Source organism: Ranitomeya variabilis, chromosome 4 (genome assembly GCF_051348905.1).
Source record: "Ranitomeya variabilis isolate aRanVar5 chromosome 4, aRanVar5.hap1, whole genome shotgun sequence".
In the NCBI taxonomy this organism is placed as follows: Eukaryota; Metazoa; Chordata; class Amphibia; order Anura; family Dendrobatidae; genus Ranitomeya; species Ranitomeya variabilis.
Window position 1 is genome coordinate 526,083,353 of NC_135235.1, and position 72,089 is coordinate 526,155,441.

The 72,089-nt window shown below is 45.4% G+C and overlaps 1 protein-coding gene across 1 annotated transcript; it reads right to left on the minus strand.

Annotated features, from left to right (window-relative positions):
* Positions 1–17,994: 17,994 nt before the first annotated feature.
* On the minus strand, positions 17,995–21,740 carry EPOP (elongin BC and polycomb repressive complex 2 associated protein). Its single transcript, XM_077252300.1, has one exon. It carries the CDS (start codon positions 21,272–21,274, stop codon positions 20,015–20,017), a length of 1,260 nt encoding a protein of 419 aa, XP_077108415.1. The 5' UTR covers positions 21,275–21,740; the 3' UTR covers positions 17,995–20,014.
* Between the last annotated feature and the right edge of the window lie 50,349 nt (positions 21,741–72,089).

Genomic DNA, 72,089 nt, shown 5'->3' on the forward strand with positions numbered 1-72,089 from the left:
GAAATTAACAGTTGAGGTAACTGCCGTCTGCTCATCAGGGCAACAAATAAGTAAGTCATCTACATACTGTAGAATGACTACTCCTGGTTCTGGGGTGAAATTTTTCAGCACAGTCTGCATTGCTTCAGAGTACAAAGTTGGTGAGTGTACCATACCTTGTGGCAATCTTGTCCATGCTAATTGTTTACCCTTGAATGTAAAGGCAAACAAATGCCAACAGTTCTTATGTAGTGGCACAGAAAAAAATGCGTTTGATAAGTCAATTACCGTAAAATATGCAGCAGTGCTGGGAATTTGAGACAGTAAGGTATGAGGATTCGGTACCACAGGGGTGACCGGTGCCAAAACCTTATTGATTTCCCGTAGGTCGTGCACCATGCGATATTTCACCATAGTTTCTTTGGAGGAAACTTTCTTTTTAACAGGATATAAGGGTGTATTTGCGGGTGACCTGATTTCTACCAAAACACCTTGTAATACATAATCCTGAATTTGTTGAGAAATCGCCAGTTCTTGCTGGGCGCTGATGGGGTATTGCCTAAGCTGAGGTAAAATGGTTCCCGGGGCAGTTTCTAAAGGTACCGTCACATTAAGCGACGCTGCAGCGATAGCGACAACGATGCCGATCGCTGCAGCGTCGCTGTTTGATCGCTGGAGAGCTGTCACACAGACCGCTCTCCAGCGACCAACGATGCCGAGGTCCCCGGGTAACCAGGGTAAACATCGGGTTGCTAAGCGCAGGGCCGCGCTTAGTAACCCGATGTTTACCCTGGTTACCAGCGTAAAAGTAAAAAAAACAAACAGTACATGCTCACCTGCGCGTCTCCCAGCGTCTGCTTCCTGACACTGACTGAGCTCCGGCCCTAACAGCACAGCGGTGACGTCACCGCTGTGCTTTCACTTTCACTTTAGGGCCGGATCTCAGTCAGAGCAGGAAGCAGACGCTGGGAGACGCGCAGGTGAGCATGTACTGTTTGTTTTTTTTACTTTTACGCTGGTAACCAGGGTAAACATCGGGTTACTAAGCGCGGCCCTGCGCTTAGTAACCCGATGTTTACCCTGGTTACCAGTGTAAAACATCGCTGGTATCGTTGCTTTTGGTGTCAAACACAACGATACACGGCGATCGGACGACCAAATAAAGTTCTGGACTTTATTCAGCGACCAGCGACATCACAGCAGGATCCTGATCGCTGCTGCGTGTCAAACTAAACGATATCGCTAGCCAGGACGCTGCAACGTCACGGATCGCTAGCGATATCGTTTAGTGTGACGGTACCTTAACAGTATAGGAGCTACTGATAAGAATCCTACATCAGTGTCTCCTTTTGCCCATAGGCTGTCAGGAACCCGAGACAAGTCAATTTTTGCTTGTTGAGTGCAAATTTCGGGAAAATCCTCCATTGCCTGTATTCTAACATATTGTTCCAGAGTTTCTGCATCTTCAGGGATGGTCAGCATAACTGTGCCATTTTCTCTAAAATGGATGTTTGCGTGCATTTTACTTAAGACATCAGTACCCAGCAAGCAGGTAGGTGCACCTTTAGCAAATAAAAATTTGGATACAAAGGTTTTAGGGCCAAAGCTCACATTTAAAGGTTTTGTAAAAGGCAACGCCTGAATTTTACCATCATACCCTTCTGCATATGTTACCTTTGAGGATATATTGTCAGGATATGGTAAAAAGTCTTGATTTAAAATGGAGGATGTTGCTCCCGTATCTATCAGAAAAGGTACATTTTTACCCTCAACCTCAACTTGTATTATTGGTCTTCTAGAAGGAAGAGAGACCTGCATAACCTTCAGTCATTCTAAGCTGTCTGTTTGATCAGGCGCTGGGTTATTTATCCTATTTTTGGGTACAAAGGTTCCTGAATCTATATCTGCTTTTCTCTTCCTACATTCCCTTTGGAAATGTCCTGGCTTCTTACAGTAATGACAAGTAAACTTTTGATTAGCAGAGCCAGTATTAGCCTGTGCAATTCTTACTGGCTTAGAATTTTCTCTTAAGTCCATTTCTATCCCTACAGCTTTCTGTCTAGCCAGGTGTGGGTCTTCCAAGGTTCTCCAATCAGGGGTTGCGGCCTTAAGCTTTTCCTTCACTTTTGGAGACAATCCATCTATAAAGGTTTTTGTAACTAACCTCATCATTCCTGAAGCGGTTAGATCCATGCCTTCATCTCTGAAATTATTTTCTACACTTAGATAATATTCGTCTACTGATTGTCCAGATTTCTGAGCCACCACTCCCGTTGTTCCTCTCTGCCTCTGTTTTTCCCTCATGAAGACCATTAAGTGATCTATAAATTGCGTACCTGATTCTATCGTTTGTAAGGCACCATCTCCTGCCTGGGGCCTATGTACCTGTAGATTTGCTAATAGCTCCTGGAAGAGTCCAGGAGTCATTTTCATTCTACATAATTCTTCTCCATCTGCCCAAACTCCAGCGTGAGTCTGCATAATTTGCTGTATATATTGTGCAAATCTAACTGGACACTGGGTGGGATCTGGTGCGTTATGCAAGAGAGACATGCCTTCAGCGGGGGACCAAGGGAAATATTGTCGAGTTTGGTGATATCTAGTTCCCATTACTCCGTCAGCACCAGGTTCCCTAAAGGGTCTTGGTACTACCCTAACAGGGGCAAGTACAGCGCCATGTCTAGGTGTACCACAGGCTAGGCAATCATTTCTCCAGTCTGGATTTTGTTGTCCACAGTGCGGACATACCCATCCTCCTGGTCCGGCTAAACTTTGAGGTGGTGTTTGGAGAAAAGATGGGGCATGTGGGTTAAGGTATGGGGGTGGGGTGTTCTTATATTCCACATTTTGTTTTTCTCCATAGCCTGCGGGTCTAATACACCACTTTTTATTCTGTTGATTATATGTCCATCCCTCTTTTTCTGCTACCCTAGAGACATCAATCAACGCTTGGATCTGATCTATCCATTTCTTGTCTCTGATTATGCCTTTTTTTTTTTTCCTGAATTCCTTCCCATTTTTTTCTACTAAAGGCTTCTGCCTTAGTAACTCCAAACTTACTAAAAATCTTTCTCAGCCCCTTAGTGGCATCTTCACCACTTCTCTCCTTTATGATAGTATAGATATCTAATTCTTCTGGTTCCGACTTTGTTTGCTTATTCCCCATTTTCTTATCCTGAGCTTTTTTCTTTTCTTGCCCTAGGTGGCGTTTGGGTATGAGAATACCTCGTTACCTTCTTCCTAAGGAGCTAGGATGTTTAACGGCTTCTGCGTACCGTGCTGATGTAAGAAAATCCTGATTCCTACACCTATAGCAAACAACACAAATGCAACCAGACAGAGGATCAAAATACAACGTATCTTGTCCCAGGCTAATTTATCTGTCCTGGGCTCATACTATCATACACTTATCCGTCACCAGGTTTTCGTCAAAGACAGGATCAGAGATTGAACATAGGCGCGGAGGTCTCCCCGAAAGGACGCAACCACGTTGCCCAGTGGGACAGTCACTTCTTCTGTTTCAACACCCTGGGCGGCTTATAGGGCTATTCCCAACTTCCACACACCTTCTATTCACATTCACTCTCATTCAATGCCGTACTCCGTGAGGTGGTCAATTCCTAAGTAGTTCAAGGACCCGAGCTATAGGTATCCTCCTCTACTAGAACTACCCGCTAAAGGACACGACACAGAAAATCTTACGGAGAGTGCAGGGCAGATATAAGAGATCTAACAGTGTCTCTTACCTGGCCAGGTTTTTATTCATCTGCCGTCCATTATCCCAGATTCTCTTTTTGTTCGTATTCTGCCGGTGTTCTTGAAGGAGTACACAGACCTCGGGTCCCTGTTCAGGCGCCAGGAAATGTCGGGACCACACTCAGTCGGAGCAGCCTTTGGAAGTGGGGAATCACCAGAAATAATACACAAGACACGTCTCGTATAGTATATCACTGGGAAGCCTCTGAAGCACGCCTGCCTTCAAGGTGCTATCCCCTCTTTATATAGTTGTACAGGTAGTTTCAGTGGTTATACAAGTTTTGCTTGTTTAAACAAAGAGAGAAAAGAGAAGACAAAAGAAAACAGTTTCGGCTATGTGATAGTTTCACAACAAACAAAACAGTACAGTTTCGCCTAAGTGGCAGTTTCACAAACAAAAAATAGGATTTCACACTATGGCTAAAATGTCCTTGAATGGACAGGTCAATATTGATCACAAATTCTTTTTGGTTCATTGAGGTAACCATTTTTGTTCCGCTCTTCACAAGGCCCTCGGGCATATTTATGACGAGCCTAATAGAGTGCGTCAGGCTGAGGACATGGTGATGAGTTTGACACAGGGGAAGCATTCAGCAGAATGGTTCTGGTCAGAGTTTAGACACTGGGCTGCTGAGGTTGCATGGAGTGACACCGCCTTGAGAGGGCTGTTCCGCAGGGGTCTGTCCAACCGTCTACAGGATGCTCTGGCGCTTCATCCTCCCCCTGACACTTTGGAGGACACCATGACTCAGGCGGTTCGTATAGACCTAAGGCTCCGTGCTAGAGGAATGATGCAGCAGGAGTCACCTCTATACTCCAGCCTGAGTGACACTGCATTCACTTCTGATCTCATGGAGGTGGGTGCGATTTTGTTGAAGGAGAGAGAGAGGATACGTCGCAGGGACAACCAATTGTGATTTTCCTGTGGAGCCCCTGGACATTGGAAAAAAGATTGTCCCACCACTTCTCCCTCTCGGTGAAGACTCCGGTGAAACTACTAAGTCTGGGTAACAATCGAGGAGGTTGCCCAGACTCTCAGGTACTTTTGTCCTCACTTTCTAAAATCCTTATCCAGGTGGAGTTGGATCTTTCTGGTGGTCCCGTGGTGACTACCACTTTTGTTAACTGTGGTTCTACCATCAATCTATTAAAACTTTGCACATGAAAGTAGAAAAATGCGGCACTCACCCAGGTTGCGAAGTGAATATCTTTAATCTGTCTTTAATCCATGTACAAACTTTCCATAAAAGACAAGCGGAGACGACGAGGGTGCGGGGAGAGTGAGCTGGACGACCGCCGTTTCGCACAATTAGTGCTTCCATGGGTCCACATGGACCAGTGGAAGCACTAATTGTGCGAAACGGCGGTCGTCCAGCTCACTCTCCCCGCACCCTTGTCGTCTCCGCTTGTCTTTTATGCAAAGTCTGTACATGGATTAAAGACAGATTAAAGATATTCACTTCGCAACCTGGGTGAGTGCCGCATTTTTCTACTTTCTTGTGCAAAGTGTTACTGTGCTGTTATGGCTATTGATGCTGAGCACCACGCTCCAGTACTGCATGGATACCGCACGCTGTGGGTCTAAAGAGGTGTATTTGATTCAGCGCTCCCAATACTGCATTGTTGAATCCTGGTGCCGTTCGTCTCTTTGAACTCTACCATCAATCTGATTGACTCTCGTGTGGTGACTCTTAATAAGACAAGTCAAGGTGGTGGCTATTGACTCCTCTCTTCTAGCCAAAGATGGAATTTGTTTCATATCTGAGGTTTTTTTTTTACTGAGGGTGGGTCCTGCTCACATTGAGAGATTGAACTGTTTTGTTTTGGATAATTTGCCGGCAGGTCTGGTGTTAGGCATGCCTTGGCTTCAACGTCACAAACCTATTATTGATTGGGTTTCTGGCGAAATAACTCAGTGGGGATGCAAGGCTAACAGCCAGTGTTGTAATGTTGTATCTACTATCACTTCTGTGAAATCTGTTTCGTTGTCGTCTGTCGGTCTGGAGGGTATTCCGGAATACCTGAAGGACTTTGAAGACATGTTTTCCGAAAGCGAGGCAGAGGCGCTTCCACCACATAGACCTTACGACTGAGCCATTGATTTAATCCCTGGAGCCAAACTGCCCAAGGATCGTCTGTTTAATTTGTCCGGCCCTGAGCGCCAAGCTATGAAGGAATATATTTCCGAAAGTCTCCGCAAGAGACATATTCGGCCTTCTGTGTTGCCTGTGGCGCCGGTTTCTTTTTTGTTAAAAAGAAAGATGGTGGATTGCAGCCATGCCTCAACTTCTGGGAATTAAATAAAATTACTGTAAAAAACACATATCCCCTCCCTCTTATTCCGGACCTATGTAATCAACTTACTTGGGCCAACTGGTTCTCCAAGCTTGATCTACAGGGGGCCTATAATATCATAAGGGTCCAGGAAGAGGATGAATGGAAAACTGCCTTCCTCACGACCGAGGGGCTGTTTGAAAACTTGGTCATGCCCTTCGGTCTCACTAACGCTGCTATTTTCCAGAATGTCATTAATGTTATTTTCTCTGATTTAAATGGGCATTTTGTAGTGATTTATCTGGATGACATTCTAGTGAATTCTTCTGACAGCCAGTCTCACTTGCACCATCTGGGTCTGATTCTTACGAGACTCAGGGAAATCATTTGTATGCCAAATTGGAAAAATTTTCTTTTTTCATTCAAGAATCGTCTTTTTTTGGGTTTGATTGTGTCTGTTGAAGGATTCCGTATGGATCCTGGAAAGGTTCAGGCCATTACAGACTGGGTGCAACCTCTTGATTTGAAGGGGTTGCAACAATTTTTGGGCTTTGCAAATTATTACAGAAAGTTTATTAAGGGTTTTTCGCAGGTGGTTAAGCCTTTAACAGACCTCACCCACAAGGGGGTTGATGTGAGGAACTGGTCCGTATCTGAGAATTCTTTTCTAGCTTTGAAAAAATGTTTTACTTCCGCTCCTGTGTTGGTGCAGCCAGATCCGTCAAAACCTTTTATCGTGGAAGTTGATGCGTCTGAGGTGGGGGTAGGGGCAGTTTTGTCTCAGGGTCCGTCTAGCCTTACTAACCTTAAATCTTGTGCCTTATTTTCTAGAACATTCTCTTCCGCAGAGAGAAATTATGATGTGGGCAATAGGGAGCTGTTGGCGATCAAAATGGCCTTCAAAAAATGGAGGCATTTTTTGGAAGGGGTTGTTCACCCTATTATCATAATCACAGATCACAAAAATTTAGCCTATATCGAGTCTGCAAAGAGATTGACCCCAAGACAGGCTTGATGGGTGCTTTTTTTCCTGTTTCCATTTTACTATTACCTTCCGTCCGGGATTCAAAAATGTTAAGGCTCATGCTTTGTCCCGAAGTTTTGATGCCATGTCTCCTTCCGAACCTCCATCCTCCATTCTTCAGCCATGGGTGGTTGTGGCCAAAACCTCATCTGAATAAGAGAGGTTTTGGAGGCACTGGCCCCTAGGGGTAAACCCTCAGGTAAGTTGTTTGAACCGGAACATTTCCGTCTCAGACTTCTTTGGGAGTTTCATGATGATTCCGCATTGAGTGCCCATCTTGGGGTTTTAGCCACCCGGGGGCTATTGCTAGGAGTTTCTGGTGGCCCTCTATGATAACAGATATAAAAAAAATTTGTGTCTGCGTGTGGGGTTTGCGCCCGTTCTAAAAATTCTCATTGCCGGCCGGGGAATTGGTGCCTTTGCCAATTCCAGATAGACCATGGACACATTTGTCCATGGCCTTTATCACGAATCTTCCTCTTTCTAGGGGCAACTCTGTGGTGTGGGTGGTGGATAGGTTCTCCAAACAGGCCCATTTAGTACCTCTGTCCGCTTTACCATCTGCTGAGACTTTGGCCCGCTTGTTTTTGCAACATGTTGTCCGGCTGAATGGCGTCCCGGTGAATATTGTGTCGGACAGAGGTGTGCAATTTGTGGCCAGATTTTGGAGGGCTTTTTGCAAGAAGTTGAGGGTTACGTTATCTTTTTCCTCTGCTTATCACCCAGAGTCCAACAGACAGACTGAATGCACAAATCAGTCCCTGGAGCAAATTCTAAGATGCTTAGGTTCTGCCAGACAGGAGGACTGGTGTGAGGTATTACCCTTGGCGAAATTTGCTTTCAACAGTTGTGTGGGTCAGTCTACTGGGAAATCCCCCTTTCTGGTCAACTATGGGTTCAACCCGCATTTTAGGGAATTTTCTCATATGGATTCAGGTTGTCCTGGGGCTGAGTGTATGGTTCAATGTTTGAGAACCCTTTGGAGGGAGGTTGAGAGTAACATCTCCAAGGCCCAGGAGAGATACAAACTATTTGCAGATAGGAGGAGGGGGTCAGGTCCAGGATTCATTGTGGGGGATAAGGTGTGGTTGTCCACTTGCAATATCAAACTAAAGGTACCCTCGATGAAGCTGGGACCTAAGTTTATTGGGCCTTACAAAGTGGTGAAAAGGGTCAATCTTGTGACCCATCTTCTTCAAAATATCTGATGTCTTTCATAGGTCTCTCTTGAAACCGGTGGGGGCGGTAGAGGAAGATTCCTCGTCCGGTACTCTGCCAGGGTTGGTGGAGGGGCAGCTGGAGTATGAGGTGGGCCGCATTGTTGATTCACGGGTGGTGCGCCGGAATCTTCAGTATTTAGTACATTGAAAGCGGTATGCTCTGGAAGATCGGTCTTGGGTACCGGCCAGTTCGGTGCATGCTGATCAACTGGTCCGTGCTTTCAATGCCAGGCATCCAGAGATGCCTGGGGGTCCAGTGGCCCCCCGTTGAAAGGGAGGTACAGTCATGGCTGTGGTCTGGGTTCTCTCCCGGTCCTCACGGGCTTAATTGTTTTGGCCTCCTTTTGGATCTGGGAGGGACATATATACCCACACCAGGCTTAGGTTCCTAGTCAGTTATACGTTCATTCTGTCTGTGTTTCTGACCCCCTGGTGTGTCTGTGAACTGCTTGCCTGTTTTCCCTTGTGCTTTGACCCGGTCTGTTTTCTGGTATTGCGCTTAGTCTTCTGATTCAGTATTATCGTTCCGTCTGGTTTTGACCTTCCGGCTTTGCTTCCCTGACTGTGCACCTGTCTGTCCCACTTGTACTTCACCGTTATCTCTGGCATTCTGACCTCGGCTTTGTGTTTGATTTCGCCTCCCTATCTCATCTTGCGGTATCTCTCTGACTTCCTGGTTTGACCTCAGCTCATTTACTATGCTCCGGCGTTGCCGATCTTCTCAGTCACCCGGCAGTAGTCTCCGACTTTGGCCACTCCCTCGGGAGTCACATGCTGCGGGTCCTGCGCTCGGCTCACCGCAGGTCTCCTCGCTCCTTCTGAGACTCAGGTGTCCTGTATTCGACCCTCTGCTCAAGATCTACTGCAGGGGTCGTGACAATCTGCAGATTAAGGCTAGGTGCACACGTTGCAGATTTGCTTGTGTATAATTATGTGTGGATTCTGTCTCTCTTGGCAGAAAACGCAGTTGAAATTCAGTGCGGATTTGATGCGTTTTTTATGCGGATTTGATGAGGATTTTCATGCGGATTTGTAAGCTAAATAAAGATATATTATTTAAAAAAAAAAGAATTGTGATGTAATTTCCTTGTTCAACCTCTTCAGCCAGATACCATCATTAATATTAAATAAAGACACACACACACACCAGCCTATGTAGGAATATTAACATAATTAACCTACATATGCTGTAACAAAACAGCAACTGTTATTAAGCTACGTCCTCACGGTCAGTATTAGGCAGCGCTTTGGAAGCAGCATGTGTCCGCTCCGTCCAAAGCGCTGCTGCTTGAACGCAGGTGTTAATTGAACTGTGCGGAATCACCGCGTCCTATACATTGGATGGGTGATATTTATCTTGCGGAGACTGAGCGTCTCTGCAAAATAAATAGACATGCTGTGGTCTGGAAAGACGCACCACATGATAGTTTCCGCAGGGAATCCGTGGGTGCCGATGCATGCATAGTGGACATGGGATTTCTTGAAATCCCATCCACTATGCTGTAACATTTGGCCGCTGCGGGTTGGTGCCACAGATGTATGCAGCATCCAACCCACAACGTTTACTGACTGTGGAAGCATACCCTCAGAAATCTGCGTGAAATGCAGTATCTTTATTTTTCAAAAAACTTTAAAAAAAATTGCGTGGGCTCCCGCGTAGTTAACTTATCCAGCAGAGGGAAAGTCGACAGCTGAAGTTAATATTCGGTGAAAGAGCCAGTAGCCATAAGGGTATTTGCACACGTCAGGATTTCTTCAGGATTTTTTGCGGTTTTTTTGCAGATTTCCCCAATAAAAACGCTATAATACCGCATAAAAAACGCATACATTATGCATCCTATCATTTAGAATGCATTCCGCATTTTTTGTGCAAATGTTGCGTTTTTTTTTCCGCAAAATAAAAAACGCATTCCGGAAAATGAAGCAACATGTTAATTATGTTTGCGGTTTATTTGCGGATTTCCCATGAAATTGGAGTGTCCGGAAAAAAACGCAAAAATTCCGCAAAAAAAAAAATGCACAAAAAACGCGTAAAAAACGCGCAAAAAAAAAAGCATGCGGATTTCTGGCAGAAATGTCTGGATTTTGTCAGGAAAATTTCTGCAAGAAATCCTGACGTGTGCACATACCCTAAAGGTTCCCAGGCTATTAATATCAGCTCACAGATGTTTGCTTAGCCTTTACTGGCTAGTTTACAGGGGAACCCCAGAAAAAAATTGACATGGGGTCCCCCTATAAAATCGAACCAGCAAAGTCTAGGCAGACAACTGCGGACTGATATTAATAGCCTGGGAAGGGGCTATGTATATTGACACCCCCCAGGGTAAAAACATCAGCTCTCAGCCGCCCCAGAAATATCTTATAGATGCGCCAATTCTGGCACTTAGTTTCACTCTTCCCACTTGCCCTGTAGCGGTGGCAAGTGAGGTAATATTTGTGATGTTGATGTCACCTTTGTATTGTCCGGTGACATCAAACCCACGGCTTAGTAATGGAGAAGCGTGAATAAGACCCCTATCCATTACTAATCCTATAATTATATGGTAAAGACGCAGCCAGAATAAAGTCCTTTAATTGAAATAATCACACAGACTCCTTTATTGAATCTTAATGTACCATACTTACTGCATCGCCTAATCCCCGAAGCCCTCGATCTCCAGCAACAAAAATAAAATAAACAAACAAATGCTCCCTGTCTGCCGTAGTCCATTTACCGAGTGTCCCACGATGATCTCACGCGTAGAACAGTCACATCAGAAGATGTGACCGCTCTGCCTGGCCTCCAGTGATACACTGACAGGAGCTAATCGCTCCTGCAGTGTATCACTGAGAGTTCACCGGAGTTCGTGCTCTCACTCATGGCACCTTTGCATGAGAATTTTCTTACGCAGCAGTGCCACAAGTGAGAACCGGAGCTGATCAGCCGATGTACTCCGATGACCTCTCATGGCAGCGCAGTAATACACTACTGGAGGGATTACCTCCTGTCAGTGTACCGCTGGAGGCCGGGTAGAGCGTTCTACACGTGAGATCATCATTGGACACACGGTAAATGGACTACGGCAGACAGGGAGTATTTATGCTGGTTTATTATTTTATTTTTGTTGAAGGAGATCTAGGGCGTCGGGGATTAGGTGTTTTGTGAGTATGAATGTTGTTTGTTTTTTTTACAATTGAACACAGTCGCCGGATGAGGGGACTACTGTCCCATCATCGGCTCATGCTGTCACTGTTTTATGTGACAGCAGACATAGCCAGATGGGAGTAGTAGTCCCATCAGATGTTGCCTGGCTACACACACACACACACAGATACCCGCAGACAGAAACAGACAGACAGAGACGCACATATTTTCCGCTCACACACTCTTCCTGCTTCCTTTCTGCAGCGTTTTAGGCACACAAATCTGCAGACCTTTTTACACCTGTGGTTTGGCTGCGAATTTGACTGACAATGTAAGTCAATGGGTCCAGAAACATTGCAGATCCGCAAAAAGAATTGACATGCTGCGGAAAATAAAATGCTTTGAATCAATGCAGATTTTTTTCTGCAGCATGTGCACACCTATTCTGGATTCCTATTAACATTGCTTAAGCACTCCTTTGTGGATTTGGTGCAATTCTGCATGGAAAAAAACGCTGCGGATCCGCAACAAATCCGCAACATGTCCACATAGCCTAATAGTGTTTGGGGATATTCGTAGATTATAAGTTTGTGAGCAGGGATCTCACTCCTCTTGGTATGTGTCGAACAACGTGTTACTCTGAATAGTTAAGTGTTGCGGACTATGTTGGCGCTATAGAATTAAAAATTATTATTAGGACAGGTTCCCTTTAAAGACTCATGCACAAAGTGATCACCAAATCAGTCATGTTGTTCAGTTCACTTCAACTTATACTTTCCCTGGATTGATTAGGGTGCCAGCAGGAATAGAAATTTTTAGGGTCTCATGCACGTAGTTTAATTTCAGGAAGAATGTCTCAGTATAAAGCCCCATTTACACTGTGCGATTATTATGAACCAGTATTACTAGAAACACTAATTTCCCTTTGAAAAGAGACTGCTGAATATTAGTGGTGAGCGAATGTGCTCGGATAAGGTGTTGTGTCTCGTGCATGCTCGGGTGCTAACCAACTGACTTTGGCGCACATGAAAAATGAGTCCCCGCCTGCATATCCTACGGCTGTTCAACAGCCCAACACATGGAGGGGGGATTGCCTAACAAACTGCCATGAGACATGCAACCTCTGGGACTAGAACATATTGTTCAAGCATGCCGAAGACACATGGCTAGCACCTGAGCATGCTGAGATAACACCTTATCCAAGCACGCTTGTTCATCACTACTGATTATACAACGAATGAGCAAAACCTTTGTCAGAGGAAATGATCTTTTATGATTGTGCCGTGCACATCTGAAGCCGGCGGTGTAAAGGACTAAACCACCACCGATCAGCAAGCATGTTGGTCATTTAACACTGCACGTTGCTCAGTGTAAACGGACCCATAGGCGCAGATCGATTTTTTTTTTTTGAGACATTCAAAACACAAGAAGTTAAAAGACCAGACGGCAGAAGGAAAGGAGGCAAGTGGAAGACAGTTTATGAAAATTCAGTTCCCTGGACTAGACGCTTTGTTTCAGTTTGTATTATTCCGAAATGGATATGTGAACAAGAGCATAACGTTAAACAGACTTATAAAGTTCTCAGGGTTTTTATATACTTGTGACTGATTCAGGACTATATTCTTATCTTGTATAAATAGAAGGTACTACAGCTTTTAAGACTCCAGTGTAAAGCCCCCTCCCCAACTAACCACAGCCCCTCCCCAACTAACCACAGCCCCCCTCCCCAACTAACCACCGTTATCACAAAATGACAAAGAACATTGCATGTCAGCTTATGTATATCAGTATTCACTGATCAAAGGCAGCACATTAGTTTTTCACTCCAAAAATACTCCACCATTTATAGTGTGACATGATCCAGAACGCACACCCCAGCTTTTAATGTATAGCTATGCATTACCAATATTCTAAAAATACTTACCACGGAACAATTTGATAGCGTTTTTTTTTTTTGCTTACCCATCAGGCCGCCCATGGATGTTTGTGTAAGAAAATAAACAGAAGAGGAAGCTGCGCTATTCGTTACTGTCACAAACATGTTAAACATATGCCAAAAATAAACTCCTTCTATGAAAGCTTATGGGAACAATAATGCATGGTATCTGGCATACAAACCTATGCAACAGATGTATGGCCCCAATGTGATGTGCAGAAATCCAAATAGCTTTTATTTTTCCCATTTGTTTTGAATCCATTCCTGGATTTGTCTCAAAAGCCTGCACCCAAAACTGCATGTGTGTTTCCAGATAGCGGACAAACAGGGTCTTAGCATATTCTTGTGTTGGTACTTATTAAAAAAAAAAATGTAAACTGTATTGAAAAGCATAGTTGACTACACTTTTAAAGGGCATCGGCCATTAGGGTCAAACCTCCTAAGCGGTCTATATGGGCATGCAGGTTATAGAGTGTTGAATAAAAGGATACTTTAATATATGTAATCTGATGTCTTATTCCAGTGAAATTCATGTTTTTCTTAATGTGAAAATTAACTGTTAAGATCTATGGGCGGGACATAGATCTTCTGGAGATTCTGTCACTAGAGCTTATTTTAAATAAATGGGGGCATTACCAATGTGAGACATGTGGATCAGGAGAACAGACTGTCAGTCATTACATGTCTCACAGTGATTTAAAATAAGCTCTGGAGGCAGATTCCCGGGGAGATCTATGCCCCGCACATAGATCTTAACAGCTCATTTTTATATTAAGAAAAATGTGGATTTCTCTGGAATAAGACATCGAATCGCAGATATCAAGGTATCATGTTATTCAACTTTCTATGACCTACATGTCCATAAAGAGGAGGGTTGATCGTACTGACAGATTCCCTTTAAATACAACTGAATCCTGCGGAAAAATGTTTTTTTTTAAAAAAAAAAACAGAAAACAGTTTGTAATTACGTCGTGATGGACACAAGTTCTCATCTGAGGCCATGTTCTCACAGAGCATAAATCCTGCGTTTATTTTTTTTGCTGCAATTTTTTATGCAGAAAATCTAAGGTGTTTGATAGCGCAAGCAAAGTGGTTATGAATTTGGGAACTCTCACGCCCACTGTTTGATTAACGATGCCATGAAACTGATATTTGGTGTATTTCTTTTCCCCCTATACACTTCTATGGGGAACCTGAAATGCAACTGTAATTTTAAGTGTTGAATCTCAGTATTATTGCGCTAATAATGGATTAATAAAAAATGCTGCATGAAATCTGCATCAGTACCGTCCAATCTGCCTGTTATACAATTTATTCCACACTGCAGCGACTCCCGCTAGTAAAACAATGGTTTGCATCCCCATTGACTTTTGATCGCAGGGTGTGACTAGAAGTTAGTGGGAGCAGATGCACCCAAGCGATCTCCGTTGTACTTCACCATGCCTAGGTGTGGCCTAGTAGACGTGCAAATGCCATGGCTTTGCCTATATGGTGCCGCGTGTATGAAGACCCGGAGGCAGTCACCCACTGGTACCGCTGGATCTGTGCACCGACCAACATTACACCGGGTGGGCACTCCTTGCTACCATGAGGCAGCATCTACTTATCCTGCAACTTTCTTCATTCGCAGCTCTGCTGCAGTTCACTAAAATCTATCATAGTCCTCCTGTTGTTTTTCTCTTTTAAAGGGCACTTCCCCAATTTTTTCAAATCCCCATCCCATAGATCCCACTTTCCATACTACTTGGCCTTTTAATAGGGATCCAGTCCTCGTGTTTCTTGTGATCTACCTTTAGCCTCTGCTTTCAAGCAACCTGCAACAACCATTGCAATGTCTCAACATTCAGAAAAATGCAATGCAAAGCCATTTACTTGTATGACAGTGATGTAGCAGCTATACAGAGCCAACTTTGGTCGCGCGACCTCGTCATGGCCAAAGTCATCGTGTAGCTTCAGCCTAAATTTAACAAGGTGGTCTGCATCCTAATGGGATTTTTGTTAGTGGCTTGGGCGCAATATTAGTGTGACACCCCTGATCTAATGAGTGGTAGCTACTCTTGGAAAGATGTGTCTTCCTGTTTGCTACAGAACCTTACCAATTAGAAATTAGTGGCATATCATACGTTAAAGGGGTTGTCCAACCTTAGGCTATGTGACCGCAGACTTGTGAATCCTCACATCGCATGCATTGGGCACTGTGAGGAATCTCGGATGATCATGTGACCGCAAGTACGCAATTTGCATATTTCCATCCACATTCCGACTAGACTTGTCCAGTCGCACTCAATACACTTGCAGTGAGCAAAGCTGCGCACATCTAGTTGGCATGTGACCGCATGTATGCAAATCACATACTTGTGGTCATGCACCTGCCAGTCCTGGCACAGTGAGATGGCAGACTTGCAGCCTAAGCCCAGACAATCCCTTTAAAACAAATCATTGTCTATGACAAGACAACACTTATTTAAAAAGCTAATATAACATACCCACACACTTCTGGGGATTCTAAGATCTAGAAACTGGAGACAAAACATTGGAGACGGACGTTGTTTTTCAATCCAGCAGGGAACAATAGAAGGAAAGCAAATATACCAGTTTGTTTTTTTTCCGTTATCGAGTGGATATAAAAAAAAAAGCAAAAAATAAAAAAAAAAAGATCTTACATTAAAAAAATGGAAAAAAAACACTAATGACCTTCCTTGGTACTTTTGGGTCATTCCCTGGTCCTACATTGGTTTCTGGTCTTCTGAAATTATGCAAGGTCACATGTCCCCATTATACATCATTGCAAGTGGACAGGTGTACAGAGACCACCAGGGAAGTATTGCCATAGGAGCCCCAAAGGGATGCAAATACAGTAATTTTAGGGTTTTTTACTTCTCAATCTGCACATGTTGCTACAGGTCTGCAGATAATCTGCAGCTAAAACAGCAACCAATGAAGACATGTGGCCAAATCAAGGCTTAGGGCCTACACTGACAGACTGAGGGCAGCCATTAAACATCAACCGTGAGCTGCATGTGAGCCAATCACTAGACGTTTAATGGCCCGTTTAGACACTTTTCGTGCGCACAGAACATCATGTTATCAGCAGAACATCTCCAGTTTATAAAGGACAATGTGTCACTGAGAATGACGATTCTTCATTGGGTGACTGCCAGCTTGTTTAGACAGGCTGATAATTGGGAAGTGAGCGTACCTAGGAATGATTATTCCCAATTACCGGCTTGCCTTAAATGGACCTCTACAGCCAGCTGCAGCCTAACATGGGGGCAAGGGCGCAGTCAGACGGACGTATAAATCGGAACGAGATGAGAACGATGTGGCCGGATGCTCTCCCTACACGAGGGTGACTGCTACAAAGTAATACATGAAGCTGTCACACTCGGGTCGGGAGAGCCGCTGCCAGTCCGAGCATTGCGTTCCCGTGTCGGTCCGATTTATACGACCATCTGACTGTCCCATAAGGCCATGTGCACACGTTCAGTATTTTACCTCAGTATTTACCTCAGTATCTGTAAAGGCCCCGTCTCACTAAGCGATTTACCAACGATCACGACCAGCGATATGACCTGGCCGTGATCGTTGGTAAGTCGCTGTGTGGTCGCTGGGGAGCTGTCACACAGACAGCTCTCTCCAGCGACCAACGATCAGGGGAACGACTTCGGCATCGTTGAAACTGTCTTCAACGATGCCGAAGTCCCCCTGCAGCACCCGGGTAACCAGGGTAAACATCGGGTTACTAAGCGCAGGGCCGCGCTTAGTAACCCGATGTTTACCCTGGTTACCAAAAAAAACAAACACTACATACTCGCCTTTCGGTGTCCAGGTCCCTTGCCGTCTGCTTCCTGCTCTGACTGAGATCCGGCCGTACAGTGAGAGCAGAGCGCAGCGGTGACGTCACTGCTGTGCTCTCACTTCTCACTGTACGGCCGGCAGTCAGTGAGAGCAGGAAGCAGACGGCAAGGGACCTGACGGACATCAGAAGGCGAGTATGTACTGTTTTTTTTTTTTACATTTACGCTGGTAACCAGGGTAAACATCGGGTTACTAAGCGCGGCCCTGCGCTTAGTAACCCGATGTTTACCCTGGTTACCAGTGAAGACATCGCTGGATCGGTGTCACACACACCGATTCAGCGATGTCAGCGGGGCCTCAACGACCAAAAAAAGGTCCAGGCCATTCCGACACGACCAGCGATCTCGCAGCAGGGGCCTGATCGCTGGTACGTGTCACACATAGCGAGATCGCTATGGAGGTCGCTGTTGCGTCACAAAACTTGTGACTCAGCAGCGTTCTCGCTAGCGATCTCGCTATGTGAGACGGGGCCTTAAGCCAAAGCCAGGAGTGGGTGATAAAACAGAAGTGGTGACGTGTTTCTATTATACTTTCCCTCCGATTGTTCCACTTACAAATACTGAGGTAAAAAAACCTCACCAAATACACTACGTGCGCACACTGCCTTACAGAGAGTGCTTTGGCTAGTAAATAGACTTTTGCAATTGCATCCTGCCTAAATTTAAAATCATATAGGCACATTCTTGCCGGGTTTATGAAAGAAATAAGGAATTTTAATAAAGCTTTAGATGACTTTTCCTCATGTAAGAAATGAAAGACTAAATAGGGTCAAGAGATGGTCGACTAGTCAGACGCTGACAATGGACTTCCCTGTATTTTATATGGAAGATGTCATATAATTACAATAATTGGTTTGATGTGGCCAAATACAAATAGGTAAGAAATCACAATGTATATAGCCTGCAATAAGCACAATATTTCACTTTCAAGATTCATGTTTATTGAACAGTTTGGCTTTCATATTGCACAACAGAAAAAAAAAATATTTTAGCTCTACGTCTGCTTGAATTTAACTCCATAAATCAAAAATAAATACAACAACAATGAACTTGGGCGTCCAGGCAACTTATAGATTGTTGGAGGTGATTAAATGTATGGAGGGCAATGTGGGAATAGCAGAACGCTATGTGGGACTGTGCTTTCAGAAATCAATCTTCTAGGATGGGGCCTGGTTACACATCCCCCACCTCTCCCCACTCCCTTTAATAGGATGTCATTTAGATGTAAATAGCCACTTACTGAAAGATTCCGGTTAGTATGGAGCAGGGGTTGGCACAAGATCTCAAGCGAGATGCCCCTTTGATGCATCACTACAGGCCTCCTCTTGCCTCCTAGAGAGGGGGTGTGGGGACCAAGGGGGAGTACGAAAGGGGGAGATGAGTCTCCTGTGTGGATTTGGTTTTGTGCCTGACACACATGGGTCAAGTCTGCATTAACCCATGTCTTCCTAATTTGCATGAAAATAAAACAGTCTTTCTAGTTAAATTAAAAAAAAAAAAAAAAAAAAACACAGTTGCAGGAAATTTCACAAAATTACGTTAACCCATTCCCTGAGACCCAGCCAGTAATCCACATCGGTGATCGCTCCACCAGTTCGCAATCTCACCGCCATATTTTTTTTTTAGCTTATTTTCTATTTCTTCTTATTGTAGCAACACTATAAGTCCTTGTGTGAAAGTCTGTTTTCTCCTGCACACAATAATCAGATTAGGGAGCTGACCCCAGTGCACTCACAGAGGTATACATTGGCTATGCAGGCTGCGCCGGGTTAACCCTGTAGGTGCAAACACAAATTACAGTGCTTCAATATACTTTTCCTGTACCACCTAAAGTAAAAAACCACAAGTCCCAGCAGTTCTCTGACCTCCGGCCTCACACCAGCAAACTGGATCTGCTAATCAACTATAAGGGGCCATTAAGAGGTTGCATGCCTCTTCTGTGGGATCGCCCATAGGGTTAACAGAAGTTTGGCATAGGGTCAGCAGCTGGATGATAACCTCTTGGTGCCTTCCTGAAAGAACTAAATGTAACATTGCTTAGTGAATGGTATAATAAATAGCACAATACATCCTGGGCCTCTGGTAACAATATGATGTGTATATGTCTTTATACCGATTCCATTCTTCTCATTAACGAAAAAGAAAAAAAAAAAAAAAGTTTCCTTTCAACTTTCCCCACCCCCCTCTGCCTCTCTTTCCATCATCTCCTACCTCTTCACTTTCCATCAGGCTACAGCCAGCCAGCTCTGTCTACCTCCATTTATTTAGGATCTCCCTGCCACATGTCCTGTTTTCTCAACAACTCAGGAAACTTATGTCCAGCAAACAGATATTACTTTGGCATATTTAGCCTTACTTTTTTTTGTTAATTACTATCCCAAAAATTAAAAAAAAATCCTTTTGGTTTTATAACAGGGTTATTTATATATATAAAAAAACAAGTCAAAAGAAAACCAAGTCAATAAACACAAAATATTTCACATAAAAGTTACAAAAATACTTTGCTCTCCAAAATATTTATCCTAGTATAGCACCACAGCTGAAATTCAACAAGTGTTAAAAAAATAGAAACAAAAAATAAACAAAAAGCAACACAGCTCACCTCCAAAGAGTATTACAATAAATACATGTAGTTTGATTGTGTGCTATGGTGGATGAAAGCAAAGTCAATGCAGCAGAACTAGCACCTAGTCAAATTGCTCCACCTAAAGGCATGCTTTACCCATTATAGACCATCTTTTAGAATGCCAATCATGCCTAGGGGCGCCGCAGTTATTGTAGGGCCCAGAGATGATGGTCCAGGAGGTCCCACTTCATATGAGAACTATTTCGTTCGCTTCCTAGTCACAGTTCACTGACAGGGAAAGTCCTAAATTTCAGACTAGGAGGTAAAGGGATGGCATTTCCTCCTGGGTTCCAGCCCCAGACAGGGTGAGTTCTAGGCACAGCTTTAGGGTCCTGCGTCTTTAAAGAATAAGCAGGACACAGGTCCCCATCATCTCCTACTACAAGAGAGGGGGGTGCTGGAAAATTCCCCAAAAAGCTAAATGGAGGTCTAACAGGTGCATGGGGGTTGGAGGCAGACTTTTTTCCATTGGCGTTCCTGTCCCGAATCTTCCTCTTCTTCTTTAGTAGCACCTTCCCCTTAGGCCTCCCTGGCCTTTTGCCACCAGGGGACTTACTACATTTTCGGGTAATGGCGGGGTGCAAGTCTCTCAAGTCTGTTCTGAAGCCCCTGGCGTAACACCACAATTTGGATTGACGGACCAGCCTATCAAACTGTTGTACCCTGGGTTCTGGTTCCACAGGCTGGGGCCCCTCATTATGACCCTCCTCCTCCTCGTCTGGGGGTAGAGATGCCTCTTCTTCATTGTCCTCTGCTATTTTAGGGGACTGCCCACATTCTTGGGTCAGACACTTTGTATCCTCGGGGGATTCTTTAGTTTTGGGTTCCTGGGGCGGCGTTGGACTGCTGGCCCTCAGAGCAGTTTGCGGGTCCTTTGCCAGTTGTTTTGGAGCTCTGCAGTCACGGCTCCTCGTTATTATATGGCGACTTATCTTATTAATCTCTACGGATCTATAAACGTCACCGCTGCTGTCGGATTCTGTGTCCGATGAACTCGTCTGGTAGATGGCTGAGTCCGAGGGGCTGGAGTAGCCTACTGAGGTAGCTGGGCTATGCGGGGCACTTGGAAATATATCCACAAGCTCAGTCGGGAATGTGGCTCTCATCCTGGAGGGCACACAGTCCTTTTGTGGCGTTTCCGGGGCATCCCCTTCAAGTTGCATCCACTCTTTAGAAATCACAGTATTTGGCCCCCAGGATGAGGAGCAAAGAACACGGAGATCCTCCCTGGATATAAGACAACACTGCACGGCACGACTGGGCACAGACCGAAGAGCCTTTAAGGCACGGAGCTCTCGCAGGTCACAACGCCGGCTCTGGATGTGCAGCCTTTCCATACGGCGACAGACCCGCCCCCGCGGAACTCCCCTCAGCGGGCCGCTCAGCACCTCGGCGAGGGCGAAGAGCTGCCGGCCGCCAACGTGTAGGTAGCCCATGCGGGTGCCGGCTATTTCCTGGTATCCTGCCCTGGGCTCCATCACGGTCCATGTGGCTTTCAGAACTGTTGGTGAAGAAAGGTGGGAGCTCTCAGTCCAGTGCAGCACGCTACGGAGCCCGGCCCCGGGAAGGAAGCGCAGGTCAGCCCGGTCCACGGCGGCGGTCAGCGACTACTGAGCTCTGCCAATAGACAACTTCCGAATCCATCCATGGCTGTGCGGTCAGCGCCCACATGCGAACTCCATCTTCAGAAACACAGGTGCAGACTGTCCGTTCCGTGCCCCACGTGAAGCCCGAGCTGCGCCTCTCATAGACAACAGTATGTGGGCAGCGGGCGCTCTAGGGTCGGGAGCCCCGGTCTCCGGTGCGCGAGGTCCCGGCTGTAGCGCATGCACACGGCGCCGTGCAGCTTCTGCGCTTTCTCCGTCCAGCCCACCGCACGCTGGACGACGAGCCTGCCAATCAACGTGCGAAACCCTCTCCCCTCATTGGTCGCTAGCTGTCGTGACGTCAAAGCTTCAAAAAAAATGTACCCGCCCCTTCACCAATATCTCACAAAGAGACCGTGGAGCCTAATGGTAAAGCCATGGCTTCTGCCTCTGGCCGGGGATGGCTGGGAGCACCCGGGACTCGGCACCGGCCGCTGGGGCCCCGAGGGACCACACCCCATGGGCATAAGGCTGCGCGTTATCCCGTATACCGTAGTAATAAACGGCACAATGCACCAGGATATGGCCGGCACCGTGCCCCTAACCAGTACACACAAGTATACACACAAGTATACACGGCGCTGAGCAGTCCCGGGTCACCTACCTGCTCCGTGCACCGTGATCGCGGGGAATACGGCCGTCAGCTGTCCGCACAGCGTTATACATCCGGAAATATGGAGCGTAGAACGCAGCCAAATATCGTTATCAGGGAGAACGTGTGTGTGCGTGTATATTTATGTGTATATGTAAATATACGTCTGTGTGTGTCTGTGTGTGGTGTGTATATGTGTGTCTATATATAAATATACGTGTGTGTGTGCGTGTATATTTATGTGTATATGTAAATATACGTGTGTGTGTCTGTATATGTTCTGTGTGTGTGTGTCTATATGTAAATATACGTGTGTGTGTAAATATATGTGTGTGTATGTATGTGTGTATATATACTGTATGTGTGTGTATATATGTGTGTGTATGTAAATATGTGTGTATATGTGTGTGTGTGTGTGTGCGTGTGTGTATGTAAATATGTGTGTATGTATATGTCTGTGTGTATATAAATATACATGTGTTGTATATATGTGTGTGTGTATGTAAATATGTGTGTGTATGTAAATATGTGTGTGTATGTATATAAATATACGTGTGTATATATATGTATGTGTGTATATAAATGCATATGTATGTGTTTGTATGTATATGTGTGTGTATGAGTGTGTATATAAATATATATGTGTGTATATAACTATATGTATGTGTTTGTATGTATATATATATATATATATATATATATGGATGTATGAGTGTGTATATAAATTTATGTGTTTGTATATGTATGTGTGTATATATATATCTGTATGTGTTTGATAAATATGTATGTATTTGTGTATATGTGTGTATATATATATATATGTTTGTATGTGTTTGTATATGTGTGTGTATATTTTTCTATATATAATGCTTGTATAATTCATATGTATATATATATATATATATATATATATATATATACACACACACATGTACTATAGATACACTGTATCTTCTACAATAAACACACATATACACGTGCATTGCACACCCACCAGATATGTTTAGCAGCTTTGTACATATATACACATATTTCATACCAGCTTGTCTTTGTCTGTTTCACATCAATCTGTCTAATATTTCTCTGATCTCTATCACTCATCTACCGTATATGTATATATTTGTAAATATCTAATTTCATCTCTACATCTGACTATCCCATCTCACATCTACTTATCATATAATCTTTGCATACATCTTATATCTATTATTTTCATATGTATCAAGAGCTTATCAATATATATGTATATTAGCTTTGGGAACACGTTTACCATTTTTCTTCTCAAAACCAGACAATTAAAAAGCTTTGCTGACTATCAGTAAGGGGCAGCTAGAGTGCTAGGAGATGCGTTATTGCACTGCCGCCGGCTCCTGTACACACGGCTGCAGGTAGGCTGCGCCACCAGATGGAGAGATGCGATACTCTGCAGCCTGCGGCGCGCTACTTGCGGCAGGACACGGGCTGCTACACAAAGTCCATGTAATAAATCCCTGCTATTACACCAGATTAGCCTCCATTTAGCGGTGCTTCTCCTGTGCCCGGAGCCTGCTGTAGGCGCGGCACGCACAGCTCCGGGCTCTCCTGCCCTTTCCGATGGGAGTAATGTCGCTGCGCTATAGATAATATTTGTCGGCTCCTGATCGCTAACAATGTGCCGGATATCAGTGATCGCTTCCACGCTGGAGCTGGTAGTGACCATGTTTATTACTTGTACGGGCGTCACACCGCCGCCTAGTGGCGATTATGGCAGATCGCTGCCTCTGTGCTGATGGCCATGCTGTGCACACGAGGACATCCCTTACAACGCCTAGTATATTTCTGGAAAGCCAGCAAGACATGACAGGACGGATAATGACAGACATATATATATATAAATGACAGACATATATATATATATATATATATATATATATATATATATATATATATATATATATATATATATATATATATATATATATATATATATATAGAGTGTGTGTGTGTGTTTAGCTATGTGTGTATACATATATATATTTATGTGTGTGTATATGTACTGTATATGTGTGTATATAGATGTGTGTATATGTGTGTGTGTGTATATAGATATGTGTGTATATATGTGTGTATATATGCAGTAGATTGTGTGTGTGTGTGTATATATATATATATGTGTGTATATAGATACAGTATGTGTATATATGTGTGTGTATATAGATGTGTGTGTGTGTATATAGATGTGTGTGTGTTTATATATATGTGTGTATATATATACAGTACAGACCAAAAGTTTGGACACACCTTCTCATTTTAAGATTTTTCTGACTATGAAAATTGTAAATTCACACTGAAGGCATCAAAACTATGAATTAACACATGTGGAATTATATACTTAACAAAAAAGTGTGAAACAACTGAAAATATGTCTTATATTCTAAGATCTTCAAAGTAGCCACCTTTTGCTTTGATGACTGCTTTGCACACTCTTGGCATTCTCTTGATGAGCTTCAAGAGGTAGTCACCGGGAATGGTTTTCACTTCACAGGTGTGCCCTGACAGGTTTAATAAGTGGGATTTCTTGCCTTATAAATGGGATTGGGACCATCAGTTGTGTTGTGCAGAAGTCTGGTGGATACACAGCTGATAGTCCTACTGAATAGACTGTTAGAATTTGTATTATGGCAAGAAAAAAGCAGCTAAGTAAAGAAAAATGAGTGGCCATCATTACTTTAAGAAATGAAGGTCAGTCAGTCCGAAAAATTGGGAAAACTTTGAAAGTGTCTCCGAGTGCAGTTGCAAAAACCATCAAGCGCTGCAAAGAAACTGGCTCACATGAGGACCGCCCCAGGAAAGGAAGACCAAGAGTCAACTCTGCTTCTGAGGATAAGTTTATCCAGATCACCAGCCTCAGAAATCGCAGGTTAACAGCAGCTCAGATTAGAGACCAGGTCAATGCCACACAGAGTTCTAGCAGCAGACACATCTCTATAACAACTGTTAAGAGGAGACTTAGTGCCGCAGGCCTTCATGGTAAAATAGCTGCTTGGAAACCACTGCTAAGGACAGGCAACAAGCAGAAGAGACTTGTTTGGGCTAAAGAACACAAGCAATGGACATGAGACCAGTGGAAATCTGTGCTTTGGTCTGATGAGTCCAAATTTGAGATCTTTGGTTGCAACCACCGTGTCTTTGTGCGACGCAGAAAAGGTGAACGGATGGACTCTACATGCCTGGTTCCCACCGTGAAGCATGGAGGAGGATGTGTAATGGTGTGGGGGTGCTTTGCTGGTGACACTGTTGGGGATTTATTCAAAATTGAAGGCATACTGAACCAGCATGGCTACCACAGCATCTTGCAGCGGCATGCTATTCCATCCGGTTTGCGTTTAGTTGGATCATCATTTATTTTTCAACAGGACAATGACCCCAAGATTAATAGGGGTGCCCAAACTTTTTCATATAACTGTATGTGTGTGTGTGTGTGTGTGTGTGTGTGTGTGTGTAATGTGTCTGTGCTCTTTCCCTGCATGATATGCACAGGACGGTGAGGCAGGGACGGACATATAATTGGTGCAACCTGTCCAGCCACACAGGGGCCCAAGATCAGGGGGCCATTTCTACCTCCAAGGCAGGTGAGGTTGTGCATTATTATGTGCTCTTGGGCTGCAAAGGGCCCATGTATTGTTCTTGCACAGGGGCCTCTTCTTTCTCTGTCCGCCAGTGATGTGAGGTATACAAATACTGATAGAATTGTCCCAGGATTCCTCACAGAGTGCCAGAGTGTGCTTTCTTTATGTTTGCACAACCTATAAAGTGAGCCTGTGATGTCATTTCTCGTCCAACCTCCTCTTTTACATTTGTCCAACCGACACTCCATTACACACAGATAGATAGACTGATAGATAGACAGACAGATATATAGATAGATAGATAGATAGATAGATAGAAGGAATTAGATAGATAGATTGATAGATAGATCTAAAGAAGAGTTCCAAAGTGCATTTTTGGTGGTGAGCAATCGTTAACAGAGTATAAGAACTATATATATATATATATATATATATATATATATATATATATATATATATATATATACAGGTCCTTCTAAAAAAATTAGCATATAGTGTTAAATTTCATTATTTACCATAATGTAATGATTACAATTAAACTTTCATATATTATAAATTCATTATCCACCAACTGAAATTTGTCAGGTCTTTTATTGTTTTAATACTGATGATTTTGGCATACAACTCCTGATAGCCCAAAAAACCTGTCTCAATAAATTAGCATATTTCACCCGTCCAATCAAATAAAAGTGTTTTTTAATAACAAACAAAAAAAACATCAAATAATAATGTTCAGTTATGCACTCAATACTTGGTCGGGAATCCTTTGGCAGAAATGACTGCTTCAATGCGGCGTGGCATGGAGGCAATCAGCCTGTGACACTGCTGAGATGTTATGGAGGCCCAGGATGCTTCAATAGCGGCCTTAAGCTCATCCAGAGTGTTGGGTCTTGCGTCTCTCAACTTTCTCTTCACAATATCCCACAGATTCTCTATGGGGTTCAGGTCAGGAGAGTTGGCAGGCCAATTGAGCACAGTAATACCATGGTCAGTAAACCATTTACCAGTGGTTTTGGCACTGTGAGCAGGTGCCAGGTCGTGCTGGAAAATGAAATCTTCATCTCCATAAAGCATTTCAGCCGATGGAAGCATGAAGTGCTCCAAAATCTCCTGATAGCTAGCTGCATTGACCCTGCCCTTGATGAAACACAGTGGACCAACACCAGCAGCTGACATGGCACCCCACACCATCACTGACTGTGGGTACTTGACACTGGACTTCAGGCATTTTGGCATTTCCTTCTCCCCAGTCTTCCTCCAGACTCTGGCACCTTGATTTCCGAATGACATGCAAAATTTGCTTTCATCAGAAAAAAGTACTTGGGACCACTTAGCAACAGTCCAGTGCTGCTTCTCTGTAGCCCAGGTCAGGCGCTTCTGCCGCTGTTTATGGTTCAAAAGTGGCTTTACCTGGGGAATGCGGCACCTGTAGCCCATTTCCTGCACACGCCTGTGCACGGTGGCTCTGGATGTTTCCACACCAGACTCCTTCTCCACAATCTTCCTCAGGGTCCGGTCACCTCTTCTCGTTGTACAGCGTTTTCTGCCACATTGTTTCCTTTCAACAGACTTACCATTGAGGTGCCTTGATACAGCACTCTGGGAACAGCCTATTTGTTGAGAAATTTCTTTCTGGGTCTTACCCTCTTGCTTGAGGGTGTCAATGATGGCCTTCTTGACATCTGTCAGGTCGCTAGTCTTACCCATGATGGGGGTTTTGAGTAATGAACCAGGCAGGGAGTTTTTAAAAGCCTCAGGTATCTTTTGCATGTGTTTAGAGTTAATTAGTTGATTCAGAACATTAGGGCAATAGGTCGTGTAGAGAACCTTTTCTTGATATGCTAATTTATTGAGACAGGTTTTTTGGGTTTTCAGGAGTTGTATGCCAAAATCATCAGTATTAAAACAATAAAAGACCTGACAAATTTCAGTTGGTGGATAATGAATCTATAATATATGAAAGTTTAATTGTAATCATTACATTATGGTAAATAATGAAATTTAACACTATATGCTAATTTTTTGAGAATGACCTGTATATATATATACACTCACCGGTCACTTTATTAGGTACACCTGTCCAACTTCTTGTTAACACTTAATTTCTAATCAGCCAATCACATGGCAGCAACTCAGTGCATTTAGGCATGTAGACATGGTCAAGACAATCTCCTGCAGTTCAAACCGAGCATCAGTATGGGGAAGAAAGGTGATTTGAGTGCCTTTGAACGTGGCATGGTTGTTGGTGCCAGAAGGGCTGGTCTGAGTATTTCAGAAACTGCTGATCTACTGGGATTTTCACGCACAACCATCTCTAGGGTTTACAGAGAATGGTCCGAAAAAGAAAAAAAATCCAGTGAGCGGCAGTTCTGTGGGTGGAAATGCCTTGTTGATGCCAGAGGTCAGAGGAGAATGGGCAGACTGGTTCGAGCTGATAGAAAGGCAACAGTGACTCAAATCGCCACCCGTTACAACCAAGGTAGGCCTAAGAGCATCTCTGAACGCACAGTGCGTCGAACTTTGAGGCAGATGGGCTACAGCAGCAGAAGACCACACCGGGTACCACTCCTTGCAGCTAAGAACAGGAAACTGAGGCTACAATTTGTACAAGCTCATCGAAATTGGACAGTAGAAGATTGGAAAAACGTTGCTTGGTCTGATGAGTCTCGATTTCTGCTGCGACATTCGGATGGTAGGGTCAGAATTTGGCGTAAACAACATGAAAGCATGGATCCATCCTGCCTTGTATGGAGCATCTTTGGGATGTGCAGCCGACAAATCTGCGGCAACTGTGTGATGCCATCATGTCAATATGGACCAAAATCTCTGAGGAATGCTTCCAGCACCTTGTTGAATCTATGCCACGAAGAATTGAGGCAGTTCTGAAGGCAAAAGGGGGTCCAACCCGTTACTAGCATGGTGTACCTAATAAAGTGGCCGGTGAGTGTATATATATATTGTAAAGCTGCAGCAGCTTCGTACGCAGTGAAGAAGCAGCGACCCACAAATTCAAACACAAAAGTCTCTTTTAGGCCTGTCCCACACGTCCAGATAATTCCGGTACCGGAAAAATCGGTACCGGAATTATCCGTGTCCGTGTGCCCGTGCGTTTCTGCGGCACATCAGTGTGGCACACGTGTGCCGCTCGTGTGCCGACTGGGTACCACACGCACCGTGCAGGAGACAGCGCTAGAGATAAGCGCTGTCCCCCCCCACGTGGTGCTGAAGCCGCCATTCATATCTTCTCTGCAGCAGCGTTTGCTGTAAAGAAGATATGAATAATCCTTTTTTTTTTTTGTTTCTCGTGTTTAACATAAAGATCCATGTCCTCACCCCCTGTGCGCCCGCCTGCTGTTATTAAAATTGTTGTGAATTCTGCTTTTGGGTTCCCTCCGGTGGTAGTAGGTGGTAATGCAGTTGTTCCTGGGTTGCAGTCCTGGTCAGGTGTGTCTGCTGATTGCAGTTCTGACTGGGGTATTTAGGTGTGCAGGATTCATTAGTCCTTGCCAGTTGGCAATTGTTGTTGGGAGGTGTTGGACCTCTGCCTGGTTCCTCCTGCCTTTCTGCCAAATCAGCAAAGATAAGTGTCTGTTTTCTTTTTCCTGTGGCACACATGCTGTGTGCTTCACAATTCAGTGCTCTTCTTTGTGTTTTCTTGTCCAGCTTAGACTGTGTCAGTATTTTCTCAGTCTTGTTGGATTCTCTGGAGTGGCAGATACACATTCCAGGTCTTTAGTTAGATTGTGGAACTTTTTGTATTATCTGCTGTGGATATTTTTGGAAGGGTTTTAATACTGACCGCCTAGTAATCTGTCCTATCCTTTCCTATTTAGCTAGAGTGGCCTCTTTTGCTAAATCCTGTTTTCTACCTGCGTGTGTCTATTCTTCTCCTACTCACAGTCATTATTCGTGGGGGGCTGCCTATCCTTTGGGGGTCTGCTCTGAGGCAAGATAGCATTCCTATTTCCATCTATAGGGGTATTTAGTCCTCCGGCTGTGTCGAGGTGTCTAGGGTTTGTTAGGCACACCCCACGGCTACTTCTAGTTGCGGTGTTAGTTCAGGATTTGCGGTCAGTACAGGTTCCACCGACTCCAGAGAAAGTTTTCATGCGGCTCCAAGGTCACCAGATCATAACATAAAATACTTACCCGGCTCCCTCGCAGTGTCCTGTCCTGGCCGCAGCTTCTACTGTATGAGCGGTCACGTGGGGCCGCCGATTACAGTCATGAATATGCAGCTCCACCTCCCATAGGGGTGGAGCTGCATATTCATTTCTGTAATGGGCGGCCCCACGTGACCGCATACAGGAGAAGCTGCGGCCAGGACAGGACACTGCGAGGGAGCCGGGTAAGTATTTTAATAACAGCGGGCGGCCGCACAGGGGGTGGGAGGGGGGTGGGGACAGGGATCTTTATGTTAAACACGAGAAACAAATAAAAAAAAGGATTATTCATATCTTCTCTACAGCAAACGCTGCTGCAGAGAAGATATGAATGGCGGCTTCAGCACCATGTGGGGGGGACAGCGCTTACTGTAGCGCTGTCTCCTGCACGGCACACGGACTGCACACGGACAACATCCGTGTGTGGTACGTGTTTTACACGGACCCATTGACTTTAATGGGTCCGTGTAATACGTGCGCTCCCACGAACACTGACATGTCTCCGTGTTTGGCACACGGAGACACGGTCCGCAAAAAATCAATGACATCTGCACAGATGCATTGATTTCAATGTGTCTACGTGTGTCAGTGGCTCTGGTACGTGAGGAAACTGTCACCTCACGTACCGGAGCCACTGACGTGTGAAACCGGCCTTAATGTGTTTCTTCACAGCATTAAAGTCCAGTACACATAAATGCGTATAACTTCAGTGATCAGTTTACACCAGTTCAATGCAATACATTTCACATGGCTTTAGATTTGCGGTCCCTAAACAGGCCAGACTTCCCTTGTCCAGTTTCCCTGGGCGACCGCACGCCATCTCACAGTCTCTATACGTTTCCATACACACAGCCTCATATGTTGCAGACACTACTCACGCCAGCCCTCCTCTGACTAGTTCTCGTGGGTGTCCTGCATCGCTGTATCACAGTCTCTGTACTCACTCAGCGCACTGCACTCTTTATCCTCTGGAGTGCAGCCGGGTACACATAAGACAGAGTCTCTGTACTCACTCTTTACTCACACAGTCATACACAGTTCAGGATATCCTCCGGATAGCAGCCGGGCACCATATCCACCTGTTTGCAATCGTTGCACATGCTAGTCCTCTTTCGGGTACAGGACATCCACCTCCGGGCACAGAACTGTCCACATCCGACTCCTACGGGCACAGGACATCCACCTCCGGGCACAGGACTGTCCACCTCCGGGCACAGGACTGTCCACATCCGAGACCAGTACCATGGACGACTTGCATCTCTGTGTACGCTGTGGGTGCCAGGCTATTCAGCTGCCCTGGGTGCTGGCTCTGCTGGCCTCCATGCACTCTGCAGACCAGCACACACCAGACTGACACTGACATGCACCTCGCACACCTGGTCTCACCTGGCCAGACACCTGACACGGCCTGCACGGCCTGACACACCCATACCCCTTACTGCAGGGCTTTTAAACACACACAAACCTGTGGCCTTCAGCCACCTGGAAAACCCGGGACGGAAATCCGTGACTCTCATGCACACCTATGGACTTCATCCGTCTGCATGCACATTCTGGGGAGAACAAACTGCACCCCCTAGCTGTATTAGAGGCCACAGCCTCACATATCCTCCCCCCCTGTTCATACCTGTGGGGTTGAACACTTGTTACCCCGTATGGGCGCGAGATAATAAGGCATCCGTATGACCCTGTGACATCCCCGCTCAAAACAACGTTTTCAGTTTCTCCTGCCAAAACCTCTAGGGGGAGCCTATCGGGATTATACTCTGACCCTAATTTGGTGACCCCTATGGCAGGTATCTCAATATTTTCAGGTTCTACGCCAAAAACAGTACATAAACACATTCTCTGCTGCAACTGCAGCGCCTCTAGCTGTTGCTGCCAGAATTGCAGCTCCTGCTGCGCAGACTTCGTGGACCTGTCGATCCAAAGCAAATCTTCGTAACCCCACCGAGTTACTGCCAGAAGCTTTCAATCTTCATGGCCCCGCCGAGCCACAGCAAGACAGTCTTGAGAAAAAAAAATAAAAAATTTCTAGCTGACTTTGCACAATGCTATGCAGCACGCTTTGGGGTATGCCTCAGTTCACACTGCCCGCATTCTCCACCATATGTAAAGCTGCAGTAGCTTCGTACGCAGTGAAGAAGCAGTGACCCACAAATTCAAACACAAAAGTCTCTTTTAATGTGTTTCTTCACAGCATTAAAGTCCAGAACACATAAATGCGTATAACTTCAGTGATCAGTTTACACCAGTTCAATGCAATACATTTCACATGGCTTTAGATTTGCGGTCCCTAAACAGGCCAGACTTCCCTTGTCCAGTTTCCCTGGGCGACCGCACGCCATCTCACAGTCTCTATACGTTTCCATACACACAGCCTCATATGTTGCAGACACTACTCATGCCAGCCCTCCTCTGACTAGTTCTCGTGGGTGTCCTGCATCGCTGTATCACAGTCTCTGTACTCACTCAGCGCACTGCACTCTTTATCCTCTGGAGTGCAGCCGGGTACACATAAGACAGAGTCTCTGTACTCACTCTTTACTCACACAGTCCTACACAGTTCAGGATATCCTCCGGATAGCAGCCGGGCACCATATCCACCTGTTTGCAATCGTTGCACATGCTAGTCCTCTTTCGGGTACAGGACATCCACCTCCGGGCACAGAACTGTCCACATCCGACTCCTACGGGCACAGGACATCCACCTCCGGGCACAGGACTGTCCACCTCCGGGCACAGGACTGTCCACATCCGAGACCAGTACCATGGACGACTTGCATCTCTGTGTACGCTGCGGGTGCCAGGCTATTCAGCTGCCCTGGGTGCTGGCTCTGTTGGCCTCCATGCACTCTGCAGACCAGCACACACCAGACTGACACTGACGTGCACCTCGCACACCTGGCCTCACCTGGCCAGACACCTGACACGGCCTGCATGGCCTGACACACCCATACCCCTTACTGCAGGGCTTTTAAACACACACAAACCTGTGGCCTTCAGCCACCTGGAAAACCCGGGCCAGAAATCCGTGACTCTCATGCACACCTATGGACTTCATCCGTCTGCATGCACATTCTGGGAGAACAAACAGCGCCCCCTAGCTGTATCAGAGGCCACAGCCTCACAATATATATATATGTATATACATATATATATATATATATATATATATATATATATATATATATAGCTACATGTCTCAAAATGGTCCAAAAATCCAAAACACCACCTATGCATGGACATAAGGATAACTGCAAAACATAATACAATACGGAAAAAAGCACCATACTGTCATAGAATCCAAAGCAAACAATATTTATTTATTAAGCACAATAAAGCAACCAGACAAACAGTGCCAAGCAGGGCCAAAAGATGACATAGGATGCCATCAGCAACATGTAAAAGCCCAAGGTACGGCAATCCCTACATACATATGAGTCCATAAAGGTGAACTATAAAGTGCGGCGTATAGTGCATAGCAGCAATTGTAATTGCCGGCCAAAGCAATAGTATAGCCAGTAACGTTTAATACATACTCATATAGTAATCAATCAAATGGCCACAAATACATATGAAAAATAGACGCGTGCACATCACCTGATAATAATAGTGCGTAGCCTAGGGACACCGATCCACCCCGACGCGCGTTTCGGTTTGGTACCTTCCTCAAGGTGCGCATAGACACATATGGGCAATGAAGGATATAAATACAATGCAATGCAGCGCGGACCCGCTCCGCCCCACTTCCGCCCAAACCAGCATGCCGGGCAGCCGACGACCGGAAGCACGTGGGGCCCCACGTGATCAGGAAGTACTAACGCGGCCACTGGGGGAAGGCGGAGTGATGACAGAGCGGCGCACGCGCAGCAATATGTGAGTATGAAGAAGCCATCTCTATTAAGGGCAAAACATGAGGGCAACGGGACATAGAATATGAAAGACAAAAACTACACAAAAAGAAATGAATATACGGTACAAGAGCACGGGAAAGGCAAGGGGGAACCATGTTATAAATATATACAAATATATGGATCAAGCAAACGTTCACAGGTGCTGCGTTGCGGGGAACATGATATCAAACATATACATATAAGTATAATATAAAGCCATCCATGTCAGGGAGAAAATAATAATACAGCATCCAGTAAATCTAATTATAAATAATATATCAAAAATACATTGGTAATAAATAGGGTTGAGCGACTTTCATTTTTTTAAAATCGAGTAGGGTTTTGGGAAACCCGATTTTGTCCAGAGTCGAGTCGAGTGCAGTCGGCCGATTATCGCTAAAAGTCGGGGATCGACCGAAACACGAAACCCAATGCAAGTCAATGGGGAAGCATAGTCGGCAGTGAGTGGAGGCCAGGAAAACACCTACAGTGCCCATTTTAATGCCAAAAACATCCATTCTTGTTTCTGAAGCTTGCCAATCTTAATTAACTGTATAATAATAGTTGGGCATAGGGAATTGGGGGAAAGTTGTGGGGGGAGTAGGGCTGGCTCAAGTTTTTCGTGGGCCCAGGAAATGCGGACTACGTCACGGCGGTGTTGCAGGGAAAGGTAAGTATTTAAAAGTTGCAAGTGCTGTGATCCTGAGCAAGCAGGGGGGGGGGGCCCACTCGTTCGCATTGCCACTGGCACAGGGCCCCTCAAAGTACGGCGGTGTGTTTGCATGGCGGGGGCGCCTCCCACCAGCAGCGACACTTTTGCGTACTCTGAGGGGCCCTGTGCCAGTGACGTCGCCAACGAGTATGCCCCCCCACCTGATGAAGGAACCTGCACTTTCATCTGCACCTTCCTCTTTGTCCCTGTGTAAGGTGGTATAACATGCGGGAAGGGGAACCTTACTTTCAGCAGGGACAGATTCTGGCTGTGTAGAGTACAAGGGGAATGTAGTGGTCTAGGTCAATGTACCAGCAGACTCATTTAGCAGTGGCTGGGCAATGGGCAGGATGAGGAGGAAACAGATATAGGGCCAAAGAATAAAGTAGGCTACATACAGTTCAAAATTGGTAACAGGACTAAACAGGCGGCATTGCTTTGTTCAGTGGAGTAGCAAACCCAAGAGCAGCAGACACTGTTTCAAGGGCCTAACCACACTAGTAGGCCAAATGCAGTTTAATATCTGATAGTATAGGGCGAAAGCCAGAATGTGGAAGCTCAGCTTTGTTCAGTTGAGGACAACACCAGGGAGGGGCAGACACCTTTAGTAGGCCGGAAAAGCCTATTGCATTTTTTAAAATGGTAATTTGGAGCAGAAGGTTGAAGCTCAGCTTTATTTAGTTGAGGGCAACACCAGGCAGGGGCACACAGACAGACACCTTTAGTAGGCCGGAAAAGCCTATTGCATTTTTCAAAATGGTAATTTGGAGCAGAAGGTTGAAGCTCAGCTTTATTTAGTTGAGGGCAACACCAGGGAGGGGCAGAAGCCGTTAGTAGGCCCTAACCACCATTTTTTTTTTTTAAAACCACATAATGAGAGCCGGAAGGTTGAAGCTCAGCTTTATTTAGTTGAGGACAACACCAGGGAGGGGCACACAGACAGACACCTTTAGTAGGCCTGAAAAGCCTATTGCATTTTTCAAAATGGTAATTTGGAGCAGAAGGTTGAAGCTCAGCTTTATTTAGTTGAGGGCAACACCAGGGAGGGGCAGAAGCCGTTAGTAGGCCCTAACCACCTTTTTTTTTTTTAAAACCACATAATGAGAGCCGGAAGGTTGAAGCTCAGCTTTATTTAGTTGAGGACAACACCAGGGAGGGGCAGAAGCCGTTAGTAGGCCCTAACCACCATTTTTTTTTTTAAAACCACATAATGAGAGCCGGAAGGTTGAAGCTCAGCTTTATTTAGTTGAGGACAACACCAGGGAGGGGCACACAGACAGACACCTTTAGTAGGCCTGAAAAGCCTATTGCATTTTTCAAAATGGTAATTTGGAGCAGAAGGTTGAAGCTCAGCTTTATTTAGTTGAGGGCAACACCAGGGAGGGGCAGAAGCCGTTAGTAGGCCCTAACCACCATTTTTTTTTTTAAAACCACATAATGAGAGCCGGAAGGTTGAAGCTCAGCTTTATTTAGTTGAGGACAACACCAGGGAGGGGCACACAGACAGACACCTTTAGTAGGCCTGAAAAGCCTATTGCATTTTTCAAAATGGTAATTTGGAGCAGAAGGTTGAAGCTCAGCTTTATTTAGTTGAGGGCAACACCAGGGAGGGGCAGAAGCCGTTAGTAGGCCCTAACCACCATTTTTTTTTTAAAAACCACATAATGAGAGCCGGAAGGTTGAAGCTCAGCTTTATTTAGTTGAGGACAACACCAGGGAGGGGCAGAAGCCGTTAGTAGGCCCTAACCACCATTTTTTTTTTTAAAACCACATAATGAGAGCCGGAAGGTTGAAGCTCAGCTTTATTTAGTTGAGGGCAACACCAGGGAGGGGCAGAAGCCGTTAGTAGGCCCTAACCAAAGTTGAAGGCCAAATGCAGTTTAATTTCTGATACTATAGGCCGAAAGCCAGAAGGTGGAAGTTCCGATTTAGACAGTGGAGGACAATTTGAATTAGGGACTGCAGACAGACTTAGTAGGCTGTCCCCTGTGGACCATGCATCCACCACATTAACCCATTGCGCCGTAATGGACACGTAATCTTCCGTGGCCATGCCTACAGGTCCATGCGTCTGTTGTCAGGTGCACCTTTGTACTCACAGATTGCCAGAGTGCATGGACAATGCGGTCTTCTACATGCTGGTGGAGGGTTGGGATGGCTTTTCTCGCAAAAGAAGTGTCGACTGGTTAGCTTGTAGCGTGGTACAGCGTAGTCCATCATGGCCTTATTAATAGTAAATAAAATATATAACTAGGCTCTATGAACTTTTAAATAGGTTCCAGGGGTACACGGGCAGCATTGGTGTGGTCAGTGGAGGAGTATTGCAAGTAGGGGCTGCAGACAGGCTATCAAAGGCCTAAAATAACAAACAGTAGGCAGTCATGGCAGTTTTACATCGGTTACATGGATACACAGGCAGGCACTCCAGGCAGCATTGTGGTCAGTGGAGGAGTATTGCAAGTAGGGGCCGCAGACAGGCTATCAAAGGCCTAAAATAACAAACAATAGGCTCATGGCAGTTTCACAGCGGTTACATGGATACACGGGCAGGCAGCTTGGTGGTGGTGAGTGGAGGAGTATTTAAAGTAGGGACCGCAGACAGGCTTCAAAGGCCTAACATAAGAAAATGGGCTGGCTGTAGGCACTTTATAATTGGTTCCAGGGGTACACGGGCAGCAGTGGTCTGGTCAGTGGAGGAGTATTTAAAGTAGGGACCGCAGACAGGCTATCAAAGGCCTAACATAACAAACAATAGGCTCATGGCAGTTTCACAGCGGTTACATGGATACACGGGCAGGCAGCTTGGTGGTCAGTGGAGGAGTATTTAAAGTAGGGACCGCAGACAGGCTATCAAAGGCCTAAAATAACAAACAATAGGCTCATGGCAGTTTTACAGCGGTTACATGGATACACGGGCAGGCAGCTTGGTGGTCAGTGGAGGAGTATTGCAAGTTGGGGCCGCAGACAGGCTATCAAAGGCCTAAAATAACAAACAATAGGCTCATGGCAGTTTTACAGCGGTTACATGGATACACGGGCAGGCAGCTTGGTGGTCAGTGGAGGAGTATTTAAAGTAGGGACCGCAGACAGGCTATCAAAGGCCTAAAATAACAAACAATAGGCTCATGGCAGTTTTACAGCGGTTACATGGATACACGGGCAGGCAGCTTGGTGGTCAGTGGAGGAGTATTTAAAGTAGGGACCGCAGACAGGCTATCAAAGGCCTAACATAACAAACAATAGGCTCATGGCAGTTTCACAGCGGTTACATGGATACACGGGCAGGCAGCTTGGTGGTGGTGAGTGGAGGAGTATTTAAAGTAGGGACCGCAGACAGGCTTCAAAGGCCTAACATAAGAAAATGGGCTGGCTGTAGGCACTTTATAATTGGTTCCAGGGGTACACGGGCAGCAGTGGTCTGGTCAGTGGAGGAGTATTTAAAGTAGGGACCGCAGACAGGCTATCAAAGGCCTAACATAACAAACAATAGGCTCATGGCAGTTTCACAGCGGTTACATGGATACACGGGCAGGCAGCTTGGTGGTCAGTGGAGGAGTATTTAAAGTAGGGACCGCAGACAGGCTATCAAAGGCCTAAAATAACAAACAATAGGCTCATGGCAGTTTTACAGCGGTTACATGGATACACGGGCAGGCAGCTTGGTGGTCAGTGGAGGAGTATTGCAAGTTGGGGCCGCAGACAGGCTATCAAAGGCCTAAAATAACAAACAATAGGCTCATGGCAGTTTCACAGCGGTTACATGGATACACGGGCAGGCAGCTTGGTGGTGGTGAGTGGAGGAGTATTTAAAGTAGGGACCGCAGACAGGCTTCAAAGGCCTAACATAAGAAAATGGGCTGGCTGTAGGCACTTTATAATTGGTTCCAGGGGTACACGGGCAGCAGTGGTCTGGTCAGTGGAGGAGTATTTAAAGTAGGGACCGCAGACAGGCTATCAAAGGCCTAACATAACAAACAATAGGCTCATGGCAGTTTCACAGCGGTTACATGGATACACGGGCAGGCAGCTTGGTGGTCAGTGGAGGAGTATTTAAAGTAGGGACCGCAGACAGGCTATCAAAGGCCTAAAATAACAAACAATAGGCTCATGGCAGTTTTACAGCGGTTACATGGATACACGGGCAGGCAGCTTGGTGGTCAGTGGAGGAGTATTGCAAGTTGGGGCCGCAGACAGGCTATCAAAGGCCTAAAATAACAAACAATAGGCTCATGGCAGTTTCACAGCGGTTACATGGATACACGGGCAGGCAGCTTGGTGGTCAGTGGAGGAGTATTGCAAGTTGGGGCCGCAGACAGGCTATCAAAGGCCTAAAATAACAAACAATAGGCTCATGGCAGTTTCACAGCGGTTACATGGATACACGGGCAGGCAGCTTGGTGGTGGTGAGTGGAGGAGTATTTAAAGTAGGGACCGCAGACAGGCTTCAAAGGCCTAACATAAGAAAATGGGCTGGCTGTAGGCACTTTATAATTGGTTCCAGGGGTACACGGGCAGCAGTGGTCTGGTCAGTGGAGGAGTATTTAAAGTAGGGACCGCAGACAGGCTATCAAAGGCCTAACATAACAAACAATAGGCTCATGGCAGTTTCACAGCGGTTACATGGATACACGGGCAGGCAGCTTGGTGGTGGTGAGTGGAGGAGTATTTAAAGTAGGGACCGCAGACAGGCTTCAAAGGCCTAACATAAGAAAATGGGCTGGCTGTAGGCACTTTATAATTGGTTCCAGGGGTACACGGGCAGCAGTGGTCTGGTCAGTGGAGGAGTATTTAAAGTAGGGACCGCAGACAGGCTATCAAAGGCCTAACATAACAAACAATAGGCTCATGGCAGTTTCACAGCGGTTACATGGATACACGGGCAGGCAGCTTGGTGGTCAGTGGAGGAGTATTTAAAGTAGGGACCGCAGACAGGCTATCAAAGGCCTAAAATAACAAACAATAGGCTCATGGCAGTTTTACAGCGGTTACATGGATACACGGGCAGGCAGCTTGGTGGTCAGTGGAGGAGTATTGCAAGTAGGGGCCGCAGACAGGCTATCAAAGGCCTAAAATAACAAACAATAGGCTCATGGCAGTTTTACAGCGGTTACATGGATACACAGGCAGCTTGGTGGTGAGTGGAGGAGTAGTGCAAGGAGTGTCTGTCCCAGTACTCCCAAAATATAAATAGATGTTAATGTCTCGCAAAACAACCAAAACAAAAAAAAAAGGTGGCATACTTAGGTACAGGGGTGGGCTCATCTACTGAGTTTCTGACATAGTAATTTGGCAGTAACTATTTAATGGTGCCAATATAGGACACAGACACAGACTACTTTAAGTTGCATCATAGATGTCTACAAATTTGTATTGTCAGTGCCAGACATTGAATGATGTCAGCGAATAGACTAAAGATTGGTGGAGCTGTGCGACATAATTTTGCACGTGGTAGAGCACATTTTGAGCTGGGGTAGGGGGGAACTCTCTTGAGGCCGGCGGGACCGCCCCAGGGCCCCTCATGTTACAACGGTGTGTCTGACGTTGGGTGCGCACCACCACCGCCAGAGACACTACATTGTACTATGAGGGACCCAGTAGCAATGCCGTCAACCAAAAGCGAGCACACCCACCACTTCAGACAAACAGCAGTCTCACGGGTGCTTGCGCCAAGTCGCGATACCACGGCCCCGTGTGGGGAGTTTTGCCATTTAGGGAGGTGTAAACATGTCGTATGCTGTACAATCAGCTGCAGCAAATTAGACATTAGAAAAGTAATTCACAGGCAAGAGCTTTTCATAGGAAAGCTAGGTGTCGGCCGGGCAAGGTGGGGCAAAAGATTTCGAAATCCAGTTGTGGTTCATTTTAATGAATGTTAGATCGTCAACATTTTGGGTAGCCAGACGAGTCCTTTTTTCGGTTAATATTGAACCTGCAGCACTGAATACTCTTTCTGATAGGACACTTGCTGCCGGGCAAGCAAGCTCCTGCAATGCATATTCTGCCAATTCTGGCCAGGTGTCTAATTTGGAGGCCCAGTAATCAAATGGGAATGACGGTTGAGGGAGAACATCGATAAGGGATGAAAAATAGTTAGTAACCATACTGGACAAATGTTGTCTCCTGTCACTTTCAATTGATGCAGCAGTACCTGTCCTGTCTGCGGTCATAGCAAAATCACTCCACAACCTGGTCAGAAAACCCCTCTGTCCAACGCCACTTCTGATGTGTGCACCCCTAACACTCCTAGTCTGCTGCCCCCTGGAGCTCGTGTGAGAACGATCACGTGCGCTGTGTGCTGGGAATGCCTGAAGCAAACGGTCAACAAGAGTTGATTGTTTGGTTGCTAATATTAGTTCCAAGTTCTCATGTGGCATAATATTTTGCAATTTGCCTTTATAGCGTGGATCAAGGAGGCAGGCCAACCAGTAATCGTCATCGTTCATCATTTTCGTAATGCGTGTGTCCCTTTTTAGGATACGTAAGGCATAATCCGCCATGTGGGCCAAAGTTCCAGTTGTCAAATCTCCGGTTGTGATTGGTTGAGGGGCAGTTGCAGGCAAATCTACGTCACTTGTGTCCCTCAAAAAACCAGAACCCGGCCGTGACACGCAACCAAATTCCTGTGCCCCCGGGAAAGGTTCGGCATTAAAAATATACTCATCCCCATCATCCTCCTCGTCCTCCACCTCCTCTTCGCCCGCTACCTCGTCCTGTACACTGCCCTGACCAGACAATGGCTGACTGTCATCAAGGCTTTCCTCTTCCTCTGGTGCAGACGCCTGCTCCTTTATGTGCGTCAAACTTTGCATCAGCAGACGCATTAGGGGGATGCTCATGCTTATTACGGCGTTGTCTGCACTAACCAGCCGTGTGCATTCCTCAAAGCACTGAAGGACTTGACACATGTCTTGTATCTTAGACCACTGCACACCTGACAACTCCATGTCTGCCATCCTACTGCCTGCCCGTGTATCCTCCCACAAATAAATAACAGCACGCCTCTGTTCGCACAGTCTCTGAAGCATGTGCAGTGTTGAGTTCCACCTTGTTGCAACGTCTATGATTAGGCGATGCTGGGGAAGGTTCAAAGACCGCTGATAGGTCTGCATACGGCTGGCGTGTACAGGCGAACGTCGGATATGTGAGCAAAGTGCACGCACTTTGAGGAGCAGGTCGGAGAACCCAGGATAAGTTTTCAATAAGCACTGCACCACCAGGTTTAAGGTGTGAGCCAGGCAAGGAATGTGTTTCAGTTGGGAAAGGGAGATGGCAGCCATGAAATTCCTTCCGTTATCACTCACTACCTTGCCTGCCTCAAGATCTACTGTGCCCAGCCACGACTGCGTTTCTTGTTGCAAGAACTCGGACAGAACTTCCGCGGTGTGTCTATTGTCGCCCAAGCACTTCATAGCCAATACAGCCTGCTGACGCTTGGCAGTAGCTGGCCCATAATGGGACAACTGGTGTGCAACAGTGTCATCTGCCGATGGAGTGGTTGGCAGACTGCGTTCTGTGGAAGAGCTGTAGCTTCTGCAGGAGGACGAGGAGGAGGAGGAGGAGGGGGTGCGAACGCCTACAGCCAACTGTTTCCTAGACCGTGGGCTAGGCACAACTGTCCCTAAATTGATGTCGCCTGTGGACCCTGCATCCACCACATTCACCCAGTGTGCCGTGATGGACACATAACGTCCCTGGCCATGCCTACTGGTCCATGCATCTGTAGTCAGGTGCACCTTTGTACTCACAGATTGCCTGAGTGCATGGACGATGCGCTGTTTAACATGCTGGTGCAGGGCTGGGATGGCTTTTCTGGAAAAAAAGTGTCGACTGGGTAGCTCGTATCGTGGTTCAGCGTACTCCATCAGGGCTTTGAAAGCTTCGCTTTCAACTAACCGGTAGGGCATCATCTCTAACGAGATTAGTCTAGCTATGTGGGCGTTAAAACCCTGTGTACGCGGATGCGAGGATAAGTACTTCCTTTTTCTAACCAGAGTCTCATGTAGGGTGAGCTGGACTGGAGAGCTGGAGATCGTGGAACTTTCGGGTGTGCCGGTGTACATGGCAGACTGAGAGACGGTTGGAGACGGTATTGTTTCCGCCGGTGCCCTAGATGCAATATTTCCTCCTACAAAACTGGTGATTCCCTGACCCTGACTGCTTTTGGCTGGCAAAGAAACCTGCACAGATACTGCCGGTGGTGCGGAAAATGGTGGCCTTACAGTGACGGAAGGGATGTTGCGTTGCTGACTAGCTTCATTGGCCGAGGGTGCTACAACCTTGAGGGACGTTTGGTAGTTAGTCCAGGCTTGAAAATGCATGGTGGTTAAGTGTCTATGCATGCAACTAGTATTTAGACTTTTCAGATTCTGACCTCTGCTTAAGCTAGTTGAACATTTTTGACAGATGACTTTGCGCTGATCAGTTGGATGTTGTTTAAAAAAATGCCAGACTGCACTCTTCCTAGACTCGGATCCCTTTTCAGGGATTGCAGACTGAGCTTTAACCGGATGGCAACGCTGTGCTCCAACAGGTTTTGGCTTTGACACGCGTTTTGGTCCAGATACGGGCCCGGCAGATGGAACCTGTTGCGATGTTGATGCCTGCTGCGGCCCCTCCTCCACCTCCGCTTCTGAACTACTGCCGCCTGCACCCTGTTCCCCCAATGGCTGCCAATCGGGGTCAATAACTGGGTCATCTATTACCTCCTCTTCGAGCTCGTGTGCAACTTCGTCTGTGTCACTGTGTCGGTCGGTGGTATAGCGTTCGTGGCGGGGCAACATAGTCTCATCAGGGTCTGATTGTGGATCTGTACCCTGAGAGGGCAATGTGGTGGTCTGAGTCAAAGGAGCAGCATAGTACTCTGGCTGTGGCTGTGCATCAGTGCACTCCATGTCAGAATATACTTGTAATGGGCATGGCCTGTTAAATGTTTCACTTTCTAAGCCAGGGACGGTATGTGTAAAGAGCTCCATGGAGTGACCCGTTGTGTCGCCTGCTGCATCCTTCTCTCTTGTTGTAGTTTTTGCTGAGGAGGACAAGGAAGCGACTTGTCCCTGACCGTGAACATCCACAAGCGACGCGCTGCTTTTACATTTACCAGTTTCGGAAGAGGAGGCAAAAGAGCTAGAGGCTGAGTCTGCAATGTAAGCCAAAACTTGCTGTTGCTGCTCCGCCTTTAAAAGCGGTTTTCCTACTCCCAGAAAAGAGAGCGTTCGAGGCCTTGTGTAGCCTGACGACGAAACTGGCTCCACAGCTCCAGACTTAGGTGGAATATTTTTGTCCCCACGACCACCTGATGCTCCACTACCACTACCATCATTACCAGCTGACAATGAACGCCCACGACGACCTCTTGCACCAGACTTCCTCATTGTTTTAAAATCTTAACCAAAGTAACTTTATTTGTTGCTGTCAAACAACTTACACGGTGAGCTATAACTTCAGTATGATTTCAATATCCCTTAACAGGTTGGTGAGACCACAAGGAAAATCAGGCACAATGTTACACACTCTGTTTTCTGTGGCACAAAATCACAGAGATGACACACACGCAGGACTGTCACTCAAGCACTAATGTCAATATTAATCTCCCACCTAATTTATTTATTTTTTTTTCTCAGGGAGACTTTAGAAACCAAATAATATTAAAAAAAAAAAAAAAAAAAGGCTTTCTATGGCCCACAATTAGAGAGAGAGAGGTGGCACAACCAGGAGTCAAGACTGGCGCACAAGCTGAAAGGGCAATATTACTCTCCCACTGTTTTTTATGTTTTTTTTGTTTTTTTCAGGGAGACTTTAGAAGCCAAATAATATTAAAAAAACCAAAAAAAAAAAAGGCTTTCTATGGCCCACTGAATGAGAGGGAGAGAGGTGGCACACCCAGGAGTCAAGACTGGCACACAAGCTGAAAGGGCAATATTACTCTCCCACTGTTTTTTTAGGTTTTTTTTTTTTTTTCAGGGAGACTTTAGAAACCAAATAATATTAAAAAAAAAAAAAAAAAAAAAAAAAATAGGCTTGCTATAGCCCACTGAATGAGAGATAGCACACACAGCAGTGGCACACAAGCCCTGACTGAGGCCAATATTTTTCTCCCACTGATTGATGTAGTGTTTTTGTGTTGAGGTAGAATTTAGAACACAAATCACGGAAAAAATAAATAGGCTTTCTATGGCCCACTGAATGAAAGGGAGAGAGGTGGCACACCCAGGAGTCAAGACTGGCACACAAGCTGAAAGGGCAATATTACTCTCCCACTGTTTTTTTATGTATTTTTTGTTTTTTCAGGGAGACTTTAGAAACCCAATAATATTTTAAAAAAAAAATAAATAGGCTTTCTATGGCCCACTGAATGAGAGGGAGAGAGGTGGCACACCCAGGAGTCAAGACTGGCACACAAGCTGAAAGGGCAATATTATTCTCCCACTGTTTTTTTAGGTTTTTTTTTTTTTTTTCAGGGAGAATTAGAAACCAAATAATATTAAAAAAAAAAATAAATAGGCTTTCTATGGCCCACTGAATGAGAGGGAGAGAGGTGGCACACCCAGGAGTCAAGACTGGCACACAAGCTGAAAGGGCAATATTACTCTCCCACTGTTTTTTTAGGTTTTTTTTTTTTTTTCAGGGAGACTTTAGAAACCAAATAATATTAAAAAAAAAAAAAAAAAAAAAAAAAATAGGCTTGCTATAGCCCACTGAATGAGAGATAGCACACACAGCAGTGGCACACAAGCCCTGACTGAGGCCAATATTTTTCTCCCACTGATTGATGTAGTGTTTTTGTGTTGAGGTAGAATTTAGAACACAAATCACGGAAAAAATAAATAGGCTTTCTATGGCCCACTGAATGAAAGGGAGAGAGGTGGCACACCCAGGAGTCAAGACTGGCACACAAGCTGAAAGGGCAATATTACTCTCCCACTGTTTTTTTATGTATTTTTTGTTTTTTCAGGGAGACTTTAGAAACCCAATAATATTTAAAAAAAAAAATAAATAGGCTTTCTATGGCCCACTGAATGAGAGGGAGAGAGGTGGCACACCCAGGAGTCAAGACTGGCACACAAGCTGAAAGGGCAATATTATTCTCCCACTGTTTTTTTAGGTTTTTTTTTTTTTTTTCAGGGAGAATTAGAAACCAAATAATATTAAAAAAAAAAAATAAATAGGCTTTCTATGGCCCACTGAATGAGAGGGAGAGAGGTGGCACACCCAGGAGTCAAGACTGGCACACAAGCTGAAAGGGCAATATTACTCTCCCACTGTTTTTTTAGGTTTTTTTTTTTTTTTCAGGGAGACTTTAGAAACCAAATAATATTAAAAAAAAAAAAAAAAAAAAAAAATAGGCTTGCTATAGCCCACTGAATGAGAGATAGCACACACAGCAGTGGCACACAAGCCCTGACTGAGGCCAATATTTTTCTCCCACTGATTGATGTAGTGTTTTTGTGTTGAGGTAGAATTTAGAACACAAATCACGGAAAAAATAAATAGGCTTTCTATGGCCCACTGAATGAAAGGGAGAGAGGTGGCACACCCAGGAGTCAAGACTGGCACACAAGCTGAAAGGGCAATATTACTCTCCCACTGTTTTTTTATGTATTTTTTGTTTTTTCAGGGAGACTTTAGAAACCCAATAATATTTTAAAAAAAAAAATAAATAGGCTTTCTATGGCCCACTGAATGAGAGGGAGAGAGGTGGCACACCCAGGAGTCAAGACTGGCACACAAGCTGAAAGGGCAATATTATTCTCCCACTGTTTTTTTAGGTTTTTTTTTTTTTTTTCAGGGAGAATTAGAAACCAAATAATATTAAAAAAAAAAAATAAATAGGCTTTCTATGGCCCACTGAATGAGAGGGAGAGAGGTGGCACACCCAGGAGTCAAGACTGGCACACAAGCTGAAAGGGCAATATTACTCTCCCACTGTTTTTTTAGGTTTTTTTTTTTTTTTCAGGGAGACTTTAGAAACCAAATAATATTAAAAAAAAAAAAAAAAAAAAAAAAAAAAATAGGCTTGCTATAGCCCACTGAATGAGAGATAGCACACACAGCAGTGGCACACAAGCCCTGACTGAGGCCAATATTTTTCTCCCACTGATTGATGTAGTGTTTTTGTGTTGAGGTAGAATTTAGAACACAAATCACGGAAAAAATAAATAGGCTTTCTATGGCCCACTGAATGAAAGGGAGAGAGGTGGCACACCCAGGAGTCAAGACTGGCACACAAGCTGAAAGGGCAATATTACTCTCCCACTGTTTTTTTATGTATTTTTTGTTTTTTCAGGGAGACTTTAGAAACCCAATAATATTTTAAAAAAAAAATAAATAGGCTTTCTATGGCCCACTGAATGAGAGGGAGAGAGGTGGCACACCCAGGAGTCAAGACTGGCACACAAGCTGAAAGGGCAATATTATTCTCCCACTGTTTTTTTAGGTTTTTTTTTTTTTTTTCAGGGAGAATTAGAAACCAAATAATATTAAAAAAAATAAATAAATAGGCTTTCTATGGCCCACTGAATGAGAGGGAGAGAGGTGGCACACCCAGGAGTCAAGACTGGCACACAAGCTGAAAGGGCAATATTACTCTCCCACTGTTTTTTTAGGTTTTTTTTTTTTTTTCAGGGAGACTTTAGAAACCAAATAATATTAAAAAAAAAAAAAAAAAAAAAAAAAAATAGGCTTGCTATAGCCCACTGAATGAGAGATAGCACACACAGCAGTGGCACACAAGCCCTGACTGAGGCCAATATTTTTCTCCCACTGATTGATGTAGTGTTTTTGTGTTGAGGTAGAATTTAGAACACAAATCACGGAAAAAATAAATAGGCTTTCTATGGCCCACTGAATGAAAGGGAGAGAGGTGGCACACCCAGGAGTCAAGACTGGCACACAAGCTGAAAGGGCAATATTACTCTCCCACTGTTTTTTTATGTATTTTTTGTTTTTTCAGGGAGACTTTAGAAACCCAATAATATTTTAAAAAAAAAATAAATAGGCTTTCTATGGCCCACTGAATGAGAGGGAGAGAGGTGGCACACCCAGGAGTCAAGACTGGCACACAAGCTGAAAGGGCAATATTATTCTCCCACTGTTTTTTTAGGTTTTTTTTTTTTTTTTCAGGGAGAATTAGAAACCAAATAATATTAAAAAAAAAAAATAAATAGGCTTTCTATGGCCCACTGAATGAGAGGGAGAGAGGTGGCACACCCAGGAGTCAAGACTGGCACACAAGCTGAAAGGGCAATATTACTCTCCCACTGTTTTTTTAGGTTTTTTTTTTTTTTCAGGGAGACTTTAGAAACCAAATAATATTAAAAAAAAAAAATAAAAAAAAAAAAATAGGCTTGCTATAGCCCACTGAATGAGAGATAGCACACACAGCAGTGGCACACAAGCCCTGACTGAGGCCAATATTTTTCTCCCACTGATTGATGTAGTGTTTTTGTGTTGAGGTAGAATTTAGAACACAAATCACGGAAAAAATAAATAGGCTTTCTATGGCCCACTGAATGAAAGGGAGAGAGGTGGCACACCCAGGAGTCAAGACTGGCACACAAGCTGAAAGGGCAATATTACTCTCCCACTGTTTTTTTATGTATTTTTTGTTTTTTCAGGGAGACTTTAGAAACCCAATAATATTTTTTAAAAAAAATAAATAGGCTTTCTATGGCCCACTGAATGAGAGGGAGAGAGGTGGCACACCCAGGAGTCAAGACTGGCACACAAGCTGAAAGGGCAATATTATTCTCCCACTGTTTTTTTAGGTTTTTTTTTTTTTTTTCAGGGAGAATTAGAAACCAAATAATATTAAAAAAAAAAAATAAATAGGCTTTCTATGGCCCACTGAATGAGAGGGAGAGAGGTGGCACACCCAGGAGTCAAGACTGGCACACAAGCTGAAAGGGCAATATTACTCTCCCACTGTTTTTTTAGGTTTTTTTTTTTTTTTTCAGGGAGACTTTAGAAACCAAATAATATTAAAAAAAAAAAATAAATAGGCTTTCTATGGCCCACTGAATGAAAGGGAGAGAGGTGGCACACCCAGGAGTCAAGACTGGCACACAAGCTGAAAGGGCAATATTACTCTCCCACTGTTTTTTTATGTATTTTTTGTTTTTTCAGGGAGACTTTAGAAACCCAATAATATTTAAAAAAAAAAATAAATAGGCTTTCTATGGCCCACTGAATGAGAGGGAGAGAGGTGGCACACCCAGGAGTCAAGACTGGCACACAAGCTGAAAGGGCAATATTATTCTCCCACTGTTTTTTTAGGTTTTTTTTTTTTTTTCAGGGAGAATTAGAAACCAAATAATATTAAAAAAAAAAAATAAATAGGCTTTCTATGGCCCACTGAATGAGAGGGAGAGAGGTGGCACACCCAGGAGTCAAGACTGGCACACAAGCTGAAAGGGCAATATTACTCTCCCACTGTTTTTTTAGGGTTTTTTTTTTTTTTCAGGGAGACTTTAGAAACCAAATAATATTAAAAAAAAAAAAAAAAAAAAAAATAGGCTTGCTATAGCCCACTGAATGAGAGATAGCACACACAGCAGTGGCACACAAGCCCTGACTGAGGCCAATATTTTTCTCCCACTGATTGATGTAGTGTTTTTGTGTTGAGGTAGAATTTAGAACACAAATCACGGAAAAAATAAATAGGCTTTCTATGGCCCACTGAATGAAAGGGAGAGAGGTGGCACACCCAGGAGTCAAGACTGGCACACAAGCTGAAAGGGCAATATTACTCTCCCACTGTTTTTTTATGTATTTTTTGTTTTTTCAGGGAGACTTTAGAAACCCAATAATATTTAAAAAAAAAAATAAATAGGCTTTCTATGGCCCACTGAATGAGAGGGAGAGAGGTGGCACACCCAGGAGTCAAGACTGGCACACAAGCTGAAAGGGCAATATTACTCTCCCACTGTTTTTTTAGGTTTTTTTTTTTTTTCAGGGAGACTTTAGAAACCAAATAATATTAAAAAAAAAAAAAAAAAATAGGCTTGCTATAGCCCACTGAATGAGAGATAGCACACACAGCAGTGGCACACAAGCCCTGACTGAGGCCAATATTTTTCTCCCACTGATTGATGTAGTGTTTTTGTGTTGAGGTAGATTTTAGAACACAAATCACGGAAAAAATAAATAGGCTTTCTATGGCCCACTCAGTGAGAGATGGCACACACAGGGATGGCACTGTAGCAGAAATGCCAATCTTAATCTCCCACAAAAAAAAAACAAAAAAAAAAAAAAAAAACTGTCCTACAATTACTATCTCCCTGCAGTAATGTAAGCCAGGTATGGCAGGCAGCAATAGGAGTGGACTGATGCACAAATTAAATAAAAAGTGTGGACAAACAAAAAAGATAGCTGTGCAGAAAGGAAGGAACAAGAGGATATGTGCTTTGAAAAAAGCAGTTGGTTTCCACAGTGGCGTACACACAGCAATACAGCTATCACGGAGCCTTCTAGGGCAGCCCAATGAGCTACAGCGCTGAGGGGAAAAAAAAAAAAAAATAGCTTCCACAGTCCCTGCACACCGAAGGTGGTGTTGGACAGTGGAAATCGCTGCAGCACAAGCGGTTTGGTGGTTAGTGGACCCTGCCTAACGCTCTCCCTGCTTCTGACGAAGCGGCAGCAACCTGTCCCTAAGCTCAGATCAGCAGCAGTAAGATGGCGGTCGGCGGGAACGCCCCTTTATAGCCCCTGTGACGCCGCAGACAGCAAGCCAATCACTGCAATGCCCTTCTCTAAGATGGTGGGGACCAGGATCTATGTCATCACGCTGCCCACACTCTGCGTTCACCTTCATTGGCTGAGAAATGGCGCTTTTCGCGTCATTGAAACGCGACTTTGGCGCGAAAGTCGCGTACCGCATGGCCGACAAGCACAGGGGTCGGATCGGGTTTCATGAGACGCCGACTTAGCCAAAAGTCGGCGACTTTTGAAAATGATCGACCCGTTTCGCTCAACCCTAGTAATAAATACAAAACATGGATGGTATAGCATACTAGTTATACATAATTAGGCACAAAGACCCAATAGATATATGGATATACTAGCCAAACAACGCAACGAGGCATTCCAAAATGATGGTATATAGAAGAATACAGTGCATTAACATAAATAGAACAGCGATCCATATACTCAGAAACTTCGTATTCCTCCCAAGTTCCAGATGGAAACACCCAACTCGTACCGATATGAAGAACCTAAGTAACAAGAATAAAAGATTGAAAACAAATAAAACCACACATGATGCGGATGAACAAACCATACACAGCAGCGCGGCGACTAAAGAAAAGGGGCATAACTGATGTTTTCGTTTAGGCCCAGTGGATGCACGGTGATGAGAGACCATATCCACCGTGTCTCCAACTGGCCCAAACATTTAAAAAGACTACCACCACGGATATTGACATTAAGCATGTCAATAGTTCCCTCTTCAGAGTTACGTACGCAGTATCACTAAGATGCAAGGACTTAAAGTGCCTCGGGATCGTTTTAAGTAGGGAAACATCCTTTTGAGTAGCAGCCGCCTCAATCCCAGAACATGCTCTCTAACTCTCACTTTCAATAGCCTGGTTGTCATCCCAATGTAAATTAACCCAAAAGGGCACGTGGCATAATAAATAACGTATCTCGAAGTGCACGTAATGCGCTTCCTGATCGTATAGTCCCTTGTGCCACTTGAATTGGTGAATGTATCACATCTGTCCACATTCGGGCATGCGACACAACGGCCACATGGGGTACATCCTCCCAGAGGCGGGATGTCATCCAGGAAAGTCCTTGGTCCTTGTCCCACATAATGACTATTTGTTAGGTGATCCCTTAGATTTCTTGCCCGTCTAAAGGTCAGTAGAGGTCTGTTAGGGAGAAATTTGCTGATAATAGTATCAGTCTGTAGAATAGGCCAGGCCTTAGTGAGTGCTGATCTGACTCTATCCGCCTGTGGATGAAACGTAGTAATGAATCTAAGTTTGTCCCCTCCAGTTTTTACTCCACTATTCTGGGGTTTATACAGCAAACGGTTACGAGTTGAATATTTCGCCCTATGGTAGGCTTTTTTGATTATCCGTCTGCTGTATCCCCGTTCACTAAAGCGTGCCGTTAATTCAACGGCACGCTTTTCAAAATCGACATCCGTTGAGCATATCCTCCGGAGGCGGAGGAACTGTCCAACGGGTATCGAGGAGACCATATGGCGCGGATGGCAGGAAGAGGCATGTAACACCATATTGGTAGATGTTGCTTTACGGTAAATGTCCGTATGGACATTCCCCGCATCATCCTTGCCAATCATTACATCCAAAAAGCTAATTTTGGACCTGTCCCACTCACAAGTGAGGCTGATGTTAAGATCATTGCTATTGAGACGGCCGATGAGCTGCTCGTGGTCGATGGCCTCACCTTGCCAGACAGATATAGATCTATACATAGATAGATCTATAGGTACATAGATGGATCTATTCATATATCTATCTATAGATATATCTATCCATAGATCTATGGATAGATAGATCTATGGATAGACAGATATTTGGATAGATATATCTAAGTATCTAGATATATCTGTCTATCTATAAATATATCTATAGATAGATGTATCCATATCTATCTCTATAGATATATCCATAGATATATAATAGCAAGGCCGATGTTAATTACTGCCTTTCTGCCATTAGGCGTACTATCCCGTTGGTGTGACCTGGGACTTAATTCCCAAGGATGGGACAGTACGTCATAGGCGATCGACTACGCTCACGGGGGGAGCGCGGCCGTTCGCGGTCGGGTGTCAGCTGATTATTACAGCTGACATCCGGCACTATGTGCCAGGAGCGGTCACGGAAAGCTCCCGACACATTAACCCCTGGAACACTGCGATCAAACATGATTGGAGCGTTCTGACGGCTTAGGGAAGCATCGCGCAGGGAGGGGGCTCCCTGCGTGCTTCCCTGAGACGCTCTGAACAACGTAATGTGATCGCGTTGTGCCGAGCGTCTCCTCTGTCCTCCCTGCAGGCCCAGATCCAAGATGGCCACGGGGGGCCTTCTGGGTCCTGCAGGGAGGTGGCTTGCAAGCCTGCAGCAGCGATCTGACACTATACCATGATGTCCCATCCTGGGACAAAGTAAAATAAAAAACTATTTACACGTGTAAAAAAAAAATCCTAAATAAATAATAAAAAATATATATATATTGTTCCAATAAATACATTTCTTTATATTAATAATAAAAAAACAATAAAAGTACACATATTTAGTATCGCCGCGTCCATAACGACCCGACCTATAAAACTGGCCCACTTGTTAACCCCTTCAGTGAATACCGTAAAAAAAAAAAAGAGGCAAAAAACAATGCTTTATCATCATACCGCAGAACAAAAAGTGGAATAACACGCGATCAAAAAGACGGATATAAATAAACATGGTATTTCCGAAAACGGCATCTTGTTCCGCAAAAAACGACCCATGACAGCGTCATCAGCAAAAAAAATAAAAAAGTTATAGCCCTCAGAATAAAGCGATGGAAAAATAATTATTTTTTCTATAAAATAGTTTTTATTGTATAAAAGCGGCAAAATATAAAAAATGATATAAATGAGGTATCACTGTAATCGTACTGACCCGAAGAATAAAACTGCTTTATCAATTTTACCAAACGCGGAACGCTATAAACGCCCCCCCCCCCAAAAGAAATTCACAAATTGCTGGTTTTTGTTGTCATGTGCCCAAAAATGGTACCAATAAAAACGTCAACTCGTCCCGCAAAAAAATAAGAGCTCACATGACCCTGTGGACTAAAATATGGAAAAATTACAGCTCTCAGACTGTGGTAATGGAAAAAATATTTTTTTTCAATAAAAAGCGTTTTTTAGTGTGTGACAGCTGCCAAACATAAAAACCCGCTATAAATAGTAAATCAAACCCCCCTTTATCACCGCCTTAGTTAGGGAAAAATAATAAAATTAAAAAAATATTTATTTCCATTTTCCCATTAGGGTTAAGGTTAGGGTTGGGCTAAAGTTAGGGTTGGGGCTAAGGTTAGGGTTAGGATTGGAGCTAAAGTTAGGGTTAGGGTTGGGGCTAAAGTTAGGGTTGGGGCTAGCGTTGGGGTTAGTGTTGTGAATTCTGTTCTCGAACTCCCTCCGGTGGTTATGAATGGTACTTCGGTGAGTTCTGTCCATGGACTCCCTCTGGTGGCTGTAAGTGGAGCTGCTGGCTCTGAGGTTCCTTCCTCAGCTGACCTCGTTTAGTTCTAGGCTGCTGCTCTATTTAACTCCACTTAGATCGTTACTTGATGCCAGCTGTCAATGTTCTAGTACTGGTTCAGTTCTCTCTTGGATCTTTCAGATGACCTGTCTACTCCAGCAAAAGCTAAGTCCCTGCTAGCTTATTTGTTTACCACTGTTTTTCTTGTCCAGCTTGCTATCATGATTTTGCCCGGCTAGCTGGAAGCTCTGGGATGCAGAGTGGCACCTCCACGCCGTGAGTTGGTGCGGGGGTCTCTTTTGCACACTCCTGCGTGGTTTTTTGGTAGCTGACCGCAAAGATACCTTTTCTATCCTCAGTCTGTTTAGTTAAGTCTGGCCTCCTTTGCTGAAACCTATTTCATTCCTGTGTTTGTGACTTCCATCTTAACTCACAGTCAATATTTGTGGGGGGCTGCTTATTTCTTTGGGGAATTTCTCTGAGGCAAGTTAGGCTTTATTTTCCATCTTTAGGGGTAGTTAGCTCTTAGGCTGTGAAGAGGCGTCTGGGCAGAGTCAGGTACGCTCCACGGCTATTTCTAGTTGTTTCTGATAGGATTAGGGGTTGCGGTCAGCAGAGCTCCCACTTCCCAGAGCTTGTCCTGTATTACTAGTTTGCTCATCAGGTCATTCCTAGTGCTCCTAACCACCAGGTCATCATAACAGTACAGCTGGCCCGTAAAGTGTTAATGCATCTCAATAGAGGGATAAGAGAAGTTCTGAGACCATTTTTTTTTTTTCCTCTGCAGCGTGTTTTGTTTTTCTTTTCCCCTAAATCTCTGGGTGGTTCAGGACACAGGTGTAGATATGGACATTCAAGGTCTGTCCTCTTGTGTGGATCAACTCACTGCAAGGGTACAAGGCATTCAAGATTATGTAGTTCAGAACCCGATGTTAGAACCCAGAATTCCAATTCCTGATTTGTTTTCTGGGGATAGATCTAAGTTCCTGAATTTCAAAAATAATTGTAGACTGTTTTTTGCTTTGAAACCCCGCTCCTCTCGTGACCCCATTCAGCAAGTAAAAATCATTATTTCTTTGCTACGTGGCGACCCTCAAGACTGGGCATTTTCCCTTGCGCCAGGAGATCCTGCATTGCGTAATGTAGATGCGTTTTTTCTGGCGCTTGGGTTGCTTTATGATGAACCAGATTCAGTGGATCAGGCAGAGAAAATCTTGCTGGCTTTGTGTCAGGGTCAGGATGAAGCGGAGGTATATTGTCAGAAGTTTAGAAAGTGGTCTGTGCTTACTCAGTGGAATGAGTGTGCCCTGGCGGCAGTTTTCAGAAAGGGTCTTTCTGAAGCCCTTAAGGATGTTATGGTGGGATTCCCCACGCCTGCTGGTCTGAATGAGTCTATGTCCTTGGCCATTCAGATCGATCGACGCTTACGTGAGCGCAAAACTGCACCATTTGGCGGTATCTTCTGAGCAGAGGCCTGAGCCTATGCAATGTGATAGGACCTTGACCAGAGCTGAACGGCAAGAATACAGACGTCAGAATGGGCTGTGTTTTTACTGTGGTGACTCCACTCATGCTATCTCTGATTGTCCTAAACGCACTAAGCGGTTCGCTAGGTCTGCCACCATTGGTACGGTACAGCCAAAATTTCTTTTGTCCGTTACTCTGATCTGCTCTTTGTCGTCCTATTCTGTTATGGCATTTGTGGATTCAGGCGCTGCCCTGAATTTGATGGACTTGGAGTTTGCCTGGCGCTGTGGTTTTTTCTTGGAGCCTTTACAGTATCCTATTCCATTAAGAGGAATTGATGCTACGCCTTTGGCCAAGAATAAGCCTCAGTACTGGACTCAATTGACCATGTGCATGGCTCCTGCACATCAGGAGGATATTCGCTTTTTGGTGTTGCATAATCTGCATGATGTGGTCGTTTTGGGTTTGCCATGGCTACAGGTCCATAATCCAGTATTGGATTGGAAATCAATGTCTGTATCCAGTTGGGGTTGTCAAGGGGTACATGGGGATGTCCCATTGTTGTCAATTTCGTCTTCCCATCCTTCTGAAGTCCCTGAGTTCTTGTCAGATTACCGGGATGTATTTGATGAGCCCAAATCCAGTGCCCTACCTCCTCATAGGGATTGCGATTGTGCTATTAATTTGATTCCTGGTAGTAAGTTCCTGAAGGGCCGACTGTTCAATATATCTGTGCCAGAACACGCCGCTATGCGGAGTTATGTAAAGGAGTCCTTGGAGAAAGGGCATATTCGCCCGTCGTCGTCACCGTTGGGAGCAGTGGTTTTTTTTGTGGCCAAGAAGGATGGTTCTCTGAGACCTTGTATAGATTACCGCCTTCTCAATAAAATCACCGTCAAATTTCAGTACCCCTTGCCGTTACTGTCTGATTTGTTTGCTCGGATTAAGGGGGCTAGCTGGTTCACCAAGATAGATCTTCGAGGGGCGTATAATCTTGTGCGTATTAAACAGGGCGACGAATAGAAAACAGCATTTAATACGCCCGAAGGCCATTTTGAGTACCTGGTGATGCCATTCGGGCTTTCTAATGCTCCATCTGTGTTTCAGTCCTTTATGCATGACATCTTCCGAAAGTACCTGGATAGATTCATGATTGTATATTTGGATGATATTTTGTTTTTTTCGGACGATTGGGAGTCTCATGTGAAGCAGGTCAGAATGGTGTTCCAGGTCCTTCGTGCTAATTCCTTTTTTGTGAAGGGGTCTAAATGTCTCTTTGGAGTTCAGAAGGTTTCATTTTTGGGCTTCATTTTTTCCCCTTCTACTATCGAGATGGACACTGTTAAAGTTCAGGCCATTTATGATTGGACTCAGCCTACTTCTGTGAAGAGCCTTCAGAAATTCCTGGGCTTTGCTAATTTTTACCGTCGCTTCATCGCTAATTTTTCTAGTGTTGTTAAACCATTGACTGATTTAACCAAGAAAGATGCGGATGTGGTCAATTGGTCCTCTGCGGCCGTTGAGGCTTTTCAGGAGTTGAAGCGTCGTTTTTCTTCTGCCCCTGTGTTGTGTCAGCCAGATGTTTCGCTCCCGTTTCAGGTCGAGGTGGATGCTTCTGAGATTGGAGCAGGGGCTGTTCTATCTCAAAGAAGTTCTGATGGCTCGGTGATGAAACCATGTGCTTTCTTTTCTAGAAAGTTTTCGCCTGCTGAGCGCAATTATGATGTGGGCAATCGAGAGTTGTTGGCCATGAAGTGGGCGTTCGAGGAGTGGCGACATTGGCTTGAAGGAGCCAAGCATCGCGTGGTGGTCTTGACGGATCACAAGAATCTGACTTATCTCGAGTCTGCCAAGCGGTTGAATCCTAGACAGGTTCGATGGTCGCTGTTTTTCTCCCGCTTCGATTTTGTGGTTTCGTACCTTCCGGGCTCTAAGAATGTGAAGGCTGATGCCCTTTCAAGGAGTTTTGTGCCTGATTCTCCGGGAGTTCCTGAGTCGGCTGGTATTCTCAAAGAGGGGGTAATTTTGTCTGCCATCTCCCCTGATTTGCGGCGGGTGCTGCAGGAGTTTCAGGCTGATAGACCTGACCGTTGCCCAGCGGAGAAACTGTTTGTACCTGATAGATGGACTAGTAGAGTTATCTCTGAGGTTCATTGTTCTGTGTTGGCTGGTCATCCTGGAATCTTTGGTACCAGGGATTTGGTGGCTAGATCCTTTTGGTGGCCTTCCTTGTCACGGGATGTGCGTTCTTTTGTGCAGTCCTATGGGACTTGTGCTCGGGCTAAGCCCTTCTGTTCTCGTGCCAGTGGGTTGCTTTTGCCCTTGCCGGTCCCGAAAAGGCCCTGGACGCATATTTCCATGGATTTTATTTCAGATCTCCCTGTCTCTCAAAGGATGTCGGTTATCTGGGTGGTTTGTGATCGCTTCTTTAAGATGGTCCATTTGGTATGTAAGAGTTATGTCGGTCTGGTAGTCGGGGGCAGATATATCTCGCCCAGGTACTTGTCCTATGTGAGTTAGGCCGCTCAGTATCTTCAGGATACCGAGGGGTTAATAAGTGCAGGAATAAAGGATGACCAGCTGGAGGTTTCCATCGTCAGCCTGGGGCACACAGATTGCCTGTCTGTGTGAGACAAACGTGAGTGAGAGCTGTGCTCAAGGACTATGTGTTGTTAGTTGGGTGGGAGAAGCCCCCCCAGTTGTTAAGATAGCAACGTATTGGTTTAGTTAGTGCCGGACAGGCTAGGATTTATTTTTATGTTTTGTTTTTTCTTTGTTGCTTTCACTTTAATAAACCTGACCTAAGGTCAGCCAACTTGGAAACCTGCTGTCGCCTCAGAATTCAATGCACAAACCACGTGACCTTTGACCCCAGCAAAGGCGATCCCGGAGTGTTTTGTTACAATGTGGTGGAGAACGCGGGCATTTATGTGGCACAGGCGACAGTATGGAAGACGTGGTGAAAGCTCTAGTACAGTCCACTGCCGTACAGCAGCAGGCCACTGCCGCACAGCATGAAGCTAATCGCTTGATGGCCGCACAGCTGAAGGAGTTAGTGGACATGACGGGTGCAGACCGCCAGCTTCTCCAACAGGTGGCGCAGCGCCTGGTGAGCATGCCTGAGGCGGACCCTGAAGCAGAGTCCAGAAGGATCCATGTGAGTCGATACTGGCAAAAGCTGACTGCAGAACATGACGTCGAGGCATACCTGACAACGTTTGAGCAGACGGCCTTGAGGGAGAAGTGGCCGAAGGCACGTTGGGCCGATTTGATTGCCCCGTTTCTCTCCGGCGAGGCCCAAAAAGCTTACCATGACTTGGACCCGGAAGACGCTCAGGACTTTGAGAAGCTGAAAGCTGAGGTCCTGGCCCAGCTGGGGGTGACGACGGCTGTCCGTGCACAGAGGGTACACCAGTGGACATACCAGACAGATAAACCGCCGCGGTCTCAGATGTTCGACCTGATCTACTTAACAAAGAAATGGTTGCAACCCGAGGTACTGACAACACCAGAAATAATCCAGCGGATTGTCCTGGACAAGTACCTGAGGGTACTACCACCAGCGTTGAGAAGGTGGGTAAGCCAAGGAAATCCCACGACCGTGGATCAACTTGTGGAGTTGGTCGAGCGTTATTCCGTGGCAGAAGGACTTCCCGACGAAACCGCTAGCACCCGGTCCGTGCCTCCTCCTCGTGGAACCGGTAAGTCTGTTCCAGGGACTGCGGATGAAGGAAAATCGCCAAAAATTGTGGGGGAGGAACACGGGACTGCTCGCACTCCGAGACCGAGAGTGTTGGACGGTGGTCTCAGTAGGGGGCCTGTTAGGTGTTTCCGCTGCCATGAGAAGGGCCATGTTTCTGCGAACTGTCCTGTTACCACTGAACCCATGCAGTGCGACGTTACAGACTCTAAAAAACACATGTCTTTGGTTACAGGGCTAGTGAGTGTGAATGCGGGTCAAAATGATACAGCGAAGCACCTGTGTGAATTATCTGTTGATGGGAAGAATGTTGTGGCATTACTAGACTCTGGAAGTGTGGTGACTCTGGTGAAAGCCAGTCTGGTGGCACTTCCATCTGGTCCGTCTGACAAGTTTTCTGTAACGTGTGTGCATGGGGACACTTGCTCGTACCTAACAGCAGTCATATGGATTTCCACTCCCTATGGGTCTGTGCAACACAAAGTGGGACTCGTTCCCGCATTGTTACAGGATATAATCCTGGGCAGGGATTTTCCCCATTTCTGGCAGTTGTGGGAGAATCAGTTGCTCCTTCAAGGTAGCTGTGCCCGTGAATCTTCTCCCATGCCATCGGGAGGTCCCGAGCCCCTAGAGGAGGCCCCACAGGAAAACGTTGCTGGGGAGGTTATTAAATCTAACTTTCAGTTCCCCTTCTCAGTTATGGCGGGGGAAACTGAGGAAACTCAGCGAGAGGCGGAGGCAGACAGCCATCCAGCACCCTGCCTGCCAGACTTGGAAGTCCAGTCGGATGACTTCCAAAGCGAGCAAATGAAAGATCCTACCCTGTCTCCGGCTAGGAAAAATGTAAAAATGATAGATAATGATGTGCGTAACTATTGTGAGTCCTGTCCAGAGTGCCAAATCTCTGCGCCTAAACCTCGGTTCTGTAGCCCTTTGGTACCCCTCCCTATCATAGAAGTCCCATTTGAGAGGATTGGGATGGATTTGGTTGGGCCCCTTCCCCGGTCCGCACGTGGGCACCAACATATTCTCGTCATCGTGGACTATGCCACTCGTTACCCGGAAGCCATCCCTTTGCGTAACACAGCTACCAAGACGATTGCCAAGGAATTGGTACAAGTGTTTAGTCGGGTGGGAATTCCAAAACAGATACTCACCGACCAGGGGACTCCCTTTATGTCAAGGGTAATGAAGAAGCTCTGCCAACTCTTACAAATAGATCCGTTGCGTACATCTGTCTATCACCCCCAAACAGATGGCCTGGTTGAGCGGTTCAACAAAACCTTAAAACAGATGCTCCGGAAGGCGATAGACAAAGATGGGAAGAACTGGGATTACTTGTTACCCTTCTTGCTGTTTGCCATTAGGGAAGTTCCCCAGTCTTCCACAGGCTTTTCGCCTTTCGAGCTGTTGTACGCCCGTCGTCCCCGTGGACTGTTGGACGTCGCAAAAGAGACCTGGGAAGGACAAGTCACTCCCTTTAAAACGGTGATCGACCATGTAACACAAATGCAGGACCATATTATCGCTGTGATGCCCATTGTTAAGGACCATATGCTACAGGCCCAGGGAGCCCAGAGGCAAAGTTATGATAGAGGCGCTAAGGTCCGTACATTTGCATCTGGGGATAGGGTGTTGATCCTGATCCCTACGGTAGATAGTAAATTTCTGGCGAAATGGCAGGGTCCCTTTGAGATCGTAGGTAGAGTTGGTACACTATAAAGTGTACCAGCCTGGTAAGAGAAAACCAGAACAGATTTATCATGTGAATCTGATAAAGCCCTGGAAAGACCGCTCTGCCCTAACGGCGAATCTGCCCCATCCGGTTTGCTCACTTACCGTACCGGAGGTGCAGATTGCCGAGACTCTCTCGGAACAACAAAAATCTGAGGTTAAGCAGTTTTTGTTACAGAACCGACAGTTTTTCTCAGAAAAACCTGGCCGGACTAAGCTGGTGAAACATGAGATTGTCACAGAACCTGGGGTCACAGTTCATGCGAAGCCCTACCGGATCCCGGAAGCGCGCCGTGAAGCCGTCTCTCGGGAAGTAATGGCAATGGTGGACTTGGGAGTCATTGAGGAGTCGCACAGCGCCTGGTCCAGTCCAATCGTGTTGGTACCTAAGCCGGATGGCTCCATCCGGTTTTGTAATGACTTTAGGAAACTGAATACGGTTTCTAAATTTGATGCGTACTCTATGCCCCGGGTCGATGAGTTAATCGACCGGCTTGGTAAAGCCCGATACATTACGACCCTGGATCTAACAAAGGGGTACTGACAGATTCCTCTGGCGGAGGCGGCCAGAGAGAAGACGGCATTTGCTACACCGGAAGGTCTGTTCCAGTATGTCTACATGCCGTTTGGACTTCACGGAGCTCCAGCAACGTTCCAGAGATTGATGGATCGAGTCTTGAGGCCCCACAGGCAGTACGCTTCGGCCTACCTGGATGACATCGTAATTTACAGCATGGACTGGGAAACTCACCTCCGGAAGGTACAGGCAGTGATTGATGACCTACGAGACGCGGGCTTAACGGCGAACCCCAAGAAATGCCACATCGGACTTGAAGAAGCCCGCTACTTGGGCTACGTGATTGGCAGAGGAGTGGTTAAACCACAGATCGACAAAATACAGGCAATTCAGGGCTGGCCGCAACCAGTGAACAAGAAACAAGTACAAGCTTTCCTGGGGATTGCCGGCTATTATCGCCGGTTCCTCCCCAATTTTGCAGCCATGGCTACCCCTTTGACGGACCTTACCAAAGGGAAGGGTTCCGTCATGGTAAAATGGACCTCGGCTGCTGAAGAGGCCTTCCACAGCCTGAAACGGGCTTTGTGCTCTCAGCCAGTACTAGTGGCTCCTGATTTCAGCGGCGAGTTTGTGGTGCAAACTGATGCCTCTGATACTGGTGTCGGAGCTGTACTTTCACAGGTGAGGGACGGAGTGGAACACCCGGTCCTCTACCTCAGCCGGAAACTGAATGTACACGAGCAGAGGTATGCCGTAGTTGAAAAAGAGTGCCTAGCCATTAAATGGGCTCTCGACTCCCTCAAGTATTACCTGGCGGGTAGGAAGTTTAGGCTGGTCACGGACCATGCCCCTCTCAAGTGGATGCACCTACACAAGGACCGTAATAGTCGGGTAACCCGGTGGTTCCTTGCTCTGCAGGCGTACTCTTTTACGGTGGAGCACCGCCCCGGGATGCAGATGGGGAACGCTGATGCCCTGTCTCGAGTGCACTGTTTCAGGAGTGCTCTTGCTCGACCGGAGCGGTCTGAGCAAGGGGGGGGGATATGTAAGAGTCATGTCGGTCTGGTAGTCGGGGGCAGATATATCTCGCCCAGGTACTTGTCCTATGTGAGTTAGGCCGCTCAGTATCTTCAGGATACCGAGGGGTTAATAAGTGCAGGAATAAAGGATGACCAGCTGGAGGTTTCCATCGTCAGCCTGGGGCACACAGATTGCCTGTCTGTGTGAGACAAACGTGAGTGAGAGCTGTGCTCAAGGACTATGTGTTGTTAGCTGGGTGGGAGAAGCCCCCCCAGTTGTTAAGATAGCAACGTATTGGTTTAGTTAGTGCCGGACAGGCTAGGATTTATTTTTATGTTTTGTTTTTTCTTTGTTGCTTTCACTTTAATAAACCTGACCTAAGGTCAGCCAACTTGGAAACCTGCTGTCGCCTCAGAATTCAATGCACAAACCATGTGACCTTTGACCCCAGCAAAGGCGATCCCGGAGTGTTTTGTTACAGGTACCTTTGCCTAAATTGCCTTCCTCCTCTGATTTGGTTCCATTATTTTTCCAGCACGTGGCTCATTTACATGGCATTCCGGAGAACATCGTGTCGGACAGAGGTTCCCAGTTTGTTTCGAGGTTTTGGCGGTCCTTTTGTGCTAAGATGGGCATTGATTTGTCTTTTTCTTCAGCTTTCCATCCTCAGACAAATGGCCAAACCGAACGAACCAATCAGACTTTGGAGACATATCTGAGATGCTTTGTTTCTGCTGATCAGGATGATTGGGTGTCCTTCTTGCCTTTGGCTGAGTTCGCCATTAATAATCGGGCCAGCTCGGCCACTTTGGTTTCGCCTTTTTTCTGTAATTCTGGTTTCCACCCTCGTTTTTCTTCAGGACAGGTTGAGCCTTCGGACTGTCCTGGTGTGGATTCTGTGGTGGACAGGTTGCAGCAGATTTGGACTCATGTGGTGGACAATTTGACATTGTCCCAGGAGAAGGCTCAGCGTTTCGCTAACCACCGTCGCTGTGTTGGTCCCCGACTTCGTGTTGGGGATTTGGTTTGGTTATCATCTCGTTATGTTCCTATGAAGGTTTCGTCTCCTAAGTTTAAGCCTCGTTTCATTGGTCTTTATAAGATTTTGGAAATTCTTAATCCTGTGTCATTTCGTTTGGACCTTCCAGCTTCTTTCGCCATCCATAATGTGTTCCATAGGTCGTTGTTGCGGAGATATGTGGCTCCTATGGTTCCCTCCGTCAACCCTCCTGCCCCGGGGTTGGTTGAGGGGGAGTTGGAGTATGTGGTGGAGAAGATTTTGGATTCTCGTATTTCGAGACGGAAACTTCAGTACCTAGTCAAGTGGAAAGGTTATGGTCAGGAGGATAATTCCTGGGTGGTTGCCTCTGATGTTCATGCTGCCGATCTTGTTCGTGCCTTTCATTTGGCTCGTCATGATCGGCCTGGGGGCTCTGGTGAGGGTTCGGTGACCCCTCCTCAAGGGGGGGGTACTGTTGTGAATTCTGTTCTCGAACTCCCTCCGGTGGTTATGAATGGTACTTCGGTGAGTTCTGTCCATGGACTCCCTCTGGTGGCTGTGAGTGGAGCTGCTGGCTCTGAGGTTCCTTCCTCAGCTGACCTCGTTTAGTTCTAGGCTGCTGCTCTATTTAACTCCACTTAGATCGTTACTTGATGCCAGCTGTCAGTGTTCTAGTACTGGTTCAGTTCTCTCTTGGATCTTTCAGATGACCTGTCTACTCCAGCAAAAGCTGTCCCTGCTAGCTTATTTGTTTACCACTGTTTTTCTTGTCCAGCTTGCTATCATGATTTTGCCCGGCTAGCTGGAAGCTCTGGGATGCAGAGTGGCACCTCCACGCCGTGAGTCGGTGCGGGGGTCTCTTTTGCACACTCCTGCGTGTTTTTTTGGTAGCTGACCGCAAAGATACCTTTTCTATCCTCAGTCTGTTTAGTTAAGTCTGGCCTCCTTTGCTGAAACCTATTTCATTCCTGTGTTTGTGACTTCCATCTTAACTCACAGTCAATATTTGTGGGGGGCTGCTTATTTCTTTGGGGAATTTCTCTGAGGCAAGTTAGGCTTTATTTTCTATCTTTAGGGGTAGTTAGCTCTTAGGCTGTGAAGAGGCGTCTAGGCAGAGTCAGGTACGCTCCACGGCTATTTCTAGTTGTTTCTGATAGGATTAGGGGTTGCGGTCAGCAGAGCTCCCACTTCCCAGAGCTTGTCCTGTATTACTAGTTTGCTCATCAGGTCATTCCTAGTGCTCCTAACCACCAGGTCATCATAACAGGTTAGGGTTTGGATTACGTTTATGGTTGGGTTAGGGGTGTGTAAGGGTTAGGGGTATGGTTAGGGTTTGGATTAGGGTTAGAGGTGTGTAGGGTTAGGGGTGTGTTGGGGTTGTGATAAGGGTTAGGGGTGTGTTCGAGTTAGGGGTGTGGTTAGGGTTGGGATTAAGGTTAGGGGTGTGTTGGGTTTAGGGTTGGAGTTAAAATTGGGAGGTTTCCACTGTTTAGGCACACCAGGGGCTCTGCAAGCGCAACATGACATCTGATCTCAATTCCATCCAATTCTGCGTTGAAAAAGTAAAACGGTGCTCCTTCCCTTCCGAGTTCTGCCGTGCACCCAAACAGTGGTTTACCCCCACATATGGGGTATCAGCATACTCAGGACAAATTTTACAACAACTTTTAGGGTCCAATTTCTCCTGTTACCCTTGGGAAAATACAAAACTGGGGGCTAAAAAATCATTTTTGTGGAAAAAAAAGATTTTTTATTTTCACGGCTCTGCGTTATAAACTTTAATGAAACACTTGGGGGTTCAAAGTTCTCACAACACATCTAGATAAGTTCCTTGGGGGGTCTAGTTTCCAATATGGGGTCACTTGTGGAGGGTTTCTACTGTTTAGGTACATCAGAGGCTCAGCAAACGCAACGTGAAGTCCGCAGACCATTCCATCAAAGTCTGCATTTCAAAACGCCACTTCTTCCCTTCCGAACTCTGCCATGCACTCAAACAGTAGTTTTCTCCCACATATGGAATATCAGTGTACTGAGTCAGGACAAATTGGACAACAACTTTTGGGGTCAAATTTCTCCTGTTACCCTTGGGAAAATACAAAACTGGGGGCTAAAAAATCATTTTTGCGGAAAAAAAAAAGGATTTTTTAATTTTCACAGCTCTACTTTATAAACTTCTGTGAAGCACTTGTGGGTTCAAAGTGCTCACCACACATCTAGATAAGTTCCTTAGGTGGTCTACTTTCCAAAATGGGGTCACTTTTGGGGGGTTTCCACTATTTAGGCACATCAGGGGCTCTCCAAACGAGACATGGCGTCCTATCTCAATTCCAGCCAATTTTGCATTGAAAAGTCAAATGGCGCTCCTTCCCTTCTGAGCTCTGCCATGCGCCCAAACAGTGGTTTACCCCCACATATGGGTTATCAGCGTACCTTGGACAAATTGCTCAACAACGTTTGGGGTCCAATTTCTCCTGTTACCCTTGGGAAAATTAAAAATTGGGGGCGAAAAATCATTTTTGTGAAAAAAATAAGATTTTTTTATTTTTACGGCTCTACATTATAAACTTCTGTGAAGCACTTGGGGGTTCAAAGTGCTCACCACACATCTAGATAAATTCCTTAGGGGGGGTCTACTTTCCAAAATGGTGTAACTTTTGGGGGGTTTCAACTGTTTAGGCACATCAGGGGCTCTCCAAACGCGACATGGCGTCCTATCTTAATTCCAGCCAATTTTGCATTGAAAAGTCAAATGGCGCTCCTTCCCTTCCAAACTCTGCCATGCGCCCAAACAGTGGCTTACCCCCACATATGGGGTATCGGCATACTCAGCACAAATTGTACAACAACTTTTGGGGTCCAATTTCTCCTGTTACCCTTGTAAAATAAAACAAATTGGATCTGAAGTAAATTTTTTGTGAAAATAAGTTAAATGTTCATTTTTTTAAAAACATTCCAAAAATTCCTGTGAAACACCTGAAGGGTTAATAAACTTATCGAATGTGGTTTTGAGCAGCTTGAGTGGTGCAGTTTTTAGAAAATACCCAAGTGTGACACCAATTCTATCATATAGACCCCTCAAAGTGACTTCAAATGTGATGTGGTCCCTAAAAAAATGGTGTTGTAAAAAAGAGAAATTGCTGGTCAACTTATAACCCTTATAACTCCTTAACAAAAAAAAATGTTTGTTCCAAAATTGTGCTGATATAAAGTAGAGATGTGGGAAATTTACTTCTTAAGTATTTTGTGTGACATATCTCTGTGATTTAAGGGCATGAAAATTAAAAGTTGGAAAATTGCAAAATTTTCAACATTTTTGCCAAATTTCCGTTTTTTTTCACAAATAAATGCAGTGTCAAGGAAATTTTACCACTAACATGAAGTAAAATATATCTCGAGAAAACAGAGTCAGAATCACCGGGATCGATGCAAGCGTTCCAGAGTTATAACCTCATAAAGGGACAGTGGTCAGAATTGCAAATATTGGCCGGGTCATTAACATGCAAACCACCCTTGGGGGTTAAGGGGTTAATGAACAATGTTATATTTTTGAAAAAAATGGCGTGGGCTCCCGCGCAATTTTCTGAGCCAGAGGGGGAAAGCCGACGGCCGGGGGCATTATATTTGTAGCCTGGGAATGCGGTAATACCCATGGCCCCTTCCCAGGCTATGAATATCAGACCTCAGCTGTCTGCATAGCCTTTACTGGCTATTAAAAAAGGGGGACCCCCCAAAAAAATGATGTGGGGTCCCCCTATATTTTGTAGCCAGAAAGGCTACGCAGACAGCTGCGGGCTGATATTCATAGCCTAGAGAGGGGCCATGGATATTGGCCCCCCCGGCTACAAATACCAGCACCCAGCCGCCCCAGAAATGAGGCCCCATCCGGCACTTAGCCTCTCTCTTCCCACTCACGTGTAGCGGTGGGATATGGGGTAATAAGGGGTTAATGTCACATTTGTATTGTAAGGTGACAATAAGCCCGGTTAATAATGGAGAGGGGTCAATGAGACACCTATCCATTATTAATCCTATTGTAGTGAAAGAGTTAAAAAAAAAGACACAGCCAGAAAAAAGTATTTTAATTTTTTAATTTCACCATACTTACCATACTCGATCGCCTGCAAAAAATTAAAAATAATAAACCAACCGTATGCTCCCTGTCTGACGCAGTCCAATTAATAACGAGTGTCCCACGATGATCTCCCCTATAGAACAGTGACATGGGGTGATGTCACTGCTCTATAAGGCCTCCCAGTGATGAACTGACAGGAGACAATGGCTCATGCAGTGCATCACTGAAGAGGTTACCCGAGTTCAGGCTCTCACTTTATGGCAAAGCTGAGTGGAAATTTTCCCACACAGCAGTGCCGCAAGTGAGAGTAGGAACAATTTCTCACAGCGGCGGAGGGATACAGTGCGGAAGGATACCTTCCGTCATTGTATCGCCGGAGTCCCTGGAGAGCGGTCGCATCAGCTGATGCGGCAGCTCTCCACGGGGGATCATAGTGGGACACTCGTATTAATTGGATTTCTATGGATCAGGGAGAATATTGTTTGTTTATTATTTTAATATTTTTTACAAGTGAGCAATGGCTTCGGGGATCAAGGTGATGGTGAGTATGTAATGTATGTTGTATGTACTGTATGTTGTATGTACTGTACGTTGTATGTTCTGTATGTTGTAGGTTCTGTATGTTGTATGTTTTATGTACTGTATGTTGTATGTTTTATGTACTGTATGTTGTATGTACTGCATGTTGTATGTATTGCATGTTCTGTATGTTGTATGTTCTGTATGTTGTATGTACTGTATGTTGTATGTTCTGTATGTTGTATGTGTGTATTTGGTTTTTTGTACATTTGAACACAGTAGCCAGATGAAGGGACTATACTGCCCCATCATCTGGTTTCCTGTCACTGTAGCAGGCATAGCCGGATGGGACTAGTAGTCCCATCGGACGATGCCTGCCTACATACAGACCCGCACACACACAGCCCTGCACACAGCCCCGCGATCCCCGCACAGCCCCACGATCCCCACAGACCCCCGTGATCACCGCAGAGCCCCACGATCGCCGCACAGGCCCGCGATCCTCGCACAGTACCGCGATCCCCGCAAACCCCGTGATTGCCGCACAGCCCCGCGATTGCCGCACAGCGACACACACAGCCCCGCAGACACATACAAACACCCGCACACAGACACGCACATCTTCACCGCACACACAGTCTCCCCCCACACACACAGTCTCCGCCCACACTCCGCCCACATACTCTTCCCTTTCCCGATCTGCAGCGTTTCTCGCACCCAACTCCGCAGCATAACCGCAGATCTTTCTTAAACCTGCAGTTTTGCTGCGGATTGGCCTGACACAATGGAAGTCAATGAGTGCAGAAATGCTGCAGATCCGCACAAAGAATTGACATGCTGCGGAAAAAAACAACGCTGCGTTTCCACGCATTTTTTTCCGCAGCATGTGCACAGTGGATTTGGTTTTCCATAGGTTTACATGGTACTGTACACCACATGGAAAACTGCTGCGGATCCGCAACGTGTGCACATAGCCTGAATGTAGTGCAGCTGGACAGTCTCAACCCCTGCAATAACAACTTTTATTTACACAAGCTACTAGGAAATAAAGGAGACACAAAGGGTAAATGGTAAAGTGCTTGTCATGTACGCTCCAGCCATCAATATAATAAATAGGGTATTCGCACGCCGCATGAACCGAACACCAGCCAATGTGTGTACAAGTACAGGTACGGGAGGGTGGAAGCAAATGCTTCGAGAACCAGATTTGGAAGAAAAGTTGGTAAGGGCAAAAGCTCTCCCCCAGCTTGTTTAATAGTGATAACCCTTGACAACAAAAAACATGGCTTAAAGGGAACCTGTGACCAGAAAAAAATGCTATTAGTCTGCAGATATGGGGTTCATCTGCAGGTTAATAGTATTATTAATGTTCCCTCACTTAGCTGAACGCTGAGGGGAGAAAATTAACATTTTTCTCCTCGGCAGAATTCGGTTTCAGTCACGGGGGTGGCCCGGGAACAGCTTCAGTCACTGACAGCCAGCCCCAATGCAGAGACAGTGTCAGTCAGGTCCGTGGCCACTAGCACCTGCGTAGAAGAAGGATGAAGACATAGAAGAGTGGACAAAGTACAGCGCGAGTGCAGGGCACAGGCGCGGGATTACGGTGCCACAACTGCACATCACAGGGTAGTGTGACGTGCATGGGAAGGGGTGATAGCATAATGAAGTCAGGAAGCAGAGATTTCTTCCAGGCACTGCACATAAAACATTAAAGTCCTATTTGTCCACAACTAGACCACAGCTAAGACTATTTTACCCATTTTATTAGCTGTATGCCCATAGTAATAGGTTATATAAATCCCAGGGGGTGACAGATTCCCTTTACGTTATCTTGATTAGCTCCCCCTCCACATACTAAATAACAATTGGGAACACCCTACCACGGGACAACATCAGTATTTAAATGGGCATGCTAGCTATTACTGTTCAGACCATGTTTAAGTCTCTATAGTCGAAATGCGTAGGTCCGACTGGACACCTTTTTTACACTTGCTTTATTGTGGATTTTTGCCAGCCACTTGCTCTTAAGATGGGAGTGGGAGGATCAGATCATGGAGGATTTTAGTATTAGATCATTAGTACAACAGAGGGCACGAGTAGGGTGGTAGATTGAGATGAGGGAGGAGATGTAGTGGGGTGCAGAACTCTGGAGAGCTTTGTGGGTGAGAGTTTATATTGGACTCAGATGGGTAACCAGTGCAAGGGCTGGCACACGATAGAGGCAGCAGTGTAGTGGTTGGACAGAAATATGATCCTGGCTGCTGCATTCAAGATGGTTTGGAGAGGGGAGAGTTTAGTAAGAGGGAGACCGATTAGTAAAGAGTTGCAATAGTGCAGAACAGAATGAATAAAAGCAACAGTTAGAGTAATTGCAGAGTCAAAGGTAAGAAAAGGTTGACTTCTAGAGATGTTTTTGAGGTGTAGGTGACATGAGCAAGCAAGTGATCAAATAAATGTAGGCAGTGAAGGAAAGATCTGAGTCAAATATGACCCCAAGACACCAGGCATGATGCAGGGGAGTAATGGTAGCACCACACATGGAAATTGTAATGGTAGGTTGAGGAAAGTTAGTGGAGGGAGGAAAAAATATAAGGAGTTCAGTTTTTGACAGATTCAGTTGTAGATAGATGGAGGACATGATGTTAGAGACAGCAGACAGGTAATCACTGATATTTTATAGTAATACAGGGGTGAAGTCAGGAGACGAGGTGTATAATTGAGTGTCATCAGGATAGAGATGGCAGTGAAAAAGGAATCTACTGATGGTTTGACCAAAAGGAGCTTTATATATAGGGAGAAGAGGAAGGGGCCTAGGACTGATCCTTGCAGAACCCGACAGTAAGGGGAAAAGCAGAGGAAGAGAAGCCAGCAAAAGATACAGTGAAAGAGTGGTCAGCAAGGTATAAAAAAGAACTAAGAGAGAGCTGTATCGTTGAGTCTAATACAGTGGGGCATAGTGAGGAGGAGCTGGTGATCCACAGTGTCAAATGCTGCAGAGAGATCCAGGAGAATTAGCATGGAGCAGTGATCATTAGATTTATCTGGTAGTAGATCATTAGAGACTTTAGTAAGGGCAGTTTCAGTGGAGTGTAAAGAGTGGAAACCGAATGGGTCAAGAAGAGCATTATCTGAACGACAGCGGATTAGACGGGAGTGGACCAAACGTTCCAGAAGTTTAGACATGAAGAGAAGATTAGAGACCGGTCTGTAGTTAGCAGTGCTATTCTGGTCAGTGGATTTTTTTTAATTAATGAGTGTATGCTGGCATGTTAGAAGGAGGAGGGAAAGATAATAGATGAGAGAGAGGGTAAAAATGTTAGGTGAGTGGTGACAACCGGGGAAGAGACTGGAGGAGATGTGAGGGAATAGGATCACTGGTGCAGGTAGTAGGGTGAGAAGATGTGAGGAGGCGGGTAACGTCTTCTTCCGAGACTAGTTCAAAGACAGAACGTCAGCTAGATTAAAAGGGTTGTCCAGTCCAAACAGATTAGTCTACAGTCACTCTGTGTGATTGCAGACTTATGAATCCCAGCAGCGCACTTATATGGAGCAAGGCTGTGCCCTCTAATCGGCCATGCCCACTGGCTGTATGGCCTTGCTCAATACAAGTATATGGAGAGAGGCTGCGCCCACTGGGTGGGCTCTGGCTGGGAGTATACGTAATTCACACATACCCTCCAATCCCGGCTCAGAAACCAGAAACCCTCGCAGCGCACAGTATATGTGTGAGGGAGCGCCAGGGCCGTAGTCGTGGCTGAGACTATCTGTTTACACGCGCACTGGCCTCCCATTAGCTGCAAAGAATGTACTTATATGAGGGTACTTGCCTCTCTGTTATCCGTACTCTCCGGGTCTATTCTGAGCTGCTACAGACCTTTTCGTACAATTTCACACAAATTGAGACACAGTCTTGCTTTAACTACAAACACAAACCTTTATTTGCTTTTGTTCACAGCACATCCTTCTCAGTTACATTTACAGCATCGGGTTCCATACAGTCCACATCCTCCACTTTCCCTGCTTCTCCTCTTATGGCCTTCAGTACGTGCCCGGGTCGTACCGCCTCTTGCAGTAACGCATCGTCCTCCCTGTCCAAACTCATTGCGTTTGGGGTTTCTCTCAGCCATTTCACCCTGGATCTGAGGGCATCAGCCCTTGCGATAAGTTGCCACATTATGGAGCCACCGGCCCCTACTGACTAACTAGGAAACTGTTCATACCTTACCCCAGCTAACTCCTCCTATGGTTAACAATTTACACCACTTATTATATAAAGTGTCATGGGCCCCATCTAGTGGGCCAAACAGGGTACTACACTTTCCATATGCTCATCATTAAAGGGAACCTGTCACCCCCAAAATCGAAGGTGAGCTAAGCCCACCAGCATCAGTGGCTTATCTACAGCATTCTGTAATGCTGTAGATAAGCCCCCAATG

What these genes read in the sequence shown, in the direction of transcription:
- EPOP (XM_077252300.1), bottom strand. Translation starts at nt 21,274, where the DNA reads ATGGAGCCCAGGGCAGGATACCAGGAAATAGCCGGCACCCGCATGGGC.